Here is a 72,089-nt window from a genome sequence, read left to right as displayed (position 1 = left end):
AGGTCAGCCGAGCAGTAAGCATAAACCGCGGAACGAGGAAATCCTGGAGTGGTTTTTCGCCGCCAGTGTCAAGCAGTTTCACGACGCTGCTGAGTGCGAACAAGGAAGAGCGAGGTATGGAACAAGTAAATAACCCGATAATACAGGGGATCAGAAAGCTCCACAGAAAAGTAAGGGAAAAAAAGAGAATATTGCTTTTCAGGTGAGAGGCGGTGTGTTTTATCGCTTATACAAGAATGAGCGTGGAGTGGAGCGAGACCAATTAGCCGTTCCCCAGAAATACCGACAAGACCTACTGCGACTTTCCCATGGCAATTCGTGGTCATGCCACCTGGAATCAAGAGCACAAAGCAGAGGCTTTTACAAGCATACTATTGGCCTGGATGTTTTAAGGAAATGGAGCGTTTTGTAAGGACGCGCCACACTTGTAAGCAGGTCGGAAAGGCGCGAGATAAATTGAAAGCGCCGATGGTTTAGTACCGATCATTAGTGAGCCGTTTCACCGGTTGGTGATAGATGTAGTTGGGCCACTCCCCGTAACAGAGTCAGGGTGTAGTTATATCGGCACCATGTTATGCCCTGTCACGAAGTTTCTAGAGGCTGTCGCGCTGCGCGAGGTGACGAAAGAGAGTGTGGTGAATTCCCTGTTATCACCGAGTTGGATTCCCTTCCGAGATCCAAAGTGATCAGGGTAGTGTATTCATGGGTGCCCTGACCGCCTCATTTCAAGAGCGATGCGGCATTAAGATAGTGCACATCTCAATCCATCATCTGCAGAGCAACAGTGTAGAAAGGTGGCATTCTGTTCTAAACCGCGTACTTAGGGGATTTTGCTATGAAAACAAGCTTGACTGGGACGCATGCCTACCTGCAGCACTCTTCGTTTTGCGGTACGTGCCGCATGAGTCCACTGGATTTAGCCCCGCCGAGTTAATGTACGGAAGGTCATTGCGCTCACCTCGGCGTGGAGAGCGCAAGAGCGTGGAGAGAACCCCACAGTAGTAGAGTTTGTGCTGACTCTGCAGGATTGTCTACATAACTCTAAAGAACTCGTGGAGGCCAGCATGCAGTCAGCCAAGGCTTGTTCTAAGGTCTACTATGATCAGACAGCCTGTCAATGGACGTTTTTTAGTGGTGACAAGTTAATGTTGCTGAGAGCTTCAAGGCAGAATAGGCTCTAAGTACAGTGGGAAGGGCCTGCTGAAGTAACTGCCAAGCTCTCTAACACCAACTACGTGGTGAAAACCCCGGGAAGGCGTAAAGAAGCGCGAATTTATCATTGCAACCTTATGAAGCCTAACGTACAGAGAGAGGCCGCGATAAATCAAACGCTGATCCTTCCTGAGGAGATGGAAGACAACCTTATCTGTCTAAGCGGAGAAGAAAGCAGCGCGCACGAGGATTGAGCGGAGAGCAGAACTAAAAGAATCACAGTTGTCTGATCTCGGCGAACTGATAGCAGAGTTTGAAGACTCCTTTATAGACAAGGTAGGCACAACGGATTTGATCGCGCATGATATTGAGCTAGCTTCCGAGGAGCCAGTGCGGTCAAGGAGCTATCGACTCTCTCCAAGGCAGAGAGACATCCTTGATAGGGAGGTAAAGCACATGCTAGAATTCAGACTAATCAAGAACTCCGAAAGCGAATACGCCTCGCCTACATCCGGGGTAAACACCCAAGGCCTGTAGTAGATTACCGGAAGTAAAATGCTGTCACCAAGGATCCAGTGTACCCTATTCACAATATCGAGGAGAGAGTGGAACCGGTCAGTCGAGCAGCCTATGTAACTGCGCTAGACCTTACTCGAGGGTACTGGGAAGTGCCGCTCACTGAACGCACTAGCAGATGCGCAGCTTTCGTCACTCCAACGGAAAGCTATCAACCAACAATGGTGAGCTTCGGGCTCAAAAATTATCTGTTTTGTTTCTCTCGCCTAATGGACAGGGTTCTACAGGGATGTGAAGCATTTGCGGTGCCCTACTTGGAAGATATTGCTGTCTTCACAGATTCATGGGCGGACCATTTATTGCGTCTGAAAGCAGTGCTGAGCCGTTTGCGTCAAGCTGGACTCACTGTAAAGGCCGAGAAGTGTTGCCTTGCGAGGGCAACCGTCGACTATTTGGGCCAGAACGTAGCCCAAGGTTTCAGGAAACCCAGTGAGGTTGAGATATCGGCGGCAGCAGACTACTCGCGGCCAAGAACAAAGACCGACATTAGGGCATTTTTATGGCTTACGGGATATTAAAATCACTATATTCGTGATTATTTTGCATTGGAAAGCCTCCTGATCAATGCTCTCCGCAGGACAGAGCCGACAAAATCAGTCTGGGACGAAAAGAAGGAAGCGTCCTTCTTAAACCTGAAGGCGGTACTGGTTAGCCGCCCGGTTTTGCGCGCTGAGGATTACGACCGAGAATTCACGGTCCAGTGTGATGCGAGTGATGGAGGAATAGGTGCCGTTCTGTGCCAGAGGGATGACGACGGCAACGATCATCCCGTTGTCTACCTGAGCCGAAAACTAATCTCTGGAGAGATGGCGTACTGCGCGTCGGAAAAAGAGTGCGCTTGCTTTGTTTGGGCTATCCAGACACTGCAATGCTACCTCGGAGGCGCCAAATTCATCGTAGAAACAGACAACTGTCCCCTTTCCTGGCTGCAGACCTCGACATCAAAGAACAATCGCTTTCTGAGTTGGAGCTTGATTCTGCAGCAGTATCACTTGGACATAAAGTACAAGATGTGCAAATTTAATGAAAACGCGGCCGCGCTTAGCCGTTCTTTCTGAGTGGTATGGGGTGCTCTTCGGTTATCCAAAATGGCTACTAAGTTTTTTAGTTACAGCGTAATGTGTACGAATGTGGGTAGTAGCATAACGTTTTGTTTACTCAGCATGCGTTGGTCTTGAGAGTTTTTTTAGCGTGGGCTTTCCTCCAACAGCTATAGTAACCAGAATGTAGTAAACCCTCTTTTGAAATGGTGTCCTTGGAGGGGAGATGAGCGCTTGCTTGGGCATGGGGTTGAAGTTTCAGAGAGGCTTCAAAAGACTCTGTTCAACGTTTAAGAAGACAATGTTACGAGCGACGGAGAAGTGTTGGTTCATCTGCAAGCAATCAAGTCGTCTCTTCGGGCAGCAGCGGCGACTGCTACCCGCCGAGTCTTGTCTGGCGATAGAGAAAGCTACTACAACCCTGCTGGGGACATGCTGTTAGACCCCCCATTAACCCCACGAAAAGAAAAAAAAATGTCTCGGGGAAACTATCTGTGGGGTCTTTCCCACGCACGCGACCCACGATGGACAAGACGACGAAAGGAAGCGAGCAAAAGCGCATTCCCTAGACTGCTGTGACTGACTTCTTGAAAGTAGCAGCGGACCCACGTATCCTCCTTGCTCATTCCCACGGGGCTCAGCGTGCTATGTGCGGCGACTCTTCCCGTCTTTGAATTGTGTGGTGAAAGAGGCGGAGCCTCAGCGTATTTAACGAGCGTTCTGAGCAAGAATGATCGCTCTGGCCCTTGGCGACAGGACTCATCCTGTCACTCGATGCAATCAACTTTTATTTCTTGACTGTTTGCTCTTTCTGTTCTCTTCTAAATTATGTAATCAAGTTTCTTGAAAAGTGCCAGTAAACCAGTTTGTTTTTTTGTTTTCCGAAGCTTGAAGTTTCGTATTTCTTTAACCCAAATGCTCGGACACGCTACCAAATGAAACCCTGGTTCGAGTAAACCCCTGCGCCACGGCGCCGGCAAAGGTTCGCTTCGCCACTCACAACAAAAAACGACATATTTGTTCCAGCGAAGTAAAACATAACATAGGAGGATACACTTAAACGCAGCACTCATAACTGGAACAGTAGCACTTTTATCCACTAAAGCCATCACAGGTACACCATCCAGTAGCACACGCACTTTGTTCTGTAACACAACTACAGGCAGGGGTATCACTTGCAGCGGCAGACTTCCAGCGACCTCATCCCCATCGGTTTTCAGACTAGTTGACTAGTTTTCCGGCGGAGGCGAGGAAGAGCGGCGTAGGGGTGATGCAGATCAACGAGTGCGGAAAGCTGGAGGCGGTGTCACGCTTTTATCCAATGCCGGCGAACGATTCCGCATTTGTGATGCAATGGGTTGCCGGAAACAGGCGCGCTGGATGGGTACCGAGAAGGAACGGGTTGGTAATCCGGCCGCGAAGGATAGTTAGAGCAGCCGTAAGGGATGGTTGTCAACGGAGGCAAAAACGACGCGAGATGCGACCGGGTTGAATACAGCGGTAAAACACAAGAAAGGGACCATGAGCAGGCTGTGCCGGCAAGTAGTCGTCATAAGAGCTGAAAGTTCTCGTCGTATGTTGCCGGCGTAGGCTGGTAACAGAGGGATCGGTGTTTCAGGGGCGATCGCGGTATGGTGCTACCCGCAGCCCTTGGCACACCCGTTGTTCCTCAAAGTCCGCTGCGTGAACAGCGGCTGGTGGAGGAGGGCGCGTGGGATACAAAGGAGGGAGCGCTGAAGTAATCCGAGTGAGTTCCAGAGGCCTCGTCAACTCTTCGCGAACGATGTGGCGGATTGTGGAAGCCAGCTCACAAGAGCATAGCGTGTGTACAGCTGCCGCCGTTATCACCGCGGCCAAGCGTTCAGATTTCTGTGTGATGCAACGATTTCAATACCTCAAACGTGCGGCAGTGCTGGATGTCGCTATACACGGACTTGATACTTTTTTTTGCGATAGAAATATCATGAATATCTTCGGCGAATCCTTTAAATAAATGATCAAGTTTGGCCTCCTGTTTCATGATAGGAGAGACGACCTTGCATAACTTTACGAATTCCTCAATGCACTTTGCACTTGGTTCAACGGGAAGCTGAGCCCTTTGCGGAAGTTCTTGTTCAGTCCGCTTCTTCTTCGCGATTGAGTCGCCGAAGCAGTTCTTGAGCTCCTCTACAAAGCGGTACCATGTCGTGAAAGATTTCTTGTGGTTGTGAAACCACGATAGGGCTGTGTCGGTTAAGCAAAACACGACGTTGGCAAGTCGGGCGGAGGAGTTCGACTTATTGTAGCGACTCACCCTTTGTCAGTGGGTGAGCTATTCATCGACGTCGTCGTTGGTTGAGCCCGCGAACGACCATGGCTCACGGAAACGCTGCCATGAACTGTTGTGCACAGACCTCGGAGCTTTGCCATTCAGGGACATCATCGGCATAGAAGGCGGCGGACTAACAATGCGACGACTGCGGCGAATGCGAAGCTGGGGATTCGTCTTCGGAGGAACGTATACACCCGGTACCTTCCACCAAGATGTTACAACCATGGGCTTATTCAGACCACGACGGGCGACTGACAACCAACTGAGTCCGCTTGTCGTTGCTATTGTTCGATTCACAAAATGGCCCATACCCTCAAGAGGGATTGGCCATAACCAGGCGGTGACTATTTGAGTTGCAGATTGCATGCGGCAAGCATGGGATGACCTAAAAAATTGGGCAACTCATTTTCCGTGACAGAGGTGGTTGCAGGTTGTTAGGGGGTCTAACAGGCTTAAATTTATGCAAGAGAGTGAGTCCACGAAAAAGGGGAATAAAGTAGCAATTGCGAAAATTATTTACCGAAATACAAACGCTTATGGTCATATGGGCAGTACGAAAGCTTATGACGATAGACGTTTTGTTTCTAGAAAATAATTTTGAACGGCAGAGCAAACATTCCCATTGATATGGCCAAGCATAGAAGCGCCAAGAGGCAGAATAACCTCAGAAGACAGACGCTAACTGAGATTCTGTAATAAAACTTATAACAGTAGCCTCCTGAAAGATAAATGGCGACGATAATAGAGAATGAAGTGCTCCATTGTTTTCTGCTCAGCACAATAGGGACACAATGTGGAGATCGTAAGAGCAGGCCTGCAGAGGTAAAAATTTTGATGCGGCACCAGGCAACGTATACGCGTGAAGAAAACTTCAAGTTTGCGCGATCACCAAGCTGTACTTCTCCAAGAGTACAGGAGGTGCTGAAAATCGTCCAATGCAGTAAGCGCTGATGTGCCAAATTCTTTCATTGAGGCGTACATACGAAATCGTGCCACCGTGTTGTAATCAGTTGTTGGAAGGGGGTCAACAATCAGACCACTGAGGGCTACCTTCGCTATAGCATCAGCTGATTCAATTAATAGAAGCCCCCTGTGACCAGGAGCCCAAAGTAATCAAATTGATTAGACAATCGAGGGATAAAAATTTTTATTTTTCAGAAGGGCTACGATTCAGTAAGCGCAGACAGAGAAGTGCGTAAGGATAATGAGTCCGTAATTATTATTACCACGGAAATAGACTTGGCTACCTTGCGATAGGAAGAACCACTGCTAGAAACTCGGCCAGATAAATAGGTGTAAAATTTTGAGGACGGAGAGAAAAAGACTAGTCAAGGGACTGGGAGTAAATGCCTACACCTCACTTTTCTTCACACACCGAAGTATCAGTCGCGATTGCAGCATATGAGCAGAAGGTCAACAAGAAGTTTTGGAACATATTGTTTAACAATGAGAAAGGCAGTAACTTGGCATGATGCGGATAAATATCATGGTAGATGAGGGTCGCAATTGAGGGGATATATCTCATGGGAACAATTTCGGGTATTCGCACGTTTTGTTGGCCCAGCAAGAATTCAACGAAACAAATTTGGGGAGTTCAAATCCGAGGCAACCCGACACTCAAAAACTCCGCTCGCTGCCCTAGGAAGATCACCTGGGATGCATGCTGCTCGGAATCGCAAAATTTTAAGAAAGTTTGTACCATCAGCAGGCGGAACCTTGCCGTAAGAGATGGCAGACACGCTTCCAGATACAAAACATTGTTGGCCACAGCAGGCAAAACCTTACAGTAAGAGAAAGCACCCGCGCTTCCAGGTACAAAAAATTGTTGGCCACGTACTTGGGGAGACAAAAACAGAGGCGCAGTGCTTCACGCTCTAAGAGAAGAAGTGGGTGCAGTTTGTATGCAGCCGCTCCAGAAAACAGAACAAAGCTAACTTCTAGGATAAGCCGGATAAACATTTTGTAAATGATCAGAAGAGCGTGTCCGCACATACCGCAGCATGGGTTGCTCAGCCTATGAAGAATACCGACCGTGCGAACCCCTTTCGCAGCAACCTGATCAATATGTGTCCGCCAAGAGAGAAAGATGTCATACGTTACCACGAGATACAATAGAGAACATACCTGTGGAATCAAGTGATGACGATAAGCCTGTGAAATGTTTACCTGATGAGAAATCAGAAAAGGTAAAAAAGAGCACTTATTTACATTAAGGCATAAGTAAATTTCTGGTAACCATCGGTCAAGTGTATTTAAATACGATGGTAACAACATGTAAATATAATGCAAATCACTTGCAGCAGCAAAGACAGCTATATCGCCTGCATACACGTATGTAGTCACGTCTGAAGCGGTCGGGATAGAACTGAGTAAGACGTAAAAAGTACAGGGGAGAGAAGTGCACATTGAGGCACAACTCTAGATTGGCAATTTTTTTTGCAGAAACCCCGCGCTGACAACAATAAAATTCCCTGTCAGCCAAGAAAGCTGACACCCATGCCACAAAAAAACTTGGCAAGCCCTGAGACCATAGCCTGTAAATCAAAGGCCCGTGTTCTACACTGTCATAAGCTTTCGAGATGTCAAGAGTCACAAGCGCAGCATATTGGTGACGCTGGCCAGCTAGTCGGACACGGCTTTCGAGGTCAGTATGCGCACACCATATGGAGCACCCAGGCCTAAACCGATCTGAAGGGAGTTAAGCAGCCCATTTTCAGTAATAATGGGCATGATTCGTCCATACAGCACGCGTTCAACCAGTTTCATGAAATTCGATGTCAAAGAAATTGGTCGAATATTATCTAAAACCAACCCTTCGCAATGCTTTTTGAGCACCGGGACAACTTTTGAAGTACGCCATACATTCGGAATCCATGGGGTCCAAATAGAGTAATTTACCAGCTCCAATAGATCGTTGAGGGATTCGTCGAATAGTATTTTAATCATAGCAGAGGTGACACGGTCAGGGCCAGGAGCAGCAGAAGGTAAACGATTTATAACTCAGGAGAGCTCATAAACAGAGACATTTACAAAATCATCATAGTGATTTTCCAGTCATTGTGGGCGGAGAGCACAGCCAAAAAAAACAGTGTTCCAGGTCACTGCCAAATTTGTTCTAATGACTTGGCAAGCTTTACAGGGGTCAGCACATTAGGGGGAATGTTGTGAGCCGGTGGCCACCTGTTCCTAGACCTCACAAATCAAAAAAAGGCTTTTCTGTTATTAGATTTTGATAGATAGTCGTAATTCTTTTCATCTTATTTTTCCTTTTTCCTAGCGACTGGGCGCTTAAAGGTAGCCGCGAGAAATTTATAATCGATCTAAGTTCGGGGGCATTGGTAAGTTTCTTCCAGGCTTCCTTGCGCCGCCTGTAATCCTTTAAACATTCAGCTTCCACCAGGGGCTCGGAGAAGTACCCCTTATTGCGCACTATAGATTCTGATTGCTTCCGCATCCGATCTAAAGCGGAGCATAAGCATAAAACCCTGCTCTCCTGAGACTAATTCGGCAAAGCATTCAGTTATGAACTTAGTGAAGTTTTGAACTTGTTATAATTGACTAAGGTGCAGCTGCATCCGCCGGTAGAAGTCAATGAACACACAATTTAAAAAGTGACTGGAAAATGATTACTATTTGTTGCAGGGTCAAAAGGAGTTCAGGAGGAAACTGTTACCTCTGGGGTTCAAAACGTTAAATCTAATGCTGATCGTGATTGACCACAGAGAAAGGTCGGAAAACCCGAGTTCTTACAGTTTAGGTTATTCACAAAGGCCGAATGCCATAAACACACACCCCAAGTCAAATGATGCGAATTGAAGTCCCCGACCAGCAACATATGCGATCTGCTGACAGGGTAAGGAATCTAACGGACGTATGCCATGAACCCCAGATGGAGAATATACTTTCGCAACTGTAATGGGATGCAATCCAGGAATTGAAAGACCCCTTGCCTGAATTTCGCAATGGACGTCCACACGCTGAAACACCATTCCTGCCCTCTGACAAAATCTGGATGATACCAACAGAAGCAAACCGCCCCTCTCCCCCCTTCATAGGCGATCAGCCCTAAAAATTCGATAATTTTACATATGAAATGCCAACTCTTTTAACAACCGGGTTTCTCGTAGCGCGACTACGTGTGGCGAAAAGCGATTTGAAAGACTTACTAAATCAGTGTAGGCTGACTGAATGGAACGCAACCACTACAGTACTCTCCGAGACCCTATTCTGCCGAGACATCTGCAGCAGCAACTCCCTTTTCCAAAATGCTGTGGTTAACAGTATTTACTGAATTATTCTTTTTTGTTTTGTATTGAGGGGGGCTAGAGGGTCCAGCAACGGCCAAAGGAGACGGGCTACGTTTTTGAGCTCGAGCTTTGAGCTACATCATCTCGACACACTCAACAACTGCTCCGATCGAGACTTCAGGGGCATGGGTTGGAGGCGTGCGCTCTTTTCGCGGCTTCATTGAAACAAGAGAAGACATCTCCGCACTCTGAGCAGGAGCTACAGCGTGATCCACTGATGACATCATCGCAGCATTGGAGTTTAGTATTAAAGAGGACATTTGCGACATCATGGCTTGCGAGATGCACTCTGTTACTGATACAACCAAACGATCCATGACATTTGCCACAGCCTTTTCTACCGCTGCAGCAATAGCATCTGACCGACTAGAATTCACCGCGGAAGTCTGCCGTGCTGTCACACTTGAGTATTCATAAGTCCTCTCGTTAACAATAGTCATGGCCTCGCGCTTTGAGCACCGGCTCTTTTCTAACACCTCCAACACCTTTACCTCCTCAGCCCTCGCAGGAGAATTGGAATACGTTGCAGAGCGGCTACCGCTGCACAAGCAGCACATCTCATCTTTTGAACAACTTCCTTCGCGGTCATGATTTTCACCACACGCTGAGCAGCTTGAGCTGGATTTACAGGCGTTCTCGCTGTGACCAAACCTCACGCAGTTGCGTAATTGAAGTAGCCTTGAGGTATACTGGTCAACCATGAAAAACAGGGACCACACCTTCAGCACGGATGGACATGAGGTGCCAGCAAATTGGCAATTACCGTTTCCGTTGGGATCTTCGCTCCCTCAAGTACCCGGGTACAGCGATGTACGCAAATCACCCCTGCAGGGGCGAATTTCTCCAGCGTCTCCGTAGGACTGAGCCGCGAGTCAACACCTCGCACTTGTCCTTTAGAGCACGCCAAGTGCGGCGGGATAAACGCGCTTACCGACTAGTTTGCAAATGAGGTTCATTTTAATAAATCCATGATGCAGGCCTGGTCTTTCGACCTGCAAGAAATGCCTCCTCTGCCGAACCGCCGGACGTCGCTGATCTTCAAAAAGAGAGGGGAAATCACCTGTTGCGCAGCCTGGACCACATACGGGTTATTGAGCTTAATGTCGCCTCAATCCAAAGGAACCAAAGCCACACTAATACGGCCAACGCCACCCCGAAAGAAGGCGTCCAGGGGGATTTGGTTTGCAGGGAGGTTGGCCGACCAGGGGGAGTTCCCCTGTTAAGACGAACAATAATCGCCCAGTCATAGCTCCTTGTCACAGCCCGGCAGCTGTGAACATGGCAGCTGGTCGTCTTCCGATCATGGACACATCCGCCTCGTTTTCCTAATCTTCTGCGTAGTCAGCGATGCCGACAAAATAGAATAGGCATCGCTTCTTTATGGGCGTAACAATATAATTAAAGTGCTGGCGCAAAAACATCGCCTAAGCAGGAATGCGGTGTGCTGAGCTATTAAATTAACAGGGCTCCATCTGACGAGCGGTATTTTCCTTACAGAGCAACTCTTGCAAGTAATGATTTGTTCTAAATGACTTCATGCCAAATCATTTCTTCCCACCGGTAAATGTGGTGAGTGTATAGTTCCAGAAAAAAGTTCACAGAGGGCAAGGGACCAGAGCCCGTGGTAGATTAAAAATTACCTCCGCTGGAGCTTAACAAAAACAATTCATCGAACTGCTATACTCGAGGCGGAATTCCCTCTGTTGTTTAACATTGCTAACTGGCTGTTCTTCCGTGAGCACACATTTAGCACGCGGTGGCTCCTTAGAGGCTGTAGGCATGACCAAGGGGGCAGCTATAGGTCGCACGCTTTCGTCTTAAGCTTGCGATATTCCCGTACATATGCTGCGTCCTTCTGGCTACGATGTTCGGCATGAACAAAAAGACTAGCGGCTTCGCGTTCCGCCTCGCCTACGGCTGGATTGCGCCGTTTCTGACACTTGTTCCCGCGCTCACGAGCTCGCCGAATATCGGCTGCTGACTGCGACTGATCCGATATTCCCGCATCTGGCATGACGAAGGAACTTCACGCTTTGCGCGAAGTCCTCTCTCTGCCGGAGACGAAGCCTCCTCGGGCGCGTCAGGCGCGCTCCTTCTGCATTCTAGCTGTGGCTGTTCTACGGCCAGAGCCGAAGCATTGCTCGGACTTCACCACAAAAATTTAAAACGAAAAAGCTGCTCTTCTCTTGAGAGCGGGTCTTCAGTGCATCCCCATAGTGATGGGTTACAGCTAACTGAAATTCTCTGTATTTATTGGATTTGACGAGCTGTAACTCACTGCAAGGTGAATAGGTGCTACTTCGTCCTTAACACAAACAAGGTTTCATCATTAGCATTTACCGTGCACTACCCAGCACGTCACCGTCCTCGCCGTCACTCTCATCATGTGAATCCGTTTCCAGATTGCAAACGGAGTGACAGTGACTGTAACAAATTCTATATTATCACCAACGCAGCAGTCACAAATGTTCCAAGAAACAGCTCTTTTCCAAGGGACATTGTAGGCACTGGCATTCTTTCTGAGTGACGCCATAGTGAAATGACTGTTGTCAGGCTTTAAACAGGCGCTGAAGGTGCGAAACGCTTTTTAGTGTGCTAGCAATTACAGCGGCCATTGTCTGTCTATATTAAGCCGGTTTTGTGGTAAGCCCATGCCCACATGCCCACCGGGTGGTGGACATTTGTTTGTGTGTTTGCGTGTTTGGTTTGGTTGAGGGGGGTTTAACGTCCCAAAACGACTCAGGCTATGAGGGGCGCCGTAGAGAAGAGGTCCGTATATTTCGACCACGTGGGGTTCTTTAGCGTGCACTGACATCGCACTGTACACAGGCCTCTAGAATTTCGCCTCCATCGAAATTCGGCTGCCGCGGCCGCGATAGCACCCGCGTCTTTGTGCGTGTGTGTGTGTGTTTGTGTGTTTTCGCACATAATCCAGTTCAGCGGCTAAACCAGCGGAATATGCAATATTTCCGCATTAAATGAAAAAAAAAACACCGCTTTAGATGTGTTTTCTTTTGTTTGCTGCTTCTTCTGGTGTTCGGTCAAAGAAAAATTCTCAACCCCCTGCACTCGCGGTTGGAAGGAGGGTCAAGCGCACGCATTTTTCCACGGCAGCTGCACGGTCACGCACGCTGTCACCCAATCAGCTCAACTAGACACTCCTGTCAATGAGCAAGCATGCGGTTCCTAACAAAGCAGAAGTCGCGTCTGCATATTGCATTTCTCTTCTTACGCATTCTGCTCACTCTCCAGTTTTTCGCGCGGGTCCCGCTCCCCTTTTTCCTATCCATGCTTATTTGTTTATTTCTACTTGTATAATTTTCTTCTTCTATCTACTTATTTTTGCACTCTATCTGTTTCTCGCTAACCAGTTTTGTGTCTAACCCCTATAAACAGAGAAATATCAGCGAAGACAAATCAGTCTTGAGAAAGATCGGTCCCGCCGATCGAAACGTCAAGTAAAAGAAATGTTTCCTCATAATATATATATATATATATATATATATATATATATATATATATATATATATATATATATATATATATATATATATATATATATATATATATATATATATATATATGATGACGTTCTAGGTCACGCTCGCGGTATTACAGGACGTGCTACGTCCGCCGCTATGGCCGAGGGTGGCGCTGGTGAACACTCTCAAGGCTCGCTTACACCCAGTAAACATAAATACCCACGAGAGCAGCAGATTGAACAGGCGTCGCCGTAGCTCAGTTGGTAAGAGCACCGGACGCGATATTCGGAGGTCGTGGGTTCGGATCCCACCGGCGGCATGGTTGTTTCTTCTGCTGCTTTATAAGTAATTTTCTTTAAGCGATTTATTAATCTAAGTATTACTATCCCACTCATAAGCATAACACATTAAAAAAAAAAATTCACGTTCCCCTATGCACCTTGGTTTCGGTGACTGTTGGCTCCCTTCATAAATTTGTCAAACGGGCCCCTCATTTCCTTTAACTTCTCTGCTAATATATATATATATATATATATATATATATATATATATATATATATATATATATATATATATATATATATATATATATATATATAGGACATGCAGTGTTGCGGCAAACCGGGTTTGATGATCTTGAGGTGTGGTGTTTAACGTTCTTGACTTCTATTCCTCATTCCACTGTCAATCTGTGTCTCCCCACCCTCTATGAACGCCCTCGGTCGCCGTATATTTTTTATGGCTGGCTAACTTCTTTAAATCAACGCTCATGACCTGGAAGAAAGAAATGAAACTACCCTGGGAGCACTAACAAGCCTGGCAGACGTGGGTGATTGCACTGACAAACCGGTGTACTAATAAGAAAAAAATCTCAGAACGAATACTCCAGGGCTTTGAGGCTCGTTACAATATCCTTGTACCCTTAGATTATTTTCTCTCATTGTGCGTCCAACAAACTTCAGCTGCCTGAGCCAAGGACAGGTCCTCTAAGCCACGTTCGGCAGCGAAACGCTTCAACCACTAAGCCACAGTGGGAATGTTCATTTTAATGCATCCGTTTTGATTAATTACTCATGTCTACGTCACGATGTGTTGTTGAAAAGCATTTTCTGCGTGAGAATTTTTTGGGCTCCAACCACCTAAAAAGAGAGACCAAGCGTGGTAAAAATACAGGACAGCGGCAGTGTCCAATTTGCAGGACATTTATTACCAAGATTTAATATCGTTAATATTCTTTTATATAGTTCTAAAATGACGAAAATTAAAGCCCAGAAGCCTATACCGGCCATTGGGCGTCATAAGGTGTCGTCGGGTCAGTTCACAGCCGCGCTGAGGACCGTCAGACCCAACCACAGCGCACGCTCGCACTCGGCATCACGCCTCGCGTAGTAAGCGTCCAGCGCCCAGCGGATCAAGAGAGGGACCATACTCCCCCTTCGATGAACAAGCGGCGCTGTGGTGCGCCGCACTCACCTCCTTCTCTGCGTCCGCCGACGACGACCTGAGCGCGCATTAATGACTGCTGAAGCAAGCGAAGCAACGGTCACTGTAAGAAAACCACGTTTCGGCAATGCAGACCTCGCCAGGCTCGTTTAGAGATTCGATCAATTCGAATCATAGATGAGAAATTTAACTCCAGATCAGTAACCTGGTTACGGTGCTCGGCTACTGATCTGGAGTTTAAGGGGTTCGAACCCGACCGCGGCGGCTGCGTTTTTATGGAGGCAAAACTCTAAGGCGCCCGTGTGCTGTGCGAGGTCAGTGCACGTTAAAGATTCCCAGGTGGTCGAAATTATTCCGGAGCACTCTACTACGGCACCTCTTTCTTCCTTTCTTCTTTCAATCCCTCCATTATCCCTTCCCTTACGGCGCGGTTCAGGTTTCCAACGATATATGAGACAGATACTGCGCCATTTCCTTTCCCCCAAAACCAATTATTATTAACATGGCGGCTCCTTGATTACAAGTAGCGTGCCTGTGTGGGCGCGCACATATCCAAAGCCTACTGTCGTATTCTGCTTTTTATGCTCGCAGAAACCCACCTCGCTAACTCAAGGTTGAGCTGTTGAAGCAGGTACAGCGCAGAAAAACTCCCCGGTTGTAGTAACTGGAGGGCACACTTAAGCTCCACTTTAAGGGCATGATGTAGCTGCGTGATGACTAAATTCCCACATATGCAGAAGGTGGTTCTCTACTTTACGTTTATAGATTCCCTGAAGTCATCATATTCCTCCTGGCGCAGTGGTGCAACGGGTAAGCGATGCGCCACTGCCCTGCGATGGCAGGTACTCGAGTGGTGCACGGGCTTATGGGACACAGGTGGCTCTTCCCGAGCGACCAATAATTAACTTAACCGCAATATGGCACGGTGGACAGTTTCGTCACTACTGAGTGGGCAGGTTGTAATGACCCCGCAAGGTCACGTGACTTAGGTGGCAGACCTGCCTCCTTGGTTGCTCTCTGGGGATCACCTTCCAGAGCCATGCATGCACGTGATTTTTCGTTCACAACGCCAGCACCAGATTTTCTGCACACCGTGGCTTTGTGTTATATCGCGTAAGAAATGAAAGCCAACAGAATGTCGCATATAGAGTGAAACGTTGCTAAATGTCGCTGGCAGATCACACGCGGTATAACTGATCCTCGGTTGCTTCTGCAAATTAGAGAGACATACGTCTGTCATTCGGCCACGACATGCACTCATCAGTTAGTTCGTGGCCCCCTGCTGTGAAAAGGTTATTTTTTACTTCACATTAAAACAGCCCCAACATGAAGAACTGGAAAACCGCAGTTGCTTCCCGTGCAGAATGCAGCCACGCGATGCCTGAAAACGCTTCCATAGTAACTCACCACAGCGACGCACAACCTTTAAAAGAACACCCCGTACTCGCTGCGTGCCTATTAACATCCTTTCACACTACCCAACCCGCTCAATAATTTCCTTCTTGGGCACGCGCTGCGGCTCGAAGAAAGCAACATAAGTTGGTGCGAAGGCCTGTCGGCAGCAATCGGCTTGGGTACGCACCTTGAAGCACATGTCTACCAATGTCCGAGTGAGAATCTTTGCTACCGGGACGCTCTGGCCGAGTGATCACAAAGAAGGGTGCGGCAGCCTTCAATCGAGACTTCTTGGTTGTCATAAGTTTTGTATTTATCCGCAGCAAGGGCATATTTGCGACAGAGGCGTTGAAGTGTAGGGGCTGAGAGTGGGAAGCCAAAAAATGAACGTGATGATTAATAAACCGCTGTTTTTGAGGTGCCGTGTACTGTTTACAGCGGCAAAACTAGCACCATGATTGCCGTTGTGTACCCTGGTCTCAATATCCCGCGCGATTTCGCAGCGCTTCATGCCACATTCAAATGAATCATCTGCACTCAAACTTCGGCTGCGAAACGCATAACTGCGTGGTGCGACTCCATGCCAGACTGCGCTGCTTGGTAATTCACCTACGGGCACTCCTGGTTGCAGCTGTTCAAAAGTGTCCTCGGTAAGGACTACAGCGTTCAACAAGAGCAATACAGAAATCTCCCTCAACGTGTCCATCAAGTTGGTTCTGCTTTCCCAGCGATGCCTTCCTGACGAACATTCACATCCATCTTCGTTAAAGGATAAGAGGACAAGAAGGATGGGAGACACAACGGCTAAATAGAAAACTTTCTCAGACTAGGCAAACTGTATCGGCGTCGTAGTTCGGCACAACAAAAAAATTTCATGTAAATTTCGTGGCCAACGAAATTAAAATGAAGAAGTGCAAGCGAGTGGGCGGCATAACAGAGATAATGCCTTTTTAAGGAGTCCTTCAGACCGCTTCTCGGTTAACGCACGAAAGCCGTTCAACCCAAGCTCTCAACAAGCACAACACTCGTGCTCTAGCTTACCACCACAACTGGCCTTCGCTTTCCCTCTCTGCAGCAGACCCTGGTCGACGAGACACAGCATGCTCGTGTTTGCCACCTGGCGCGCGGTCGAGATGCTGCATGGAGGCCCCGTCGTGCACTCACGGCAAGCGCAGCCACATGCTCCAGCGGTACAGCCTATGCGCACTCCGGGTCCAGCTTCGGGGAACGACGACCGCATTGTACGGCCTGCGAAGACGACGGAGAAGAGCTGGTGCCACTTCAGACGCCTTCTGAAAATGCTATAGTAATGTGGACGTGACAGCCGGTACGAGGAGACCAAGGGCAGAGGGTCACAACACAGCGGCCACCACCAGAGTCAATCGATGGACTGAGAGCTCTTTAAGCGACTTCCACTTTCAGACTATGGTGCGCAGAGACCTTACAAGAACGTGCTATTCACTTAGGTTCCCTTACTGAGCTTGGCAGGTGCTTATTTCTATCCCGAACACGTCCTCACCAAATCCAGTTTTCAGGCGTAATTCTAAGCTTAAATTGAATTTGAAACTCTTCTTTCTATCGCCAAACGCTGCGCTGGACGCTTTCCTACAAAACAAAGTTCCATCAAAGGAGGGGGTTTGGGATATAGCTGCACTGGAAGAGCCAGAACACTTTTCATGCGCGAACATAGTGAATCGGACTGTTCATTAGCTGCCGTCAGCTCTGCCTTTCATAAACCCTGAGGATTTCAGAGAAGCACAGTAAAATCAGTATGAGGCTTAACAAGATAACGTAGAGCCTCATAATGATCATGATAGCCACGTTCTTAACTGCTGTGTAGGGCTCCAAAGTTCCGATCGCTTTCACTAGTCATCGTTTCACGCTGACGCAGGTGTAGTAGTAAACAATCGAGAAAAAAAAACTTACGGAGTCTTGTGAACAATAAAAAGTTTTCAGACGCGGGCACTTGATTCAAAGATAACTCTCATGTGCAACCACAACCCGCTTTCGTACCTCACAAGAAGCGCCATAATGTGACATTTCAGCACCGCAACGAGGAAAATCGCACAATTGCGGACGCATTGTCGCGTTCCCCAAACGACTGTTGGGAGTAATGACCGACTTGTTCACTCGGGGCGTGGAAATGGAGACGCCGATGTACGTGTCATCGCTCCTGTTCAAGCGAACTCAAGCAAGTGCGTAAGTTGGTCCCCGATCCAGCCCGCTCTTTGCCTGTCAGTTTGTTAGTGTCACAATGTTGGTTACTCTTCAATTGTTATGCAACTTTGTAACAGTGTTACAGTTAACTGCATTGGCGCTGTACCTCTGTTTTGTGGAATTCAATGGATCTTGCTAATGGCTATTAAGCCTCGGAGGGAGGGGCTAGGATTGGCACAGTTTTTTAGCTGCGTCTAAATATATATTAACCGGTGTGAATATCGCAAGCCATGCTGCGCAACCCGCTGAACACGACGAAGCGGTAAGATTCTTCCAGCAGGGCAGCACGCATCTATCCCGCTTACATGGGGACGGGGACAGCGGTCGCCGCTCCGGTTGCTGCTGTGTTTACATACGGCCTATACAAGCATGAGAAAAGGTGAATTATGCCATGCAGCATATGCAATGCGATAGGAAAGTTATGCAATGGGAAAGCCTAACGCCACTTTCAAAGCTTTCTAACTTTCAAACCTTAAAACTGAGGTAAGACACAGGTCTTAGGAAATGTCCATTTTAAGTATTTTAATTTTACTTGTGGAGCTGCTTTACCTCCAAAGCAACACAGTGATTCTGGTCTCGAGTGGAGCCAGGCACGTGGACCGTTCTCTCGAGTAGCCATGAAGTGGGTTCATGTCAAAGAGATTCTCTCGCTGTCAACAACTTGTTGCTGTACATAGTCATTTGTGCATAAAGCATATACCCAGTCAACGACAACCTAGTTTGTCTCTTTCCTGCAAGACGTCGAGAGGTGCAGAACTGCGTGGAGAACTAACGCGTGTTTACTGGTATATTCTTTTTGTAGCGAACACAATAACGAATGTACCAACATTTTTTGTGTGAGGAAACTCACTTTACGTAAAGAAAGGCATGGCAAGGGTTGGGTAGCTTGCGTTCGTTGAATTATCGAAATAACTCGCGGCCATGAGCATTGAACAAGCTGGATAACAATTTCGGGGCCCAACTAGTACGTTCGTGACAAGTACAAAACCAGATAAGATAGAGAGCGGTAGCATTGCCCTAACCTACCAAAATTGCACAGTGCGCCTGGAAGTACCAGCCATAACTTTTGTGCATATAAGCAGGCAGCCGCTTGTCCTTCGGTGAAACGGACGACCAAGTAGCCGTCGCAAGCGCTGCCCCTACTGGCCCTCGCTTCTCGTCTGGCGCTTTCATTGCTGGTGGAAGTGCGCTGCTGATGGAAATGAGGAACGTATGATCAGATGTGGCTCTTATTGCTCCAGTGCGCATTCATAAGCTACAGACGACCTGCACTTTCACCAGGATAAAACAGAGACCACAATATGAATCATTTGAAAACTGACTGCGCCTGACAAGGCTTTGTCAGGCAGAAGTAGTTTACGTGTGGCTTCAGCATAACGAAAAGCTCGCGCCTGGACATAACCTAGGGTTGATGTTTCCTATACTCGCTTGCGTGTGTGTTACGGCGCTGCGATCAGCAATGAAACGCTCAGGTAATTGGATAAGTTTGGCGAGAGGCCCGTGCGAAAGCACTGCTCATGGTAGCCAGCTGGCAATGGCAGCTGAAAATATGAATGTGCACGTGCGCTGTGGTGTGCTCCTGGTCGCCTCTCAGGTGCAGGGACTAACTGCAGCACGATATCACCGGAGCTGGTGCGATACGAGAAAGTCGTGGAAGAAGTTCTTGGGTTCATTTCAGAATTTGGATGTAGGTAATAATATGGTGAACGCCAGCGTCCGTACGTTTACCGCCTTACACCGTTATGTTAAAGTAAAAGATATAGTGAACAATGCGCGGTTCTGGAATCTTCCTTGTCAAAAGCTTTTTCCGCCTGTAACAACGCCATAAAGCCTTTTCGACAATTTAAGGCGCAGTGGCCCCCGTACGTATGAACAGATAGAGCCAAGCACATTTCTTTGATATCTCCGTGCTGGTGGATCTAGAAAAAAAAGAAACGAATAATAAATACTATTATCCTTCTATGGTAAAGCAGTTTCTTCACATTGGCAAAGAAGGGTGTATGCGTTATGACGGCATGTCCGAGATGTGTTTCTCGCAGATCTCTCGCAATCTCAAGCTAGATCCAACGTTTTTTTCTCTCGCCTGACAAAACGTCAATTCGAGGCCTGTATTCTGAGTTTCTCGACAGAGCACATGCACTATACAGCTAGGGCCTCGCGTTTTCGGGTGAAGTCTGATTTTTGAAGATCCTTAAACGGTCCAGATATTTCTTTAAAATTTCCACAAATTAAATTCCTATCCAAAAATGCTTCTTTTAGAGTATCTATTTTCAAGTGCACAAAGCTGTAGAGACCGCACAAAAAAAATATAGGGGACACTTAGGCTCCGCCATATGGGTATCACGCGATAGCGTAACGGTATAATTCCAAGATATGTGCTGAAGGCTATTCTCTACTTTACATTAATAGATCCCTGGGAGTCCTCATACCCCTCATCGCGCAGTAGGGCAGTGGGTAAGTGATACGCCACTGCCTTACGATAGAAGGTGCTCCAACTTTGGGCCTTGTTCGGTCCAGGTTGCTCTTCCCGATCGACCAATCATTAACTTTCACGCTGGTCTGTTTGCTCACTATCCGGTGGGTAAATTCTTATGCCACCGCAAGCTAACGTTATCTAGGGGGCTCACCTGCCTTCTAGGTTGCTCTCTGGGGATCACCTGCCAGATCCGTGCTCGTGATATTTCGATCACAACGCCGACGTAGACAATGTACATACTACAAAGGAGACTTATTGATCGACTGGTGTTGATGAACCTCTCTAAGCGCTGGTTGATCGTCACACGGCTAAATTGGAAGGTAAATTATGAAAGCACATTTGAGGAGCGAGAAGCTAAAATGCGGGTACTGACCAGACGTCTTATTGGCATCACAAATAAGTCCTGCTCTACGATTCTTGCGCATTTAAAATTGTAGCTGTGATGTTGAACGCACGTTTCTGCAGTTTGCAAAGACAGGCAGGTTTTGCACGGACAGGGAAGCGCTGCGTATATCACATTATACGGGGAAAAAATATTTGGTTAACGGTTCTTTAATTGAATCTGCCATTCCCATGTTTCCGAAACAATTTGCAAAAAATATAGGATTTCCTGCTCCTTACAAAAACCAGCGCTTATAGTAAAGTGCCTTATGCGCCTAAAAAAAGAAAACTGAATAAGGGAAGGCCATCGCCGAATAACCCGTGTTGAACCCGAATGTTAGCTGCAAAAATAGCGTCTGATTTTACCCCCCCCCCCGAATTTCAGGAAAACAAAACCTGAAAACGAAGTCACCAAACTATACGCTAAGTTAAGCTTTCTTCGACATCAGTTCCAGTTGTGAGGCAACTGCCGAATATTCTGTAATGAACAAATTTACGGTAATCGGTATAATCTTCCAAAGCGTAGTAAAATCTTGTTATTGAAAATGGTGCTGAGCTCACATCAGATAGCTGATACAGTCATAGACAACCACCAAAAGGCTATGTATCTGATAATAACAGTAAAAAACTACAAGAGTCCCGAGGGGGGATCTGACGATATATTTATTATTACGGTGCTGTGTCGTGATAAGCAAAACAAATGGTTCATAAATAACTTCCTCTTGAAAAATGCGCTTGCCCGATATTTCTAGATATTATGTGGAGAAGTGGCGTCTCACAACTTAGAAATATCTGTGCGACGCAATCAGCACCATCAGGAGGAAGATATGGACAGTACGAGGAGCAGGCTTGCGCAATGGCTTGATTTTACGAACACGTCATATAGTGCAAACGTGTCCTCTCTCACCTCAACGATCCCGCGTTGAGTTCTATCGTACTCTAAAAAACATCGAACCTTTAACGTTCCAATTCCGAATCAAACATACATATTCAAACTTATCCAGAACAACTACTCCTTGTACAGAGGAAGCTTCAGGCGCGAAGTGTCGTATCTTGCATGTATGTACACTAAGGTGGAAGTGTGGGCATGTTGGTGATTCATGATAGAAATGTAATAATTTGTTTGAACGGTAAGGAGGGTTTCTGGACGCACACAGCAGAAAATATAAGAAAATGACGAAGATGACAATGATAGCGATTCAGATGAAGTGTTCGTGTGCCAGCCCGGTGACCAAGATTGTTCCGTTATCGAAGAAAGCTTTGTCAACTGGCTCTAGAAATCATAAAGGCTGAAATCATAGACCAGTCGGGTGGGTTCTGCGTATCCAAGCCATCTATTACTCTTACTCGCAAGGTTTTTTTATAAAATTTCAACATATGAATGTGTCACCGACTGCGCAAGCGCGATGTTCCCCGTGTTTTGTAGCGTGAGCTGCACTGGCCGAGGTTGAGCAGTTTCGCGTGGCTCCTAGACAGCCGTGCTGCGCATGCGCGAGAAGCAGTGACGTCACACGACGCACAGCTGGCGCGCCGGAGCCGTCGCCGCCGCGCTCGCCTCGCCGGTCTGCGCATTCCAGAGGAGTGACTTCATAGCCGCGGCAGACGCACTGGCGCCGGTGCGTGAGCAGCTGTGCGCCTCCGTTGGTATAGCCATGAAAAAGGACAGCGAAATTGCTGCTCAGCGTCAATTGATGCTCAGCGGCTCAGCGTAGCTCACGCTACGTATATCCTTGCATAGCCGAGCTAAGCCACTGCTAATATTTTTTTCAGCTAGATACAAGATACTGGTCCGAGGTTTGAAATAAACTGTTGCCAGTCAGCGCTCGTGAGTTCCATGTCTCTTCCTTGCGTCCACGTCTTTCTTTGCGCTATACATTTCCATCGTGCAAGTATGCTATTCTCAATGCCTGGCAAATCAGCCACACGGATGGACAACTCATCAAACGGAGTTTCTATACCCTTCTTTGCGCGGCCCGTCAATGTTGTGCCCACCCGGCGAATAGCAACGGCGTAGCGAAAGGTCGTCGTACCTAGCACCTCAGAGATGCGCGTAGCCTGGTCGCACAGCGTTCTGTTGGTTCCCTCCGGATACCTGGGCTCCAGGGTCCATAGCCCAGCCCGCGAGGACGCCGCGTACCAGCGCAGGCAGGCCGAGAACTCGCAGGCGTTGAAGCGGCTGTTCTCGTAGCGTTGCTTCTGTGCCAACATCTGCAAACAAGGGAAATGCAAAGAACTAACTAACATTCAGTGACCGGTTACGCGATGCGCAGTCAGCAGAACAGAGGGAGACTTAACATAGGAAGTAAAGAGTCAAGAAAAGAAGTAGGCACCTTGGTTTTATTCTACGCACGGCGTCTTCAGGTGCCAAATCTGCCGGTGGGCAAAGGGTTCTTTGGTAGTTCGTTAAATGCATCTTCCCTGCTCGTGCGATGGAAAATGACAAAGAAAATGGGGTGTGAAAAGCGGTATTAGCGATAATAGGTAAAAAAGCACGCAAAAAAATTTATAGGGAGTTCAAAAGTATTCAAAACAGTTTTTTGTTTTTTTTTAAAGCCGTAAAAGGTAAGTCCGTGCGGTCTGGGCAGGTTGTGCATACGGCGTTACGGGCATTATTAACGAAATATAGAGCAATAAAAAGACGTATTTAAACTAAAATAACCTAATAAACTTTTTAAATTTTGTTTTGAGGGCAGATGATTATTTTGAGAAATTGACGGCCTTCAGCACAGAAGGCGAGCATAGTTTATAAAATTTCTGACTGAGCATTGTGCTTTGAGATATGGAAATATGGAGTAGAAAATGCGTGTTTGGCAGCTTATTAAGTTGGGGTTCTAGTGTTACATGTTGATAAAATGGCATCGCTGCAGGTGGTGCCGACAAGGGAATCGCACCAACGTCATCTACGCCCAAAAATACTTAAACTGCGTCTGCATTTTATTCACGCAACGCACATTTTATCAGCACGCAACGTCGGAAAGCCAACCTGAAGAGATCTCAAAAGCGTTTTTTTCACGTTCGCTATCTCGAAGCATGATGCCGAAGCTGGAATTTTGCAAAACTTTGTCCGCCTTGAATATATTGACATCCTTCACTTAAGGAGTATAACGTTGCGCCCCGAAACTAATAATACAAAAATAATCAGTCATATTGAGTTCAATATTCGTATTTTAAATGCAATATATTTATTCAATAATGTCCGCCTTCGCATAAAATTAAATTACAGACACCCCACCGAGGAATCTTTCACTCCTTTTCAAAGAAAAATCTGTATTTAATAATTTGGAACACACTGTATATAAAGGATGCCGCCTCTTTGTGGCAGATAATGCGCATAGATGCCAGCAGATTACTTCCCAGATTTGATGAAAAAAGAGACGATCTCGACGCGTTTCTCATGCGACTCGAAGGGATCGCGGGAAGTCAGAATTGGTCAGACAGTGAATGTGCTACAGTTCTTAGCACATGTCTCAGCGGGGAAGCTCTAAGCGTATTCAGACGACTTTCTCCGGACGATGCTGCACTACAGCAAGGTAAAGGCCGCCTTGCTTAAGCGGTTTCGACTCACCGCCGAAGGATTTCGAGATAAATTCAGAACAGGGAGCCCACAGATGGCGAAACGGCAACCCAGTATGCGGCAACATTGAGCCACTACTTTGATCGGTGGATGGAACTTTCAGAAATTGCACAGCGATACTGTGAACTTCGTGAGCTTCTCATCAAGGAACAATTCCTGAGTAGCTGTCACCCGAGCTGGTCGCTGTGCCTGAAGGAAGGAAGAGCCAAGACTCTCTCCGAAATGCTAGACCTTGCAGACCAATTTCTTGAAGCTCAAAGAGGGGCGAATCTGGCCAACCTACAGCCGTGATGCCCGATTTAGCCCAAAAGCTTCACCAAAGTGCTACCTGTGCAACACGTCAGGCCACAACGCATCTAATTGCCGCAACAATGCTACGAACAGTAGCCCAACAACTTCTTTCAAGTGTGGCCAGAAGAGGCGCAGAGCCGCGGCTGGTCCGAACCCAAGCAAGCCCATTCCCCAGGTATCGTGCGTACGGGCCTCCTCAGATGACCACCTGGAGGATGAAGATGAAAATGGCTTCGTAGAACTGAAGAACGGCAAGAAGGTACCAGTCGTGAACGCGCTACCGGATGCGAAAATGAACAGAATGCCTGTCCGGAAAGGGAAGGTAGGAGAAAAACAATTACAGTGTTGCGAGACACGAGAAGAAGCGCTGTAATGATAAAATGAAGATTAGTGAGAGATAAGAATCTCGCTGGAACGAAGAGACTTCTGCGGCTAGTGGACGGCTCTTTTCAGCGCTTGCCGGAAGCTGAAGTGCATGTGCGGACTCCCTACTACAGCGGGAAACTAAATGCACTTAGCATGGAGCGCCCCATACACGACCTCATATTGGGCAACATAAAGGGGGCAAAATTTCCAAAGGGCCCAGAAAGTAGCCACGAGACGGAGAAATCTGAATCCTGCTCTTCGGAACAGTGCAGCGATCGCCAAGCGAAAAGGAAGTGGCGAAAGAAGCGCGAGCGCGCTAGCTCAAGCAAAGGAGCCGTGACGCAGACAGTCAAGCACGAAGAACGGAAGAGTCCTGCGGATGAACGCCCCGAGGAAGAAAAAACTTTTCCGCAGGAAGGGACGGGCACTGCAGTAGAAAGCCGTGCGAAGCCGAAAGAAAGGCCGCGGAATGATCACAAGGAAGCAGCGAAACGCAAAAGAAAGACAGCTCAAGAGGACAAGGTGTCTGAAACTCCGCCTAGGCTCAGCTTAGCGCAGGTTGTGGACATGTTCATCGTTCTTTTGTGCTGCATTTCGATCACACAGGAAAATTCGGGAAGGTGACCAATTGGGTATTCACATCGGTCAATATTGTGAACCTATGTGCTTTGACGCAGGTGCCTTGGAATGCATCGATTGCCTTGTTTGTGTGTGCGTACCTAAGCGCACAATTCTTTTCCGAGTCGGCAAATTTATCTGGAAAGTTCAAGTTGGGCGAAACAGAAGCCCAGGTTGACCGAGAGAAAGACCCGCGAGTCGAAGGGAGCCTTGCGGCGACAAAAAGCAACTCTGAAGGTTCTCACGCGCGCATTGCGGAAGCGCGAGTAGGAATTGTATGTGGAAGAATCGGCTAAAGTATGGTTGTGTACTCCCTCTTTATGTTGTCTTAATGTGTTGCCGAGTTGCGGCACTTATTGAAGTGAATCTTGACCTTGTCAAGTGTTGTGTGTGCGTGCAGACATCATTGTATTGAATGTATGTATTCTGGCGTCCGCCATATAGATTGTGAGCGCAAGCATGTGCACACGAAGTTTGTGTATTGCGAATATTGTTGCACAATATTCTTAAAGGAAGGGGCAGTGTCGCAAAATTCGGCGCATTTTCGAAGAAAACCGGTGCTGCGCCTAAACAATCGCGCCCGCGCGCGGTAAAATTAAAACAAACACAGCGGGAAAGGACCCCGCTGCCCCCCCCCCCCCCCCCCGGGGGGGAGTGCGTAGCATTGCGCACTGCTGCAACTCAGCTCGCCGGCGGGGCGCCAAAGTAAACTCAGACACGCGCGGCGTCGATTTTTCTCGAATGTTGGAGAAGTTTTTGCTTCTTGTCGACGGAAAGGGGGTAACTTTGTACGCACCAAAGTGATATCCTCCCCCCTTCGCACCGGCGCCGATGACTCAGCGTGCCGAGAATGACCTACATTGTTCTAGAAGATGGTTTCCGCGCTCGACCAATGGGGTCGCGCGCCCGGCGCGAGAAGGAGAAGGAGTTTGTGCAGTTGAAGCTGCGTGTATGTGCGCGCCTGCCTTGGTGCGAATAACAAACAGACGCGGTCCGCGCCTATAAATGAGGGGCTGCAACCACCGTCCGTTAGGGCGCGCGCCCCTGCGCGCGCGTTCTTCCTTCTTCTTCTGAAACCCTACCTATCCTTCTCTCTATCTGCACGCCGGCAGTGGTTGTGGTGTTTTAACACCAGTCACAGGCCCGTGCATTTTCCTTTCCTCTTCCCCTTTCATCCACTTACTACTACTACTACCGTCCGTTAGCCCGAGCCGCCGTTCAAGCTTTCGAGAAGCGCGCCCGCTCGACTCCCGGGAGAACACCACTCGACCAGCCAAGGACGGACCAGCGAGGCAACGTGCTCCAGTCTGCGGACGGATCAGCCCGGTCGTGCTCCTCAGGTCGTCGGACTGTCGCAGTGGCCGGTGAACAAATTGTGTTTTGTTTATTTGTCTCTCTCTGTGTTAGTGCACTTTAGGTGCAAAGATTTTGTTGAATTGTATCTGTCTATATTGTGACTTTGCATGAGTTGCATTGTATTTGTGAATCACTTTGTGCTCGTACGACTGATTGTAACTTCCTCTGTATCGTCTCTTAGCTGTATAAACTTTGTTTTGTTTAGTGAACTTTTGGCTCCGACCCATTCTCTGGCTTGCGACCGGCAAAAGCTGGGCACCAAACGACCAACCCCCTTGTCACTTGGTAGCTGGTCTCCGGCTGAGCTTGCCACGCTGAGTCGAGGGCATTTCTTCTGTGACCGAGACCGCTACCCCCACACGCTCTAAGGGTGTCTAGGAACGCAAGCAGAAGTGCGCGAAGTGGTGACACCTGCACATCGCAGAGGAGCCTGGCCCATGGCTGGATGGTCGTCGGGCAGCCCATCTCATCGAATACCTGCTCGGGCAACTCCACCTGGTGGCGCAGCTCGGCCTGGAGCATGCAAGTGATCGGTATGTCCATGCCGGGCAGCTCTGAATGCTCCAGGCTGGGCACAGGGTGAAAACAGTGAGAGTGTCATTTTTTTACAGGAACGCCAATAAACATTGTTTAGTTAGTGAACTCCACTTTATGTCCATGAGTGGGCACCAAATTTTTGGATGCCTGTTTCTTTTCCTTTATACTGGTGCGCAAGGGAATGCAGTACTTGAGTCACGACTTAAAATTCACGTAAAGCAGCTGAATAATAAATAAACAATTCCCTCGGGCCATTTCAGTTTCGGTTTCAACGGCCGAATGACGGCTGTGATGTAAACGATTTGAGGTCATGCGAGTCATGCAAAAACTGCGATATATTCGGTGCTTAATTTTTAATGAACACAACTCTTAGACACGGGATGGCTAAGTCTGTGTGAATGAAAAGCGAGGAAAGAACGACGATACTGCAGATTTTGTATGAATCATGTGAGCTCAAATCCGTTAAGTCACAGCCGTCGTTAAGACGTTGAAACCGAAACGACGTGAGAGCAAAAAAAAATCATGTAATTATCTACCGCCTGCTCTCGCAATCCTCGTGGCTATCCATGTTTTCTAACGTGCCGCGCACATCACTCCAAAAAGCACAAAGCTAAATGTTCGTCTAATTCTTTAAAAACTGAGTGCTCGATCAGCAGAAAAACACGCGCTCTGTAGATGTTCTATTTTGTAGCGTGTGTAACCGCGGCAGCTGAGGGTTCCATCATAGAGCTTTCAAAAACACTCAAATCGCCGTGAATAGATCGTGTGGCGTAGTGGTGGCGCGAACAGTACACTAGATCGAGGCGGTGCTTCAGAGTAAGCGAGCACATGCAAAGAAATTCTGAACAAACGTATTGTTTTCGAAGAGAAGTTTCACGGTTAAAACCGTTAGGTAATGCGCTTGGTGTTCGTGGCGGTATCAAGGTCATGTTGGCTTTGCAAGGTCACGCAGTGACAATTGAAAGCGCAAAGCAGTCACCGTTGACGACAAGGTGATCATCAAATACACCCCCAGTCAGGTATATAATTCCTCCGCAGGACATCGTTATCCTGCGGAAAAGTGCCGTGGTAAGCCTTCTCATGTACTTTCCGGGAAAGCCAACAAAAACGGGCACTCGCGGCGAAATCACCATTGTGAACCCTCTTCTACAACGGGCCGTACCGGCTTCAACACCTTTTGAAGGGTAAGAAGGTATTCTCAATAGGTCCCTCGCTATCCCCTATTAGATTATTCCTCCAAAAATTGTTTTCCAAACGTTGAACCCTCAGCGGGCTACGGAAGACACGGTCTAGCATTTGCAAGGGAGGCAATCGTTTGGTGCACCACCGACCAAGAAATGCACATTTTCGGCTCGTTATACAGAGTAGCTGGTAAGCCTGTTGGTATGCAACAGTTGCAAAAAAGTGCCAACCAAGGTTATAACAATAAAAAACTGCTATAAGAAGAAATTGCGGCAATTCTTCGACTACGTTCGAGGTGCAACTGGAGTGTTGATTGTGGGATTTTAACGCCCTGAATCTACACTATTAGAGACGCCGTAGTAGGGGGTTCCAGCTAATTTTAGTGTACTTGAGGTTCTTTGTCATGACCTGACATCGCACAGAACATTGGCAATTTTGTATTTTGCGTCCATCAATTTACGGCCACCGCGGCCGGGATCGAGCCCGCGACCTTAGGATAAGCAGCTGAAAGCCAAAGGCACTGATTCCTCGCGGCGGCTGAGATTGGTAATTGGAAATACTGGTAATACTGATAACACTGGTAAATTGGTAATACTTTAAACATGTTGGTAAGCTGCTATAAACCCTTGTGCTCCACCAAGAGTCTGCGCAAAAAATAGCAGACCTAAGCTCACCTGCTGCGCATGATTAGCAATGACTGATTGCAATGAACGCATTTTACGACAGGTTAGCTCAGCCTAGCGCATGCATGCAACGGGGACGGTAGCGCTGGCAAAAGCATATTTACAGACATTTTATGCACGCGACGAGCTACCCTAACGCATAAATAAACATATATTTGCTTTTCTGTTTGGCGCACGTTTGGCTATTTGGTTTCGCCTTTTTTCTCGAGCATGTTTAGCTACTTGAATTAGGTCGGTTTGTTTAGAGCACGTTAAGGTGGCTTAGCCTCTCTCTTTGGTTTTCACCAATTTATCAGCCAGCACTACCGCTAGCGGTGCGGTCTTGCACGTCAAGATATGATAGCAACATGTTTTCGACCTTCCCGCCGGTATGGATAATCAAGGAGCATCCCACGACGCACATTTTTCGCGAACATCCGTCGTCGTCTCCCTTCATCGCGCCTCGGCAACGCTGCATTGAACTCTACGGCTGACTCTTTGCGACGTCCGCAAGCCTCATGCGGCTGGCGTGATGTGATACGCTCCACCGCTGTGTTTAGCGATCCTCCACTTCACCTCATTCCAACATCGCGTGAGCCTCTTCTTCTCCCCTGCCTCCGCGGCGAGCGAGCCTCCAGGGCCTCGGGACGCCGCGGCACCACTTTGTCTCTTTCTTCTTTCAATCCGACCATCCTGCGTTCGGACTCTCAGTCAGCTCTCCAAGCCTTTGCTCTAACAGAAAAAGGCCGCAAAATTATCTTCGCTTTAATCGCCAGGCTCGTTGAGTATAACACACGTGGCTCACGCATCTCCTTTCACGGCATCTTCTCTCACGTGGGCATTGCGCGAAATGAAGCAGCTGATCTTCTCGCTCGCCAAGCGCACCAACCCTCTGTTCCCTTCACCGAAAACATTTGTCGTCATGACTCTGCGCGTCTGATCATACACGGACACGCTCTCGCTCACCACCCGGATGCGCGTGTCGCCTCCACCCAATCCTTCTCTCCATTGGAGGCTAAGGCACAGAGCCCGTCGCTTGCGTGGTGCTCCCAGTGCGGAGTGTGTCCAGTGCTGTGGCACCTCGGAAACAATTTCGCACATGCTCTGCGAGTGCCCCGCATGCGCCCAACCTCGAGCCACCTTGAGGGAAGGCTTTCGCAAACTCGGGTTCCATTCCACATCCCTGAGTGACTTTCCATTTGCCAGTTGGGGAATGGAATGTGGCTGGCGCACAAACCAGTTCACACAAACGTTTGTTAGAATATGCAGACACTTCGCCCCCGCATCTAATTCTGAGGGCGTGTCATCCTCCTCTTTATGCAATCCCCTCCATCCTTCCCACTCCCGACCCGCCTCCTCTCACATTTCTATTTAATCCCTCAACCGTGCGCAACCCCATTGTTTCGGTCCCTATTAAGGAGGCAGTTATAGGGCTTTGCATACCAGTATTTTCACTTCCTTTCCCCTCCCAGTGCGACCTATCAGACAACCTCAATTGCCCTGCCCTTCGGGGTTCTCCGTTTTTCCTTTTCTCCCTATCCTCCTCGCTGTGCCAGCTGTGAGTAAACAGGCTTTCCCTCTCCTCCCCTGTTGTGCTCTTTCCTGAGTGCAGAGTACCGCGATCACCCTCTCGGCAGCTCCCAGCGCTGCAATCGCACTGGTGGTTCCCTGCGTCCACCTTTGCAACGTTGGTATTTAAATATTCCGCGTAGTTTGCACGGCTAACTTCGGAGATAACGTGAGCGGACACTCAGAATAAAAGGCAAACAATATTTCTTTGTAAATTGTTGAAGCAAAGTCTCGAGGGTGCATGAGGGTACTACAAAAAGCTAACAGGCTTTGGAAGCCCGCCTTGCGAAAAGAGCGAAGAAGGTGGCTTGGCCTTGCCCTTTGAGTCTGGGGTATAGGGGCTCCTTGCCGCATTGACTTTACTCTTTGGAAAAATTTTCGCAATGCCCCGGGCCAAATTTGTAAGTCGCCATCATGTCGAGCATGCTCAGTTATGGTTGGACATCGATTTTGGTCCAAAATGTCAAAGGTCAATATTGGCGGGTCACCCGGGCCAAATTTTTGGAAATGACCCGTGCCAAATTTGGAGGCCGTGATCGTGTTTCTCCGGCTGACTTATGGGTGGGCATTCCTTTAGCCCAAATAAGCCAAGGCCAAATTTCAGGGGTGGCCCGCGCCACGTTTGCGTGTACCCATCGTGTCGCACTGGCACAATAAAGGTTGGACATCGATTTTGGTCCGAATAGTCTAAGGTGAAATTTCGAACGTCACGTGGGTCAAATTTAGAAAATGACCTGGACTAAATGTGGAGGTAGCCAACTTGTCTGGCACTGGCATTACGGTCTTAAATAGATTTTGGTCCAACTCATCCAAGGTAAAATTTTGGGGCGGTCCGGGCCAAATTCTTGCCGCTTGGCGTCACAGTTGGTATGGGAACGTGCGATGCACAAGCGAGTTTTTAGCTCGGCTCTGACGGCCATTTGCGTGCTTCTGCACTGATAAAAAAGCAGACTGGAGCCGCCGTCGTTTCGATTATCATGCATGTGGCGCAGTGTGTGTTAGCGGGTGTTGTTACTGGGCTGCTCAACTTGAGTAAGTGTACGCAAAAGCAGAAAAGCTGTGTCACAGCACACAGTGTGGAAGCAGACGACACCCGTACTCTGCAGGCCTCGCCGCAGCCGCCAGGCCGGCCAAGTACTGACCTAGTCCCGCGACCGTATCGAGGGACGCCTCGGCCCAGGGCAGTGTAAATTCTTGTCACCCGTGCAGCACGTGCGGCACACGGCGACGCTGACCTAATTCCCTGACGGCGCGGTGCGTTCAAAACAAAGACCTAGCTCTTCAACACCTCCCCCTTTCCTCCAACTCGAACGCGCTTATAAAATTATGGTACATTATTTAGGTAGTACGTGCGAAACTTCAGGCCAGAATATGAAGAATGGAGGAGCGTATGAACAAGCACTCATCTCACTAAAATCAGTTAAGGGTTTTTTAACATCCGCGTCTCAATAACCAGCGAGGTGGGAAACAATTGAGAGCGCACTATCGGACAAGCTTGCCTCCGAAGCCCCCAAAAGTACGCGCCCCCAAAAGAGGTTCTCACGCTGCCGGGCAGCACTCTGGAATATCTTCAAGCGACTCTATTATAAATCACGGGACAAACGACGCACGGGGACTCAACGACTGCCAAAATCAACTCACCTTTCAAGGGTGTAGCTGTCGAGTCGCTTGTTCTTGGCATAAGTTCACATTCCCTGGAACATTTTCTTTCAGCGAAGCTGGATTCAGAATAGATGCGGGTGCAGCGCATCCGTTTTCCAGCCATGGTCCAAAGGCAGCTGTCTCGCAGCTCACCGACGCTAAGCCTTGCGAAAACGTCCGCAAACGACAACATACTTCAGAACCTGTTGCATGCTGCAGAGGCTGGCTACAGCCAGCGGCGTAAAACTTGCCACGCTTGCGCGATGGGTGCGAGCGGCCACACAGCTCCCTCTCCGGTTTCACGGCCGTTGCTCTTCGGTTCCCAAATCGAGATATCTGGACTTCAGCGAGAATTCAAGCTGTATAGCAGGTTAAGACGCAACAAAACACCTGCAAGCCTGTGAGAACAAAAAAAAAGACGCGCAGCCATTGTTTCAAGCAGGTACTCTGACAGGGGTTATCGTCGTGATGACGCCTCTCAGAAGTCTCACCTGTCGTACGGGAGGGAAGCCTTTGTCTGCAGGATATCCACCGCTAACCTGAATAATGCAGGCGATGAGACGCTGGGCTGTGATGCCAGAAGGCCCTGCCTAGAAAACAAATCTCGCCAGAATGTGAGCCCGCGCAATGGTTGTTGTTGTTGTTGTTAGCCTATCAAAAGATGGCACATACCGACACTGGTGGATCTGACAAGAATCGGCTGGCTATTCACTTGTACTCAAGTAATAAAAATGAAAAGCACGCAGGAAAGCAACACCAAAGGATTCTTCCTTTTGAACAGAAAATATAATGGTTTTGATTTCAATAATAATAATAATAATAATAATAATAATAATAATAATAATAATAATAATAATAATAATAATAATAATAATGAAGAGAGTGACAGGAACAGAATTAACAAATAAAAATGTAATAATTGACAGAAAAGAAAATTTTGTAACACTTAGCATGCCAGTCGATGAGATTCAAACAGGAAATTTAAAACAGCGTTACAAAGAGATCTGTGGCTGAACCCAAATGCATTGGCACCAAATGATAGCAAGAACGGGCTGCTTAAACTAAAGCCAAGGGGCCGCAAGGGCTCCTCCATCAACCTTCTTCTCAAAGAGGTGTATCGGCGACAATAGAGCCAAAAATGCTCAAAAGATTCAGGCTCACGGTAGAATGCACAAATGGGAGAGAGCGCCAAACCCGACCTGTGTAAATAGAAATTTAGAGGAGGGATACGGCACTGTAGCCTCGTCAGAGATACTTCAAGCTGCCGAGATTGACAAACTTGCCTGTTCCAAGAATATCTGAGGTGCTGCTAATCCACCGATGTTAAATGTCTTGTCTTGCGTTCTTAAAAACGCACGTCGCAGAAACGTAGATGCTGTAATATAGGCTATAGCCGGGATGATAGGCAACACAGGGCCGCTTAGGGAAGCCTTTGCGAGAGTATCAGCAATCTCATTAACTGTCACACTGCTGTGACCGGGAACCCCTACTAAGTGAACAAGACTCAAATGCGGAGGAAGCAGGGACAAGAAGGTCTTGAAAATGGGACCGTCAGCATGTGCGTCAAGGGAAGAACGCAGAGATAAAGAATCGGTAATTACTGCCACTGCGGTAATAGAGGGGTCTAGCTTGCGTAGAGCAAGTACTACTGCCAGAAACTCTGCTTAAAAAATAGGGGCGAAATCTGAAAGGCGCAGTGAAAAGGAGCAGTCTAAATGAGAACAGAATATTCCCACACCTGCCTTTTCATTGCACTGTGATGCGTCGATTGCTATTGCAATATTTGTAGGTAGGGTCCTTAGATGATCTTATAGTAGACCATTTTGCATACAGGGTGGTAAGAGTTTCGCATTTTGGTGGAAAATATCGTCGAAAACAACGTGGACAGCGGGCCCTCTGCGTAGCGTAGGAAGGATGTCATAAATTTTCACATCTAAAGGCTCAAGTAATCTTTGCACAAAACACAACCTGTGGGTTATGGAAATGAGACCAGAGGGCACCAAAAAAGCATGTCGGCTGGCAACAGAAAATGCTTTGCGAACGACGGAAATGAGATTCGTAGATTCTGATGTAAGTCTGCACAGTTAAAAATTGAAGTCGAGAAAAGTGAGGGGGAATGCGGGCTTCTAGGTACAGCGCATTGGCAGCCACAAATTTTGGAAGTCCGAGGCACATCCTAAGTGCTTCCCTCTCCAAAAAAACGAGAGGACGAAGTTTGCATGTAGCCGAGCTTCAAGACAACAGATCCGAATTCTATAATTGGCCTGAAATATATTTTGAAAATCATTAATAGCGCATCTCTTCACATGCCGTACCGGTGACTACATAATCTACGTAACATGCCCACGGCACGAGCTCCTTTCACCGCGACATGGACAATGTGGGGTCCCCAGGTGAGTTTCTCGTCATAAATGACCCCTAGGTATTTTATGGATTGAACCTGCGGTACTGGATGTAGCTGGAAAGTGAGAGAGACCACTACAGGAATCTGAAGAGGAAAAACAAGGATTTCACACTTGCTATCATGTTCAGGTGTAAGCTGCTCAGCCAGTGCTAAAGTGTGCTCATAAATGACTGCAACAGACCATACAGAGAATGTATATCTGGCGCAGCCGCAAAAAACGCAATGTTGTCCGCATAGACGTAGTGCATACATGGCGATGGAGAGGAATGGAGGTCAACAGAAGATTAAAGGGCGCAGGAGAAGGAACAGCTCCTTGCGGTACACCTCTCGTTTAATTGTACCTGAACGGAACTGAACTGATCTTTACCAGAAAGGCTGGTGGGTCACCCGTGCTAAAAGCTGCAATCAAACAGCTTGACGAGGCCCAGGCAACCCTTACAACGCAGCATAGACGAGACCACTAAATTATAATAACACTAATAAAAGATGAAAAAAGGTTAACATGAAATATTCAGCTTTACAAAAAATAAGAAACATTTTCAGGTAGTTCGATAGAAAATGTTTACACAAAGACTGCATTTTTTGTTAAGATTGACACAAATCGCATGAATAATGAGAAGGCATCTTCGTGAGCAATTGGAGGGAAGCTGTAAAAGAATAACTAAGAAACATTGTAGCGAAAAACAAAACAAAAAACGCATTACAAATTGGAAATAAGCTGTAGCAGTTAAACAGGGGTCAAACACTTGATGTGTTGATATTTGTTTAATACGGACGGAAGATTGTGACGTAAAGACTGGAGCTTGTAATCGGTGCGGAAAAAGGGTACGAGCCGTTTGTCTTTACTGCGTGTGTTTAGGATTTTAGTGTGATGCTGCAATGGACCAGAAATTGCTAAAAGTGACCGAAAGCTGACAGGTGAAAAGTAATGTGAGCGTAAGAGTCTGTATTCATACATGCAGTTTACATGAAGAGTTTTGTACTGCTGGAAAAAATGTAGGGTGGAGGATAGATAATCTAGACAAAATATATTACGAATAGCCTTTTTTTTTGTAGCACGAGAATTTTGCTTGTGTTCTGTTTAGTTGTTGTTAGCCACACCAAGTTGCAGTAATAAATTTGTGAGTCAAACAAAGCGTAATATATTTGAAGTTTTATTTTCACCGGAGGAATGGCGCGTGTACATGATATTGCCCCAGTTGCAGAGGAAAGCTTCATACATAATTTCTCAACGTGTAAATCCCATGTTAAATATGAGGAGAATGTAGCGCCAAGAATCTTGTGCTGCTCAACCACTTCAATATCCTGTCCATCAAATTGATTTGGGCGATCTAAAATGAATACATTATTACGAGCCCGGAAAAGCATGAGCTTGGTTTTTTTAGGATTGATTTTAAGCCGATTTGATTGTTACGAATGAACATTTTTTTCAAGCAAATGATCACATCTGATCACTAAATTATTTGCATCTTTACCTGAAAGGAGAATATTGCAATCATCAGCATATATAACGAAATTAACTGCCGTGTCGACACAAACTATGTCGTTAATGAATAGACTAAATAAAATAGGACCTAACACGCTCCCATGCGGGACGCCATTTAATATCTGTGATTGGGATGACATTCGATTGTTAATACAAACACATTGTGATCTGTTTTCCAAATATGACTTGAATAGCTGAAGAGGTTTACCACGAACGCCGTTAATTAAGAGTTTTTCAGTTAAAATATCATGATGAAGGGAGTCAAAAGCGTTTGCTAAAGTCTATAAACAACCCAAGGGTAACTTGTCGGTTTTCAACATTTTGGATAATGTGTTCTTTTAGCGTAAGGAGTGCTGACTCTGTTGACCTTCCCTTTCTGAAACAATACTGCGCGACCTCTATGAATGTACACCATTATGGACGCAAAAGAATTCCCTTTTATAATGATAAGCAGGTATCCAAGCAACTATATAATCTGGAAACTAAAGAGACCGTAGCCTATGTTTTAGGATGGAGTGTTCTACACTATCGTAAGCTTTGGCGACGTCTAACGTAACCAAAGCCGCGACCAGGCGTTGACGACAAGCAAGGAGAATTCTTCTCTGAAGATCAGCATGTGCATTCCATATAGAAAACCGTGGTCGGGATCCGAGTTCACATGAGCTGAGAATATTTTTGCTGCCGACGAAGGCTGACACCCGAATTAGTAACACCCTTTCTATTAATTTTACCACGTTTGATGTTAAAGAAATTGGCCTAATATTATCCAATTCGTAGCCTCCCCGTGCAGCACTAAGGTCACGGGCTCGCGATCGTCGTCGTCCTCCTATTAATGATAATGATGCTAATTGACAGAAATCAACTGCAGTTGCTGACCCGCATAGTATTATTCAAGCACCATCTAAAACGAAAATGAAAGTTTTAATTTAACTTTGGAACAACAGTTCTTAATCTACGCGCCCAGAAATTTAGTAACGGGTTTAATCCGAACAGAATCTATCTCCCCACCACACGGTGCCACGGAGAGATAGCGAAGCTGATGATGGTAGCGCCTTTACTGCGTTCAGCAGAAAATGCTGCCTAGCGGTGCGCACGATTGAGACTATATGGATGTCGCCACAGCGTACCGTGCCCACGTAAAGCGAAAGCAGCACGATGTCCCCAGCTTTGAGTGAGTCGAAAGGCGCAACAAAAAGGAGGTTTTTCGAGCTTTCATATAGGGTTCTTGGAGGTAGACACCACAATAAGCAGAGAGTCACCGCGGTGAGTGCAGAGGCTTGGTCCCTGCGCTGGCTTTCTTTCCCTGAGAGTCTTTTTGTAAGGTCGCCGATACACCTGATTACAGGTATTAGAGCTCCACTAAGAAAGATGATGATCTACCTCGTTGGTGGGAGTAGATATAAGCATGAAATGCATTGCAGGAAAAGCGCAGTATGCTTTAGTGTAGCTCGTAGGCTAAACGGTGGCATCCGTAATCGTGTATTGGAGAAGTATTTTTTCTCCTGAACGTGTTTCCGCCTTCGCCAGCTTGTGTTCTTCGAAGTGGGAAGCGCGCGTCCCACTGGACGCTTTCGGGGCTTGAGGAACCCACTCCGTCATTACGAGCCCCTTTTTTTCGCTAGACAACCCACTCGGCTCTTTTGGCCGCTTTTGGTGCGCTATGAGCCGAAGCTTTAAGCAGCTTCGTTTTTCTTTTAGTACTGAAAAGCCCTCTGGGTGTCTTTCTCTCTTCGGCGTGTCATCGCGACTCCTCGCTATTTCGCGCCCTTACCAAGCATTCGTGGCGCAGAATGAACGAATGAACGATGACGAAGACGACGACTTCCAACACACAACACTAAAAACGTGCCATGTCATGAAGGCAACAACAAGAAGAAGAATGACAGGCTACCAGTTGCAACATGCAGCTCGAGAAGCACAGGCGATATGAAAATATTGACTAGGAGGTTGGAAACCGTAGTCAAAGCCATTCTTGGGCCTCCTCACGCATTCATCTGAAGGAAGCATTTGGACAACGCCGCGTGCGGAAGTGCCGCAAGACGGATTTCCCTAGGTCATTGAAGGGACCCTGTTATCTAAAGCCTCCTGGCTGCCCATAATAGCCCGCCCCGAGCCCGCTGTGCTTATAGATGCCTTACGGAGCTTAATTTCCTTTTTCTCGACGTTTCGCGACATGTGGCTTGAACGTGTGACAGTGTGTTTCGTGTGCGTGACGCTAACAAGATCGCGCTGGTTTCCAAAGGCCAAGAGAAAGGACATTGGCGGAAAAAAAGCGCAAAAGAATTTGCACTAATAGACAGGCGCCCGCGCCCAAAGCAATGCTCGCCTTTAGTGTGAGGTATTTATGCCTCACCGCAACATACTAGGCTTTTCAGGAAAGACTTTTGAAAAATTTTTCCAAAATTTTCTTTTTGGGGAAAAAATATGGCTTTCGCGGCACGATACCAGTGGTGGCGGACGCCGGAAAGCTGGCGAATTCTCTTAGGTCGAAATAAGGTTAAATAATTTCTGATAACTAACTTTTAACTGTCGCAGATAGGCAACTGGTAGCAGTAAGAGATATATAGTCGGTCGTTAAAAATAGCCACATCAGTTTTAAAAATTTGCAAATCTCGATTACCCTCTCCGCTGTGGTTCGACAAAATTTGACTGCATCGTGCAAAAATACATGTGCTCTCGAAAGCATGCAGGCAAAGCAACCCCTCCAGTGCTCGTAACTAGTCCAAAAAGCCAAATTTTGTGGAGCCACACCGCCAAGGGTATTCGCGTTTTCGAAATTACAAAAACCTATATGGCCTTCACTGACGATCGGCTACAAATCTCTATTTGCAATTCGGCGCCTAACTCGAATAGGTCAAATGTTAATCATTCAAGTTAGTTAACCAGCATACTACTTAACACGATTCACCGGTTTTCTGATGTCCGCCGATGCTTGTAGGTTGTAACACTAGTCCGCGAAACTAATATTTTTACCCCAAAAAACCTATTTTTGCAAATTTCGGAAGTGCTTGCGGAAACATCCGGCATTGTTACCAAGCAGTGAAAAAGGGCTGCGGCGCTCTTGTGACCAGCCGGCTCGAGCAACATTCGGGGAAGAAAACCAAAACGGTCACTCGCGGCGAAATGTTTTTAAATATTTCTTAATATCACGACCAATCGCGACGGTTGTGAAATATTCAGAATACGTTTCTCCCTGTAGTTTACATTTTCCTAGGAAGGTGCGTTTACTAGGTTTAACGGATTCCTTATAAGTTAAAACATCTGCTATATTACTGTTTGTTTTTTTTTTCGCCTATAAAATACGGTTGTCTCATTTGACGCACAAAATCTACTATTAATATTCAATTTTTATGTTGCCAAAGAGAGCTATTCGTGTTGTGTGCAAAGGGCTATTTGACTTTCCAACTAATTCTTTTTTAAAGACCTAGAGATGCTTAAAGCTCCTGACCTCTTCAATTTTCGCTTAGCAGTAACACAAGTTAACGAGCGACAAGAAAGAAATAAACTACGCCAGGCTTACAGCAAGCTTGGCATGAAATAGCAGGTAAATTCGTACAAGGCATCCAAGATATTGGTCTGTGCCAAACCCCCGCAAAAACTATTCGAAACAAAACCTTTCGCACACTTGGCGGAAATTATTAAATGAACTTATTCATGATGGTTATGATGTTCTTCCTCCAGTGAAAACACGTTAGTAAATATTTTGGTGCCGATTAGTCTTTAATTTCTGTATAAGTACGTTTTATTTTCTACTTCTGTATTTCCGATTGCAGCACGCTATATGAATACTTGTATCAGAATGTATTTTATTTTATTTTTTCACTCTCTTTTCTTTTTGCCACATGCTACATAATTATGTCATATGTTTCTGCTTTTACTGCCACGAGAAGGTTTCAGGACTAGTGAAGTTTTCTCTTTTGCAACGTTTTCCCTAATATCCTTCATAAAATTGTATAATTTGTGTCGCGAAGTGTATTGCACTTTGTAAATATGCTTTACAGTGATGATTTTCCTCATCTCCAACACGCGTGTTTCCTTAGCCAACTATGTCCGTGAAATGGGCCTGCACTAGCCTCGGCTATTTGTCCAACATTTGAGTGTATGTGTGTGCACATTTAATGGAAATAAAAATGAAATGAAATTTATGGAAATAAATTCATTCATTCAAGCGCGGCGGGCAGCCCTGCGCAGAGCATGTTGACAACGATACATCCAACTACCTCCCCTAGCGGGCCCGATTTCGGGCCACTCGGCGCGTTAAGCAGTTGCTATGCGAACACCCCCCGCGCCCGCGTGCTTCGGTTCTGAACGTATCTGAAGGAGGAATTGGCGATACCGACCGTAATTCGTGGCCTCTAGGTGGTATATGAAATTTAACCCCTCTGATTCATCTGTATTTAAAACTATTTACTTCTGTATCCCTCATTAACTGACGTCAGCTGAGTTATGTGCCGCTCCTTGGTGCTAAGATACATGAGCGGCCAGAATTGGTTCTAGTTTCACTGATTTTTCTCGACAAACACCAATCACGAGATAAACTTTGTGTGTAAGAAGATAGAGTTTATTAGTTTACGGTTGCGCATTTGAATCATGGATTTCAAAGATAATGATCAAACGGTTATCCACAACATTTCGATTTAGTGATGGCTATGGTATTTCTACAAAGTTCACACTCTAGCTGCAGTTTTGAAGTATGGTCAAAAGCTAAGTATACTAGGCACCAGTAAACTTATTTTCATGATCAGTTTTGAATGAGTCAAAAAATAAACCTTAACATAAAGCTCTTTATTTTTAATGCAAGAAGAAATTTCACCGGTCCTAACTAGTTTATTGAAAACATCACGTTAAGTGCTCGGAGCGTTGAGAATATTTTTACATGCTTGTGAAGCAAAAGCCTGAAATTGTTTTAATTATCATTCAGAATTCTCTGCTTGGAATGGGGCTGAAAAGCATGGAAGTAATTGGAAATGGGGTATCTCATAGCGCCTCAGCCTTCCAATAATGCCTTCTTCTACTAATCTTGGATGCAAGTAAACGCAAATGATCGAATGGGGCTGAAAAGCATGGAAGTAATTGGAAATGGGGTATCTGATAGCGCCTCAGCCTTCCAATAATGCCTTCTTCTACTAATCTTGGATGCAAGTAAACGCAAATGATCAAATGCAGCAGAGGCGTCTATAGACATTTATATGCGTTAAATTATATAAATTGAAAAGCCTCTACTTTTCTCGCAGCATACAAACTTGAGCGAGGATATAAAGGAAAACGCTACGGTGCGTAGCTTGGAGGCCCATTGTGCACAGTTTCGGCAGCAAGCACAACGCAAGAACCTAAGAACGAGGCACACACAGAAAATATGATAGGCGGAACAAATTCAACAGCACTGTACATGATCATAATATCACTGTTGATTATAAAATTAAAATAAATAAACTAAATAAAATTATAAAATTTCTGGAACTGTTTCCAGCATAACAATTTTGCCTTCAAGGGCGTTAAGGAGTGATGTTAAGCCGTAGGATATTGCTTGAGTGCAATATTTAGTGCGCCCATGACGATGGTCTTGCAAGTGACACTAGAGACATACCATCGCAAGAAATATTTCTTACGTGTACTCATTTAATGAGCAATATGCTGTATCGTGGTCAGGCGTATCGCATTTCCTGTTTACGGATTTGTCCCCTAGGTTAAACTATCATATATGTGTCGTAAGATGAATATGTGGTTCTAGGAGGGCACTTCTTTTTTTTTATATATTCTCAACGACGCGGTGCTAACACATTCACTCCTAGTTTTTCTGATATGCTAGGCATCTAGTAATTCAAGGGCTGCCGTCTTGCGTTCTTCAAAGGGCTGGGTCTACTCCCGGACTGCACCGCCTCCATCCCGTGCCTGCGAAGCATTGCGCGGACAGGGTTCAAGTACTCTTCTCGGGATAGCGCTCCGGCGAGCTTGTATGCATTCCTCGTGCTGTATAGAGGGAACAGACTCTGCACCATGTGCCCATGCCGGACTGTGATAGGACACTCGTGGGTTTGCTGCAGGTTAAAAAGTGAGTTTTTCTCCTGATTAGGACGACCTCACTCGCTGTATTCTCGCCATCATTCGCAGGGGAAGTGCACTTGCGGTCCGGAATCAGGACAGCAGGCGTAGTTACCAATAACAGCAGCGGTAATTTCACAGTCGGAGTCGTGAAATTTGCTGCTGCATCAATATCCGAGTTATCGATGAAGCTAGAGGTTTAGAATAGTGGGACCCTATCGGCTACGGGAATAGCACGACGCCAGTGCGCATGCGCAGAACACTAACACCAGAGGCGGTCCTTGCCTGCTTCTGCGAAATGGTGCCCCTCGAATACCTTATCACACTAATCGATAGGGTCTCTCTATTCTAATGTTCGCTAATATCGGTGTAACACGAATAGGTGTGAGAAGGAAAAGCGAGAGAAACAGAAAGCGGGTGCAACGAGCCAATCTGATTCGTTCCAAACTGTGACATCATAGGCGCCTCATTGGGTCTCGCCAGGAGTCACCCCTCCATCCATCCCCTCACTCACTATCCCTCGCCTGTTTCCCGTTTGGCTCGAAGAGAGTAAGGGCAGATGGCGATTGACTTGGCCTTGTAGCAACGCCGGAGTAACAGTTCATTCCTGATCGACTAAACCGGGTTCGGAAGTGCCCCTGTGGTAGCGGTATAATGTGTTGACGAACGCAAGAATCCACCTGCAAGCATTCGCGATAAAACTTGTTTTCCAGTGCCCAACCGCTTGAAATTCGTTAGATTCCTTGAAACCATGGAGTCGTACTCCTAAACAAGTTTACCATGTGAAGACTTATTGTGGAGCTAACGCGACCTACACAATGGCTATTTTTTCCGAAGTCTATAGCAGTACTTCTTAAAGTAGAACTTAATCTCACGTGCCAGTAACGATCGATGCGCACATCAATCTGCCTCGGTTAATTTGTTGGTGTGTTTGCTGTCTCTATTGCGATGTATATCTATTCCCCATGAAATGAGTTCTTCGGGCATCATTTCCGCACAAAGGTGCTCAATGGCCAGCTTAAAGAAATCCACAGTGCTGTCAAAGCCTCTCTCTGTCTTCTCCTTGTTGCTGGGTGAAGAGAGGAGCAACCACCTGGTCAACGATCTCTTTGGGGAGCAGGTCGAAGCGAAAGTTTGTTTCACTATACACCGCTCAGAAGGTTCGTAATGCGAAGCTTTTGTGGGAAAAAAAAAGAGCATAGAAACCGTGGCTCCGCTCTTTAAAGAAGCTAATGCTGAAAACGCGTATGTATTTATTTAGTCACAAAATGTAGTGGGTACTAAGTTAAAGCAGGTTTGGCGCACAAATGAGCGAAATCACAAATAAACGAGAGTGCAAAAAAACGGCACACGTAGAATTTGCTGGTTAGACCTGACGGGGAAACTCTCATCTGATTCCAAGCAGTTTTTGAGCGTGGAAAAGATCCAAAACATGCGAGTGTTTGTTTTAGCGATTCTAGTGCTTAGAGAACTAGGGATATAGAACTATTTTGATACTCTAATGGGATTTTTGCGTTCCAGAAGAAAATAAAACTGAATATGAATTCACCATAAAGGGGAGCAATGGGCTAATTTTCACCACTTGTGGTTCTTTAACGCGAGCAGGTCTCAGTACAAGTGCAATTTCGCATTTCATCCCCATAAAAGTGCTCGGTAGGCGTGAGCGGTCATTGTTCTATAAAACTTGCATTCAGCTTCAGAAATACACAGCCTCAGTGGCGCCCCAGCTTGTAAACAACTAATTATACACTGACAAACTACATGGATCCCAAACTTCACTCTGGTAAAAAACAAATAACAGACCATTATGATTCCTCTATTAAAGACTTGATTATCTCAGAAAAGGTTGCAGCGAATTCAACTAAAGTTCCTTGTTGCCGGGGTTATCTGAGCAACAACGAAGTGTGTTGCTTGCGCTTCAGGATGTCAAAGAGAGGATAAAAGAAGTATAAGGTGTAACGAAAGGAGAGAGAGAGCTCTTTATTGAGCAGCATGCATTTTGCCATCGAGCTTAAAACCCACCGACGTGATACTGTTCTGAGTCGGTTCTTGAGGAAAAAAGGCCCAATGAAGAGTGCTAACTGGGGAGGAAACAGAAATGCAGATATTGCTGAAAACACGGCTATTACAAGGTTTCGAAGTAGACGTTTAGAACATGATGGACATCGGGGATAACACTTTCCTAAGAGGGTTCATATCCAATGACAAAAAACAACTTTTTGAAAGCTTAGCTTCTTTTTGTTCGGCTGATTACTTTAATGCTGCCATTCTTCAGCGAATGACGCTTAGCGAATGAAGTTCAGCGCTTGTGGACGTGACGTATGGTAGCACAGAATGGGTTTTCCGCTGCAGCGGTGAGTACACCTTGACCTTATGCAGCCGAGTATCGTGGTCGTCCTCACGACGCGGCGTCACTGCTACTTGCAAGCAGAACGTGCGCAAAGGCCGATCGGCCACATATCGCGTTGCGGTGCGCACCCAACCCTGGGCTTGAACAGTTCAACAGCCGACATCTCGGGCATGTTGTTGAGCCTGTTGCCTGCGCGCACAGAAATCATGGAAACTAGAGAGGGCGAATTTCTACTATTTGCCGCACACCAGTCCTTAGGCCATATATGGCGCTAAGTGATAACGATGCACTGCTCAGACTATTATTGGCCCATTTTCCCTGGGCATGCTCCTCTGAGTCATTAGCCCGTGTTGTATACCACTGCTTGTTGGGCTGAGTGACAGTATTTTAACTCTTTAATTAACGCTAAAACTAATATATGTGATCATCATAGGTTCTCAGGTCTTCTAGTTTCTTGTTTTCCTTTGTAAAGAGCTGTGAAAAAGCTCTTTTTATTTCACAATTTAGCAGTCTCCCTTTATGCTCTGAATAATATAAAATGATAAAAAACATCGTTAGGAGCTCTGTTGCTGCTGGAAATGTTGAGAAAATTTTATCCCTGTTACCCTTGTACCTTTGAAGCAAATGTGAAGACATTGTCGGAAGAACACAATGAAGCAGAGCTTAAAAGACTCCATATACCTCAATCAGAAGTCCTCACAGCAAAAACCTGCTGCACTAGCTCAGTGGCTGATTATGGTTCATGGGTTTGGGGGGGTTTAACGTCCCAATGCGACTCAGGCTATGAGGAACGCCGTAGTGAAGGCCTCCAGAAATTTCGAACACCTGGGGTTCTTTAACGTGCACTGACATCGTACAGCACACGGGCCTCTAGAATTTCGCCTCCATCGAAATTCGACCGCCGCGGCTGCGATCGAACTCGCGTCTTTCGGGCCAGCAGCCGAGCGCCATAGCCACTCAGCCACCGCGGCGGCGCTCAGTGGCTGTAGTTTTTCAGGTGCTGATTCCAAGGTCCCGATTCTAAATCCCGGCTGCACCGGCCGCAGTTGGATGGCGGTGAAAAAAAATAGCCGCTCATGTGTTCTGTGAGGAGGGTGTACGTTATATTCGAAGCACAAGTTTTTTCAAATAATTCGGAAGCCCACCGCTGCAGACAAATTTTTTGTCCCGTTTTCAAGGCACTGGAGAAGATATCTTGCTCTGCAAAAGCGGGCGTGCGTAAGCGACTCTATCAATTGTATCCGGGTTACAAGCGCAGGTACTTTGTCCGCAATGCTTCCAACATACATCCGTGGCAGACTAGACGCCAGTTATAAGCTCTTGGGTCTGCACTCTGTCAGGTAAGCCCGACGGCATGCGGCAGTCATAAAAAAATTTGCGTGCAGCTATAACGAAGTAATGGCTATAACGAAGAAATCATGCGGACCCTTGGACTTTCTTAAAACCATGTTCACCTGCATTTAGTAATATTTTCTTCTCCTACCTAAGAAACTGATGTTTCACGGAACTGATGGACGCCCACTGAATTGCGTGGCACTTATTGCTGTTAGGAGTTACAGCAGTGGCCATTATATCAGGTGTTTCACCTTAGGTGTTCTGCAGTTGAAAAAATGCTATTTTTAGCTAGAGGAGTGCTTTTATCGGTGTAGAATGGTTTGCGGTGCAGCCCATCATATTACGCACACACATGATACTTGGCTGGTTGACTTATAGTGAGTAGTTAAACTTCAAACTGTTAAATTTAGTCTTCTTCTTCATTGAGAGACGTAACTCACCGTATGTAACATCTATATCAGTTTTTTAATTTTGAAAACGCGGCTACTCTCGGCGCTGTAGCCCAACAAATTATGCCTACATCTTGACAAACTACAAGCGCTTTAGATAAGCCTGCAGGCAAGCTGCCTCCCCAGTGTACGTAACTCGTCGACAAAACCGAAATTTGTTCAGTGCCGAGGATAACTCCGCTTTCGAAAATCTAAAAACTGATAAGGGTGTAAAGGGACACATGCCTCGGAATATACTTGGACACTAACATGCTGTAGGACGAGGTTGTAGTGACCCGCGCAGCCGTCAGTGACGACGAGGACGAAGTGTTCTCAGCCGGCGCTAGACAACGCCCTGCGATATTGGCCGGGCTCTGCCGCCGCTGCTCCGCCTCTATTTCCTCTCTGCAGGCCTCTAATAATTGTTGCGACCTCGACAAGGTCGATAGAAGAAGGCTTCGCTCAAACCACTATAATGTTTGTAAGTGCTAACAATAATGCTAGAATGGTAACTATTCAATATTAGTTAACCAGACTACTAGTTGGCAGTTCAAAGCAGTATCATGATGCGCTACATCGCTGACAAGGCTATTACGAAAAAGCGTTGTCTAACTCAACAAAAGTATCTTTAAAAATCCGCTTGTTGAGTTAGAAGGTAAAAACTCCGCAAATACAACTTGTGAAGTGGTATGAAAGCAGCCAGTAGGCTTTACTGTGCGTGAGCGAATTGGAACCACTGTTATTGAACTTATAACTTCGTTACTGAATAAACGAGCAACGCAGATAATTTCGTACCAGCCTTGGTAAGACGCATATCCTCCGCGTATTTTCCAACGATCGACGTGTTTGGTAGCTAGTAAGGAAATCGTGGCGCGAAATGCGCCCATGTTGATCCTCAGGATCCCCGCGGTCGGTTCACGTGGAAGCAGCCTGGCAAGAGCCGCTCCTCGCACAGCCGGCTAGTATACAATGAGCAATACAGCTTTCTACGTAGGCACCTTGCACTTCCACAATGCCCACAACATTTGCCGGAATGAAAACTTCATTTAAGAACATGACTTCAGGAGAGAAAGGGGACACAATGGGAGATTAGTACCTTTGACGTCGGAAGTACCCCGTTACGCTCCAAATTACAGATATCAGTCGAAGGATGATGGTTGTAGACATGTACTGGTGTGCACTTCAGTTCTATAGAATAATTCTCGAGGCCGTCTGTGTACAGGAAAAGAAAAAGAGAGCAAAATCTAGAGAGTAGTTCGTAAGAAACCACGAAGCACACGACTCCTGCCGGAGCTTTCTTCGAACAGCATTCGAAAATTTGTTTCTGTTGTTTTCGCTCGATACTCGCACCTGAACGCTCTGTGTAGGCCAAAAAACGCAGGAATGGGCAAAGGGGCGAACACTATTCTATTTTTACATATAGCGCAACTTAAAACTGTATTTATTGTTTCCCCGGATGGCAGTCTCATGTTGCTCTACGCAATCCGCTTGCATTGGGCGATATTGTAACAGCCCCAGCAGACACTGGTGCCGTTTTTCCGTACCACGGTAAATGAAGGCATGTTAAATGAAGTGTTCCTAAATGTAAACGCGGACGTTTTCAAGCCAAATGAGCACCAAGATTCGTGATATGCACCCCACAAACAACGTTAGAAATAAGCTTTCTCACGTGCCACATGATACAAGGAGTTTTTCTGCAACGTGTTTGTGAGCGCAATGCAGTTTGGCGCCTGTCTCGGTCAAACGGCATGGTTCATTTGCTCATGCAAGCTCATGAACCACAGTGGATTGTTTCCCCGATATCTGTAGCAGGAAAAAAACGAGTTGCAGTGATTAGTGCCGTCACAAACACCTTGTCTCTGGAGCTGCTGCTACAAAAGGCGCAGTATTTCGATGAGCTGCAATATTTGCTGCTCCCACCAGCTGCTAGGCTCCAAGTACCCTTCTGTATGAAATCGTTCACGCCGACAGCGAGTTTCTCTACGCGTTCTTTCGTTGAAAAACAATTTTACCGCAGCACCACCATGAAATTAAAACCCCATGAACGAAGCGAGGTGCCTCAACTTGCTCCAGGCACGCACCTTGGATTAGTGTATTAGGCGTCAAGTTGTTCAACTGTAAAAACATGTATTACTTGTATAGCAGTCTTCCGGGGGAACTGAATGTTCACGAGGCGTGGTGCCTGCCCATATGATTGCCAATAAGTGCCAAGGCAGTTGTCTCGTAAGCAGTCAACACCATGTCCTGCAAACGATTTGTGGAGGACCGTAGTTTTCAGGACAACTGGTCGCGATATTGTATCGATGCCATCCAGATATTTCACAACTGACAAGGTTTTCACGTTGAGAGCAACCACACGGCTTCAGCTCCTACTTCTCTTGCAATACGTTCACTCTCAGAATTTCAATTTACAACCCATATGTCACTAGCATAAGTTACCGGGAACTGCTCACCCCCATCTGAAAACAAGATAGAAAGAAAAACCATGCGGCACAATGGCAAACGGGTATCATTTCATACTTCCAGACCATGACCGTACTAATGGCTTCAAAGTGATTCACCTGGGCGCGTCTGCAGGGAGACTTTAGATAATGACGTGGTGCTGCGATAGACTAGGGGCGAGCTGATGGCTAAAAGATCGACAAAACGGCTCAGACGGTTGTGGTTGTTGCCTCAAATACCATGGCACATACCACCGGTGGGGCTCAGACGGTAATGCACTCTGATGTGTGCGCGTGCGGTCTTCAGTCTCCTCAGCGTTTCGATTAAGTGATGGCAATGACACAACCAAGAACTGGCCTGCAGCAGCACCTGCTACACCTCATGTTTTGCAGCATTGATCAAAGCGGCGGCGGTGGCGGTAAATTAGGCGGCGGTGAATTTATTTTGAATATAAACTTTAACACGTTAGAAATCATCGCAAAATCATCGTTTTATTCAGATTTGACGAACAAATTTATCGGACCTATCTAGTTTACTGCAAGCATAAGTTTAAGTGTTCAAAGCGTCAAAAAAATTGTTCCATGCATGTGAAAGAAAAACCTTTATTCTTTTTTAACAAAGATCGTTTTTACCTGTTTGTTCGGGAAGAGGGCAAAAGGTCTGAAGTTTTTCTTGCGTCTTTGAAAGTTCCTGGAAATAGGGTCTTTCATAGCATCTGTTGTTCTCTATCAGGATTTTCTTTTCCTTCTTCCTCTCAGTCTTTGATGCAAGTAAATACAAATGATAGAATGCAGCGAAGGCGTCTTGACGCTGCACAAAGTAAATATTCTTGATGCTGGGTCCGCAAGAGACACGAGATGCATATTAATATCAGAACTGGGTAGCTCATATAACTCATTTAAAGAGAATTCTGCCTTGTTTCCATCGGCGCACCGCACTGATAACAAATCTGCCGCATGGGTCCGATTTTCGACCACCTGGGGTCTTTAACCTCCTCCGACATCGCACAATACACAAGCCTCTAGAATTTAGCCTCCATCGAAATTCGACCACTGCGGCCAGGATGGAACCCGCGTCTTTCGGGTCAGCAGCCGAGCACCATAACCACTGAGCTACCGCAGCGGCTAAATCTGTCCCGTATGTGTCGTAAGACGCGTAGTTGGCTGACGGAGAATGATTTCAAAGACTGCGTGCGTTCAAAGACATCTTGCGCCAATGCGCACTGATCACCTCGAATCGAATGTTTTCTGTGTAACTGCACCACGGCCGAGAGTGACGACTATTACGATACCGACTGTTTGGCACTGAGCGCTTGACTAGTATTCTCATGGGTAGTGGTTCGACAATAGTGTCCGCGTACCTAGGCCTTCGTTCGACTAAAATTGCCGCTTTCTGGCTGCCGCCAGGATTATTTGTGGAGATGATTTGTTCTTTTGTTTTTGTATAGATATTGTCATCACGTCATTACGTTTTTTGCGTGTATTGCGTACCGCTGCCTCCGTTATAAGTGCCAGAACCTCGTCAGGCTAGCTGGCTTTTTGTCTCAGCTCGCTCTTTCGGTTTGGAAAAAAAGTAATTTTGTAAAAAAATAGGAGGTGCTAGGTACGCAAGTGAGTCACCGTATAAGCCCGCTCTTGAAGAATCTGTCCGGACAACTTAACCGCGCACCACTTCGCTTGCAATGTGACATCCCTGACGTGTACCAATCTTCCAGCAAGCATTAGTACTTTGCATGTATGTCCGGAACGCCGGTCCCATTGGCCGCGTCATCGCCGTCCGCTGCTGACAGCCCTCGCCATATTATATCTGTCTGCTGAAAAACGAAATGTCGCCAGTATTTTTTTGCCCTCAAGACTGCACGCACCTTTAAGGGTTCCATACTTTGGAACGTGCGCCAAACCTCTCAGCGATTTGAGGCAACCCACTGTACCGCCAGAACTTTTGGCCTTCACGGCTGAAAATGCCCTAGTGATCTATCGGCGGGCGCGATTTATGTGAGGCTGGTCGAAGCATCTGTTAGAAATTAGTGGAAGAATTTGTCTGAAATTTGTAGCTGTCGTGAAAGCGAAATTTCCAGCATTTCCGGTAGTAAACGCTTTTAACTTAAAAGATGCATGCTGTTGGTTTATCTACAAGAATTTAAAATCTGTTCGCCCAATATTGCAATTTTCGAATCAACTTTTAGTTCTGCAGGCAGCAGTCTGTTACTAAAGTGATACCAGCAAGAGTTCAGGAAATGTTATTTTGGAAACTTCAGATGATAAAGAAAAAAAATTGCACAGTATTTTGAAGATAACGATTTAAAGCACCTTCTAAAATTTGATTTTTCAAACTATATATAGCACCTAAGATGGCCTTTTTTATTGAATTCCAAATTATTGTAAGATGACTGGCCTGCTTGCAGTTTAATATGGTTTAAAAATTTTTCAAACACGCCCGATAATTCAGTTAATATCAATACAAAGTGCTCAGAACACTCATGAGCAACTGAATCAGCTGATCTGATATGAGGCTTGCCCAAAACATTTCTTGGGGCCTACATCCTTAAGATTGCCACTTGTGATGCTCTGGCTTAATACAATGATAGAAATGGAGCAGGAAATGGTGCTTTGAAAAAAATGGCTTAACACCAGGTGTATTCTGCGAAATCGCTCTAAATCGGCTTGATAGAGCTGGTTGAGAAGGCAGAGTTCTGCAGCTCCATAGAAAGTAAGGAACGGTGCTGAAGGAAGACAAGCCCAAAGGAAGGATTTGCGGAAAACGTCAAGAAAGCAACAACGAGTCGATGCTTTTTCTACCAGTGTTCCAAATGTGGAAACACAAGACTGTATTTTGCTCAAAATGAGCTTCTGGAAATTTTTTCAACTTTCAATTTTGAAACGAGGGCCTAAGATAAAACTTAGGGGAACCATTTTTGATGATTCAGTGGGAAGCGCTTTGCTTTTAAAAGATGGAAAATGTTAAATGCAAACACTTAATGTCAAAGAAAATCCTTCCTGTTGCTGCAAGAAAGACAAGGCATGGAACATTTTTTAATGCGTTAGCATCAAAGTTGTCCCCCCCCAAAAAAAATTTGTGGCTTTCTGTGATGAAACTGCCCAACAGGTCGAGAGGGTCGTGACGGCATCAGCAAAGCCCAAATTTGAAAATAAGAGTACTGTAAAAATTTATAAATTGGCCTACTCTCAAAAGTTCCAAACGACCCCAAGATTCTGGAAATATGAGCATCGCAGAAAATGGATTAAGATGGATTGATCAGGATGAGTAGGAGTATAATGATATGCTATTATACTCCATTATAAGATTCCCGAACTTTCTATAAGATGATGACTCATGCATACCATATCGAGGTAATGAAACCGGTTCCAGTCGGAGTTTTGCCGAGAAAATCGCAAGCTGATCATTAGACACTCATTGTAGGCAGCATAGCAGGCAACCCAAGTGTTATAGCATATTCTTGAAAACTAAACATTTGGCAGATTTGCCTGTCTGGTTGGGTTTGAAGACTTATAGTAAACTGGACATCTCCAACCAAAAATTTTATTTTAACCCAACGTTTCGGAGCCGACTCGGCTCCTTCATCAGGGTTGACTGAGGGCAGCAGTTAGCGTCTTTTATGTATAGAGATCTGAGATACAAAATTTTCTTTCTCTTTTAAACTCCGCAGAACCTAGCATTCAGTTCAGGCTAGAGGTGGAACAAGATAACTCCCTGCCGTTTCTTGACGTCCTGATGTCCCGAAACCACAGTACCCTTCAATTCTCCGTATACCGCAAACCAATTGACTCAGGCCGGTACCTCCACTTCTCTTCGTACCACCCGACTGTTGAAAAGCATCAGTGGTGAAGACGTTTTTCCGAAGAGTTGAGACACACTGCAGCACAGAACTTGGCAGAATAAAAGAACAACGCACGATATTAAAAAAACTCATCATAAACGGCTACCGAAAAGAATATCCAAAAACCATTCGACGTCAAAAACACAACATTCTCCAAGAAATCAACGCACAAAGACAAACACCACCACCAAAATACGTCACTTTACGTTATGTCTGAGGTGTCAGCAAAACCATCGCCCGAATCCAGAAAAAAGTGGTTTTCCAGGTTGCGCACAAACCCACAAACACTGTTGCGCTTTGCCTACCTGTTCCCAAAGACCGGCCGTGGAGAGAAAGAGCCCAAGGCATTGTCTACAAAATTCCTTGCGCCGACTGCGACGCAAGCTGAATCGGCAAAACCTAAAATTTCAAAGAATTCGGCAACATAAAACGACACCCGAAAATTCGCAAGACAGCGCAATCCAGTAGCCGAACATTCCGAGGACTCCGACCATACAATCAACTTCGAAGAAACCCGCATCCTCGGAACCGAAACAAATTACCGCAAAAGGCACCTTATGCAATCCCGGCACATCCAAACCACCCCAAACATCAACCACACAAAAGAAAACCTGTCCCCCGTATATGCCCAGAGGCTTCTCTCTTCATCCCAACGAAAAAAAAGTCGCCATTGACCACCTCCCTGCAGTGCGACAACGACAATGTGACTAACAGCCTTAACCTCCCTCCCCCTCCCGCACGCCTTTCGCATCACAGCTGTCATTCGTTTGACCCCCTCTTCCCCTCCATATATAAAAGACGCTAGCTACTGCCCTCAGTCATCCCCCATGAAGGAGCCGAGTCGGCTTCGAAACGTTGGGTTAAAATTAAAATTTTTGTTTGAAGTTGTGCAGTTTATTATACAGCATATTCTTCTTTGACACGTAACAAACATTTTCAGTGGGAGACCTTCCAGCCCTCAGTATTAGGAAGTAATGGTCCGAGTTTGAAGAAACTCCTGATCTTTGCGAGCTCCGGAGACACACTCAGTTGAATTAACCAACGGGATCAAGACTCAGTTCAACCCTCGGTACGTCTCCGGTTTAAGTACAGACACTCGAGGGTTACCATAATTTAGGGGCCACCTCGTGGGCTTCATGCGCGGTCGAGGAACCACGTGATCACACAAACCACGTCATCACACCGTTGACGCTTTCTTTAATTTCTTTACCGCTCCACCGAGTGCCTTACCTGTGCATGTAAGTTGCAGGAGAAAAAAAACATTTAGTGCTTTTGTAGCGAAAGCTAAACTGGGTTACCAGTCTGGGATTTTGCTGTGAGCCATAGGACACAGTTGTGGGCTTGCGCCGTTACCATAGCAGCCGGAGAGGAGCAGCAAGTGCCGCGTTCGCTTCGCCGTCGCCGCGGCCACGCGCCCACTCCACCGTCGGTGCCGCGCTCGACGTCACGCGAATGAGCAGTTGTGTGCATGCACCGATACCATGGTGACTAGAGAGACCGCACAGGTGCGCCGCGCGCTTCGTCGCCCCCTCGCCGCACGCCACTCTATCACCCGAACTGCGCGCCGCATGCGCAGCATTGCGTATAAAATGCGGAGATATAAGAGATATAATGGGCGGCTGTATCGCAACGTTTCATATCGATGCAGAGAAGGAGAGTCTAGCCGCTGCTAAACGGTGGTATAGACAAGAGAAGATTAACTCACCCGATCCTGAGGCTGTCGTCTGGCACTTGGTTACTCAACAAAGGGAGAATGAGCGTCAGAAGGCGAAGAGAGCAGCGGGGGCGCCCGAACAGAGAGAGGAACGCCTTGCCACAAGGAGATGCCAGACGGCGAGCGTAATAAACGGCGCATAGCCGCCGAGATGGAGCCCAATGTCCCTCAATGCTAAGCATGCAGTGACCACAACAAGCTCAGCCAGGGAAACGTACCTCTTGCTACGTATATCCTGGCATAGCAGATCTAAGCCACTGCCCATATTTATTACGCAATTTAGGGTACTTCATAAGCATTTCATGTTGTGCGAGATTTCACTGAGTGCTCTTGAGAACAACTTTTAAATTATTAAATTTTGTGTTGTACCGCGAGAGAACGCTACGGTCGCGTAATCTGCTGGAGTACCTGTGACTTAACGCAGAAATTCCACGAATGTAACGTGATCTAGCGCACGGCGCGCGTAATTTGAATAGTACGGTGGTTCTGCTCAGGCTAGCTGTGTGTAGGAAAGAATAAATCAGCCTTGAACAAAGTTGAAATTACGAACTGGGCAAGTTCGGAGACTTACCAACGCAGCCAAAGTAACTGAAAGCCTCGAAGACTGGGTGGAGTCACTAAAAAGGGATATTAAAGGTACCACCACTGAAATGGCCATTGAAGAAGGACAAGTCACGGACTTTAGCCCATTGCGCTAGTGGGATGCACAAATCAGCTTACAAAACCACTGGAAGAGGAACAAACGCAACAGAAATCTTTAAAAGAGATTAGCGCAATTACAGAGACAATTTGAAACCTATACTGTAGAGCTTCAACATAAACAATGGTGGCAGATCTGTGACCGCATGAGTGGCAGCAATGGTACAAGAAGGTTTGGCATTTGCTGAGGCGAAATGTTGAGCCTACACAGACCAAATCAACTCAACGGAGTCGACTGATGATATCAATGCGTCAGTTTCAAGGCACCACAGATGAATTCTTAACGAAACTACGAGATAGGCTCTTAAACGCAATCCTAGAAGGACCGCTGCCAGACTATCGCGGGACACCAAGCGAGGCATTAGATGCAGATATCGCGGAGGCGCAGGGGCTATTTACCATGGGCAACCCCGCCGCACGTCGCAAGCCGGACCCGATGGTGTTGCTAACAAAGCTTTTAGAAACTTGGACACGGGGCCAGTGCGTACTCGTGAGCTTTCACAAGTACTCGAGAGAAGAAACCATTCGACAAGAATGGAAACATGAAAAGATTACATTCATTCAAAAGCCAGGCAAGAAGTTGTGCATAGAGAATCTGCGCTCAATTTCTTTGACATACTGCTTAGGAAAATTATTGGAGCATGTATTTCTCAACCGGTTTCAATAATACGCCTAGGACAATAATTTACTTCCAAACTCCATGCTAGTACTAGTCTTCAGGACTAATCATTTCACCCAACAGGTTACGCTGCAAACTACCGGCACTCCGTAGCGTTTCGCCACGTTGTTCAAGTTGTGGAAAATTCTGTGGATATACGGTAGAACCACTGGCCTCATTTCCTTAGAACGGCCACTATCCCCGCACGTCCTATCTTTCAGTTTGCGCAGAAGCTTCTCTGCCACTGCAACAATGATTGAAGCAGGAACACCAGCCTTCGCAATCCTAATTACCTGATTATTGAGGCTCTCGTGCATCAGGTGAGCGCAAGACTTAGACAAGGCGCCCTGTAAGCAATACGTTCGGATAGCCCGTTTAACAGTCTTGGAATGTGCTGACCTGAAAGGCAACAGGTCTTTCCGTGCACGTGGTAAGTACATCCAGCAAACGTGATCTGGTGTTAAAGTCAGGTTAATATCTAAAAACTGTAGCTTGTCATGTTACGGTAACTCGTGAGTAAAGGTCAGACCCTTCCCATGTCGTCTGAAAATCGACAAAAATTCCTCCACAATCACAGTGTGCGTCGCGCCAGGTCGATCTTTAAGAAACACTAAATAGTCATCAACGTACCTAAATATTTTCAGAGTTGTCTCATCGTCAAAATAGCGCACCAGATCACAGTCAATGCTGGACAAGAAGATGTCAGCCAGTACAGGTGCCACGCAGGAACCAATGCAAATTCCTTTGCGCTGAACAAGGACCTGATCGTTAAAAGATACAAAGGTAGAACCAAGATAAAACTCAAGTAAAGACATAAAATTGTTCAGCGTTATACCGCAGGCATTCTGGAAAGCGTTTACACCCCTATCTTCAATACAAGACCTGACGGAGCAAAACAGGGCATCGTGGGATATTGAAAAGAACAGGTTTTCAACTTAAGGGAACACCAGCGTTCCATGAAATCAGGGACAGGGTCGAATTTACCCCTGCATTGTGGCGCATGCCCGGATGCTACGCGCAATAACCCTTGCCAGCCTTTGCTGACAGATACAAAAGATTTGAGGAGGAGCCGTGACCAGGTGGCGCGTGAGTTGGCGGAGGCGTTTTGTATCAAACAGAAGGATAAAGATTGCGTAATTGACCCTTCTATCAAACTGTATCAGAATGAAGACAAGTGTTTGGTTTCCACATGTGTGTGATGTGACAGTTTGAAACTATTATCAGAATGAAACTGTATCAGAATGAAGACAAGTTTTTGGTTTCCACATTTGTGTGATGTGACAGTTTGAAACTATTTAAGGAGTGTCGTGTTGCCAATAAATTTAGTCGTGAGTCTGCGCCTGTTGTGTTATCTTCTTGTCCTTGTCTTTTTGTGCGCAGTACCCCCCTCCTTGTATTTACCATGATTGATCGACTAGCCCAACAACGTACGCTCTTAGACTATAGTAGCTCTGCAGTTGCTATATATATCTTCCAATATTTTGACATACGCCGCTTCTATCCCCTGATTACGCAATGCCTGTATGACTGCTGAGGTTTCCACTGAGTCGAATGCTTTCTCGCAATCAATGAAAGGTATATATAGAGGTTGGCTATATTCTGCGCATTTCTCTATCACCTGATTGAGAGTGTGAATATGATCTATTGTGGAATACCCTTTACGAAAGCACGCCTGATCATTTGGTTGATTAAAGTCTAAGGCTGCCCTGACTCTATTAGCGATTACCTTAGTAAATACTTTGTAGGCCACGGATAGTAAGCTGATCGGCCTGTAATTTTTCAAGTCCTTGGGGTCTCCCTTCTTGTGAATTAAGATAATGTTTGCATTCTTCCAAGCTGCTGGTACAGACGAGGTTCTAAGGCATTGCGTATACAGGGTGGCTAGTTTTTCTAGCACAATCTCTCCTCCATCCTTCAACAGATCTGCTGTTACCTGATCCTCCCCAGCTGCTTTTCCCCTTTTCATTGCTCCTAAGGCTTTCTTTACTTCACCTTCCGTTACTGGAGGGATTACGCAATGCTGTGCACTGATGTCTTTTTCATTAACGCTCTGATTACATTGGCTAGATTCAGATTCAGATTCACACTACTTTATTTCCTTTCAGTTGAAAGTGGAAGACGAGGCAAAAGGCATGGAGCCTGAAAGGGCCTCGACTCCCATCTTTAGTTTGGAGCAGGCAAAACTTCAATACATTTGCAGGGATTTCTCCTAATGGAACCGTGTACACATAGACATAAAATATAAAGTACGTATGAACCCAAAATGCTGGCTGTCGATTAGCGCAACGTTCGAAAGCACACAGAGGATCCCCGACAACACAGTGGAGAGAAAAAGAAACTGCTGGATAACATGTTGACACAAACATGGGAAAAAAAACTTTGTCTCTAGAGTTGTGATTTGCATGGGCATATGAGTGCAGCTATATACATAAGATATCATCAGTGATCATTAGAAATGCTTTGTACTGTAATTTGGAGGGCTTAAATGGTAGCGTATAATCAGTGTAGGACTCATGATAGTTAAATAACTTTGTTGCTTGATATTCAACATCCTGTCTCCCATAATTTGTTTTCACTTTTCTTGTTTTATGTGTATGGGTTCGAAAGCTATAAGGTGGCGATATATCTGTAAATCTAGTGTAAAGTTCTTTTTATACATTATTTGCATCAGTTTAGAGTACTACACTTTGTTGGCCGGTAATATATCATGTCTTAAGAAGAGTGGCTGGGTTGTTAGGTCACGTATTATTCCTCTATAATTCTCAAATAGACGTAGAACGCGTTTTTGCAGTACGAGCAGCCTGTCGTAATTTCCTTTAGTCGTAGTGCCCACACAAATATTGCGTAAAGTAGCCGTGAGTAAAATAACGTATAATATAAATTCTTTTTCAGCCAGAGAGGGATAAGTGGAGCTATACGGCTCATACAGCCCACAGAAGGGAAAAGATCAGTTAGAAGGTGATTAATATGTGGAGTCCAGGATAGATCTTCACTGAACCAGACACCTAGAAATTTGTGAAAATGTACCTGTTCAATGTGTTCCATTATGAATTTAAGTGTGAGGCTTTCTTTAGTCATTTTGTTGACTGGTTTGAAAAGTATGAACTTTGTTTTACGTGTACTTAGTTGCAGACTATTGTCCTCGAGCCAAATAAATAGCTTAGACAGGTAGAGATTAGCTGCTTTTTCTAGGTAATTTGCGTGTTTACCTGTAAAAAAAATAAACTAGTGTCATCAGCAAAGACAATTATATCATGTGTGTATGTAACATATGTGATATCATTTATATACAACAAAAAGAGCGTGGGACCTAGTATGGAACCTTGAGGTACACCTAGTTTTATTTCTAAGTTTTCAGAGTGCTCTCCATTGAGGTGCAGGTCTGTACAGGTCTGTGTAGAACTCTTCGGCTAAGTTAACTGTCTTATCCATATTGCTAATGACATTGCCCTGCTTGTCTCTGAATGAATACATCTGGTTTTTACCTATGCCTAGTTTCCTCTTTACTGCTTTTAGGCTTCCTCCGTTCTTTAGAGCATGCTCGATTCTCTCCATAATAACTTCCTTATGTCGGCTACCTTGCGCTTGTTTATTAACTTTGATAGCTCTGTTAGTTCGATTCTGTCGGTAGGGTTAGACGCCCTCATGCTTTGGCGCTTCTTAATCAGATCTTTCGTCACCTGAGATAGCTTTCCAGTATCCTGCCGAACTGTCCTACCGCCTACTTCTACTGCGCACTCCATAATTATTGATGTCAGATTATCGTGCATTGTATGAACATCAAGATCGTCTTCCTCAGTTAAAGCCGAATATCTCTTTCACAGCGCTATCCTAAACTCCTGTGCTTTCCCTCTTACGGCTAACTCGCTAATAGTCTTCTTCTTCACTAGCTTCTTCCGTTCCCTCTTCAAGTCTAAGTTAATTCGAGACCTTACCATTCTGTGGTCGCTACAACGCACCTTTCCGAGGACGGCCACATCCTGAATGATGCCAGATTTAGCGCATAGTATGAAGTCGATTTCATTTTTAGTCTCACCATTGGGGCTCTCCAGGTCCACTTCCTGTTTTCTCGTTTGCGGAAGAAGGTATTCATCATCCGAAAAAGGAAAAAAAAAATCAACTACATCGTTCAAAAATTCAGGTTAGCTTCACGCCATTGAGCCCGAATTTTTTTTCGGCGCAGTGCAAACTTTGTGGGCAGAAGACAAACTTATACCATATGGTAGGCTTTTGTCATAAAAATACCAGTACTGGCAGAATAAATCAGCCAGCGGGGAAGGCGGCCCTGTCAAGCTCGGACCTCGAGGACCTCGGACCTCGAGCAACGGTATCCTGGAGTACGGACCTGATCACCCTTCCGTTAGCTTAACCTTTTTATGGTTTTCAAGAAAAGTTTTCATCGTCAACTCTTAAGGCGAGTATCGGCATAAATTAAACATGGGTTTGTTCAAGGCAGCTTAGCTTGCTAGCTTTGCTGTGCAAGTCATTCATTTTTTTTCTTAAGTTCTATGCTGAGGCACAGTTGTTTCGTGAAATACGTTTGTGGCCCCAGTAAAAAGCTGCACGAGGGTAGGCATCTAGAAGACTGCGAGGTCTTGAATTTGAATGAGTTGAGAAAAATTGCTCAAATGTCCTGTCATTCTGTGTGCCGCTGTTTTGTGCAGTGTTGAAACACAGGGCAGCGTTACCGATGAAATGTTCAGCAACGAGCTAGCCCTCAGCCATAACTACCGCCAATTCCGCATTAAAAATGCGCTCTAGTTAGGCATGTAGTAGTTAACCTTCAGTAACCGTATATCTCTTGACGTCGTCTTAAAAACTATTCAAATGAACGAGTCTGAGCTTCCGATGTTGCACCAAAAGTGCAAAGACACAGCGAAAAATAGCAAGCAGGGCGATCACAGGCTAACCGCCGTATTCAATCAATTTATTTGTTTCGTTCCGATGCAACGAGCAAAAGTTATCGTTTTTAAAATACCGAACTTTACTTTAGCGGTTGCTGCAATCGCACTAGCGATATCCGAGAAGAGAGAGGCGCAACGATTATGTCCAACTCACAGGTAGCAGTACACAATTACATCAGGGGTCGCGTAGGCGCCCTGTGTTATAAAATTTTAAAAACGTTAAATCTCTCAAATGTCCAGATCTTCTGGACGCCAGGATGCGTCTCAACAACGGGCAATAAGGCGGCCTACACAGCTGCTCGAGCTATCCTCCTCCAAGCATCTCGCACGCAGACTCTCTCTTACATCATTAACAGCCCTCATTGTTATTAAGTTATGCAGAAATTACTGGTTTACTATAAGGTCATAAGAAGGAAATATCCTCTTCCTCACAAAACTTTTTGTAACTTTGAAGGATACATAATACTCTAATACATAATAACTAATACTCTGCCTAATCCAACACAAGTGGTCCGGTTACATGCCTAGAACAAAAAAGGCCCTTTTACCCTATGACTCCTGTCACTCTAAGCTTATTAAGAGAGGGATTGCTTCATCCTGCTTGAGGTCATCATTACTGAGGTCCTGTTTTCACAAGGTTTCAATCAGCTTTTCCGCTCAAGTCGCACGCCTAAGTTGTGCTGGGTTTCCCTCGTTGCTTCTGCAGGCCGCTGCCGGGTCTCTGTTGAAAACCGTCATCCCAACTTCTAGTGCTCGAGAATCTGGCATTCGTGAGAGGCGGAAATTTGAAGTACTGCCCTATATACATAAGACCTCGCATGGCCTGAAGAGGGTGGCAAGAAAATTCGGTGTGGAAATCTTCTTTTCGGCGCCTTGTAAGCTGTCCCGTTTGTGCGCGCTAACTAACAATGAAACGAGAACAAAAGCAGGCTGTGGTGTAAACCACAAAATCAAGTTTGTGTCCTGTCGAATAGGAGTAGTGTATGAAATCCCGCTTAGTCGCGGCTCAGTTTACGTGGGACAAACGGGACGCTGCATTAATAAGCGCCTACAAGAACACAAAAATTCGTTGGGCTCTCACAGCGGCATGCATTTGCCCAAACACTGTCTTTCTTGTGACAATAAATGCACGCCACTCTTTGAGCGTACAAAGATAATCGGAAGGGCCAAAGACCAGAAAACACGTGAGGTCATCGAAGCCTGGCAGATTGATAGATATGGGCCCGAGAAGTGTGTAAGCGAGGCTTCGGTCTTTCTGTACAAGAAGGAGCTGAAGTTCTTGAACTCGATAAGATAGAGTTTGCTTGTTGCGCATGCGTAGGGTTGGTGATGGAAGGAAGATGTGTTTCAATAAACAGTTGCAAGTCCGCGCTCGTCCTGTCTACTTCTTTCCTGTGTATCGTCCTTTGCGTGGTTTTCGTTCTTAGTTCATGGATTACCAACTAGCCCCCCATCGTACACTCCTTCAGTAACTACTGCGTCTCCTGCTCGGCTGACGAATGCTCGAGCTTTGATGTGTGCCGCTTCGTTACCAGGACTGCGCGAGTGAGACGGGAGCCTTATCAACAAAATATTTCTATGTTTTTTTTTCTCCAATATATTCATTGCTGCCTGAGAAATTTCGCCCCTCGCATAAATGCGCATGGCGAAGTTGGAGTCGCTAAGAACAGTATATTCATTGGTGTTAATGATGGAAAGGGCGATAGCCGCCTCTTCTGCCGTTTCTGAGGATCTTGTTTGAGTAGTGCAGGATACCAACAGTCTGCCTTGTGTGTCCACCGCCGCTAGTGCGAACGCTTGTTTCTGTGGGTATTCTCCGGTATCTACAAATACCGCTTGTTCATGTTGGCTGTACATTATGTGTAGAGCTTTTGCCCTAGCTTTCGTCCTCTCCTCGTAGTGAGCAGGATGCATATTCTCAGGTAATAGCGTGACTAGTATTGCCTCAGCGATTTGTTTAGGTATTTGTGTCTTGGTATCTAGTGGTGGCAGCTCGATGCCTAGTCCTAGGCGATGTTGGGATTTAGGCAGCAGCTTTCCATCGCTGCCACCTGTTGTTGGGATTCAGGTAGCGTGACTGGGCCGGAGATGAGACGACGACGATAAGAGAAAGAAGAAAACTTGAAAACTTTATACAAAGACTATTTACATAAAGTACAAGTAAGGAAAACTGAGAGTGCTTCTAGTAAAGAGAGCTTCTTAGCAGTCGGGAGTCTCTCTGAGCAAAGGGTATCTCTCTAGAGGGGGCTCTCTCTGGTACCAAACCAGCAGCTCGTTAAATACACTCCATATTCCCCACACCCCTAGCTGGGGAATACAGTTCGAAGAATGATGTCCAATCGCATGATGGCACTGATGGTACCATCCACGGAAAGGCGGTCCTGATGTTCTTTCGCAGCTCGGTCGAGGGAAAGGGAACTGGACCCGGTCACGTTGTCGTCCACGCGGCCTCCAGGTGGGCGCGCACGTGTGTCCGGACCGCCCCCATGTGGGCCCGGAAGGCGCCTGCGAGACACAGGAATGCAGGCTGTCTCCCAGCGGGGGTTGAAAGATCTTGTGCTGATGACCGGAACGCGGAACCCCTGTCGAAGGCGCGGCACTCGGGCAATTGTTCAACCCCAGCGCGACTGAAGAGGGCTCGGTGGCTGCTCGGTGGGCTCGGTGACTGCACCTCAGCGCAGCCATCTAATCCGCTGATCTTTGCGATGCAGACGATCAACCAGCTGTTCGTCAGCCTACTGTTGCCGACCTTGGCAAGCCTTCTTTCAGGTGTGTCGTTTGACTGCGCACCACCATGCTCCAGTGACGAGCCGGGACGCTACCGCTTGCCGCTCGTCAGCTGCCCGCCCCGGATGACTGCTGCCACAACAGAGGAACAGTGGCTGCCGGCGCCGAAGGAATCTTGGACGGCCGCATCATCACGGACATCAACAGCTTCCCCCCATATAAGTGGGCTCGGTGACTGCACCTCAGCGCAGCCATCTAATCCGCTGATCTTTGCGATGCAGGTTAGTAAATCATATACCTTATTTGCCAAAAGATCAAGCAATTATATTCTGGTGCAGTTCCCAAGCCCACAGTGCTGTGTTGCCATTGCCGCCGAGTGTGTCACTGTTGTTCATTCTTTGCTATTGTTATCAGGAGATATCGAAACTAACCCTGGTCCTAACGACAGCAGTGCAGTACTCGCGGAACTCCAGAAACTAACCGCAGGCCAAACCCAACTAATAGCCGAAGTACAAGGTCTGAAATCCCAGCTCACTACTACGGATAAAACCATAACTGATTTAAGCAATCGTATGGCCGACCTGGAAACACACTACCAAGCACTACTTCCCCTTCGAAACGACATTGAAAAGATGCAGGCTGACACAAGCAACATGGCGTGTATAATCCAGGAACTAGAAACCCGCATAGAGGACGCTTAAAACAGGTCACGCCGTAACAATCTCATCTTCTATGGCATTCCTGACACTACTGATAGCGAAACGTGGGCAGAATCTGAAAAACTAATCATTGATGTTTGCCGTAATAACCTTCAAATAACTGTGGAACCTCACGAAATAGAAAGAGCTCATCGCCTCGGTCGTCACTCACAAGATAAAAATCGTCCCATAATCGTGAAGTTCACAATTAGCAAAACTAAAGAATCCCTCCTATCAAATGGGCGAAATCTGAAAGACACGGTTTATAGTGTTGGAGAGGACTTCTCGCATGCCGTTCGTCACGCGCGAAAATATCTTGTTGCATTTGCTAAAGCCAGGTCTGCCAAATTTTCCTTGCGATTTAAAACACTTCACATCGGCTTGAACCGTTATATTTTTGACACTTCATCTAACACCGTCATGCAACTCGCGTAGCAATCGTCCCTTCACCCTACACCAACAAAACGCCAGCGTGCGACATCCTCAAATGTTCCCTCAAATGTTCTCTCGTTTTCCGTGATATTCACTAACATCCGCAGCTTCCTCCCAAAGCGTGAACTCATATCCAATGTAATTTCGTCATCCAGGAGCAATATACTTATACTAACTGAAACTTGGTTAAACAGTAACGTGTCCGACGCTGAAGTTTTAACTGACTTACCCGAATTCAACGTCTACCGAAACGATCGAAAAAACTCACGGGGGGGCGGGGGGGGGGGGGTGTTCTTGTTGCAATTCACCGAGGTATATCATGCTCTATTGCACACGTCACATCTGATATGGAATCATTATGGCTAATTATTCGCACTCCCCATGCAACAGTACTTCTCGGCGTTTGTTATAGGCCCCCGCAGTCAAATCCAAACTTCTGTCGACATCTGAATGATACTATAAATCATCTTGTTGTTAAATACCCAAATGCGTGCATTCCCCTTTTCGGGGACTTCAATTATCCGGACATTGATTGGCAGAGTTTAGGCACTTCCTCATTAACATGCAATACAGAGGCCAAGAACTTCATTGATGTCTGTTTAAATTTTAACCTTGCAGAGTTAGTCTCGGAACCTACTCGCACCACGCATGCAACCGCCAACACCCTTGACAGAATACTAACTAATAGCCCTGAGTACCTATCATCCATTAGTTATCTTCCAGAAATCAGCGACCATAAAATCTTACATGCTCTATTTTCGTTTACCCCAGCTCAGAAGCACCCATCCAGAAAAACAATAAATCTTTACGATAAAGGGAATTACGATGCAATAACTGAAGACCTTAACATGTTTTTTTCAGAGTACCAATCTACATTCGACACTCACTCTGTTCACGAAAACTGGTTGATATTCAAAAATAAGTTAAATATGCTCTCTAATATGTTTATCCCCAGGGTATCTTTCCAAAATAACCACAATAAACCATGGTTTACTAAGCATCTAAAACGTCTAGAAAACAAGAAGAAACGCCTGTTTCGTACAGCCAAACACACTGATAATCAAGCCACTTGGGAAAAATACCTTGCATCTGAGAAATCATACTTACTTGCAGTTCGTAGCGCCAGGCGCTCATTTTATCACACTGACTTACCGAAGCTACTAATCAGCAATCCTAGACAATTCTGGCAGGTTTTAAATCCTAAGCACACTCATGATATTACACTGACTAACGACTTGCACGAAGCGGTTACTGACCATGAATGCGCAGAAATATTTAATAACGCCTTTGTATCTGTTTTCACGAGTGAATTTGACATGCCTTCACAGTTACCATCGCTCAACACAGAAGCCATTATGCCAGCTGTCACATTCTTCACAGATCGTATCGCTTCCATAATTGATAACATGAAACTCTCATCATCAGCTGGTATGAACATGATTAATGCAAAACTGCTTAAAAATGTGAAATCAACATGTGCAGCCTACTTGTCTTTGATCTTTTGAAATCGCTCTCTTCAGGGATCATTCCAGATGACTGGAAAACGGGGAAGGTCGTTCCAGTCCACAAATCAGGTAACAGAGACTCCCCCATGAATTATCGCCCCATTTCACTAACTAGCGTACCCTGCAAAATCATGGAACATGTCATCTACACTCAAATTATAAATTTCTTAGACTCAAATGATTTCTTCCATTCTTCACAACATGGGTTTCGTAAGGGCCTCTCTTGTGAAACCCAATTAGCGTTGTTCCTTCACGACTTGCACACTAATCTTGACCGTAACAAACAGACTGATGCCATATTTCTAGATTTTGCGAAAGCTTTTGATAAAATTCCCCACCGTCGTTTACTAGTAAAACTTGCACAGCTGAACTTACATCCTAACATACTACAGTGGATTGAGCAGTTTCTCACTAATCGTTCTCAATCAGTGTTTGCTAACGGCCACCTGTCTAACAGCCTCCCGGTTACTTCGGGCGTTCCGCAAGGATCAGTACTCGGTCCATTACTTTTTTAATATATATTAATGATTTACCTGACCACGTTTCCTGTAGTATTCGAATGTTTGCTGACGACTGTGTTATTTACCGCACTATTAATAACTCTCGTGATCAACTTAGTCTTCAAACCGATCTTAACAGCGTACTTAATTGGTGTAACAACTGGCTCATGTCCCTAAATCCTAATAAATGCAAACTCTTATCCTTCTCTCGTCGCCATAGCCCGCATCGCTTCCAATATTCCATTTCTAACACCTCGATTGATTCAGTATCATCTTATAAGTATCTAGGAGTCACCTTGTCTTATGATTTATCTTGGCGCACCCATATTGGCAACATCATTTCAGCATCGAAGAAAACACTTGGTTTTCTCAAGCGCCATCTCCGCCTTGCCCCTCAACACGTAAAATTACTCGCATATAAATCGGTCATCAGACCAAAATTAGAATATGCCTCTGCCATATGGAGCCCGCACCAAACTTATTTAATTAACGCATTAGAAGCTGTCCAAAACCGTGCCACTCGATTCATCCACTCTTCATACTCATATGACGTCAGCATCTCTTCATTGAAAGCATTATCAGGACTACCGCCCCTTTCGTTCCGTCGTCGCATTTCAAGTCTCACCCTTTATCACAAATTATTTCATTCTTCCCTCAATCGGTCACCGTATATCACAACTGCCGCACGCATATCTCACCGCACCAGTCATCCCCTACAAGTTGCCCGGCCGTCATCGCATACTGCCACCTTTTCTGCTTCATTTTTCTTTCGAGCAGCAACGGACTGGAACGGCCTACCCCGTGACATCATCAACATCGCTTCATCCTCTATTTTTCAAGAACATGTAACCGATCACCTTCAGTGCTAAATAATGTTCGCTGTTTTGTTTGCTCATTTCATTAAAATCCCACCCCTTATGTAATACCCCCGATACAAGGGGGCCTTTAAGGTAAATAAACTGAACTGAACTGAACAACACTGATCTTGTACTTCGTCGTCTGATGACCTGTTCGAACACGTGGGGACGCTATTATCGTCGCTGCTTCCAGCATTCCTGTAGCCACGTTTCTTCCAGATGGCTCATTCACCTTCGCAGTGGTTGTCAGGGAATCCTCCCCAATGTATGAATTTGCCAAAATCAACAGCAGGAAGGGAGCGCGAGCACAACAGCGACCAGGTATGGCCCTTCCTGCATTGGCGCGGCAAAGCCTGCCCTGTTGCATTGTTAAGTGCGCTTCCTTAAGCTCGTCCAGGGTGTTGCATACCCCGAGGCCCAGGAGTCTTTCTGTGGAGGTGCAGTTCGGTAGCCGTAATGCAACCTTGTATGCTTGTCTAATTATAGCCTCTACTTTGGCTTTTTCAGTGCTGTATAATTCTAGGTACGGGAGTCTATAGAAAACCCTGCTAAGTTGAAATGCTTGTAATATTCTGCAGCATTCTTTCTCCTTCACTCCCGTCCTCTTGTTGGCAGTTCGCCTGATTAGTCTAACTGTCATATTTACAGTTTTATTGAGTATTTGTCTCCTTGTTCTTCCTGTTTGACAAAAGCAAATGTCCCAGGATATAAAAGAAGTGGGTGCAAAACTTGGACAAAGACCGACCAGAAACACAAATGACGGCTGACAAGCACCCGGTCCTCGTCCAAGTTTTGCGCCCACTTCTTTTATATCATGCAAAGCCAAATAGCCCGACAACACGCTCTTCTGAAATGAACCAGGATTCATATAGTTGGGTTTCCCCCTTCGGGTGGTGATGTGAGGAAACAAATTGTTGATGATGAAATCGGGGTTTCTTGATGACCCGCTGGTTCTATGTCGCAAACATTCACGTTTATCGCAGAAAAGAGAAGGTTTATTTATTTACAGCATAAATAAAACAAGAAGAAAAAAAGCAAAGAGAAAACTATTTACATAACTAAACCGTTGATTAGACGAATTCAGCCCTCGTTAAACGCAGCGCGCTTGTTTTTAAACACTCTGTCTCCGCCCTCAGAGGGGACCGCCACCAATAAATTACAAGCGGCACACCTCACCAATCAGTGGTTAGGGAAAGGAAAATAAGATTTCCGCAACTAATCAAAGATTGGGGAAGAGTGCTGACCAACATTTGGGAAAGGAGAGGTTGCATCCAAATACACAAACAGCACAAACGCGACCACCCTCTCCCATGGCACCCACGGAACAGCCGTTACCACTTTCCAATCTCTTTCGCTCACGCGACAAACATATGCCTACGAGACGATCACTAACGTTGTTTGCAGAACAGGAAAGAGAAGACAGTCGTTACGGAAATAGTGGGTTTCACGGTCACTCGGCTAATATTCAGCCTCATCTCGTGCATTCCTGAAGCCTAGGCAACCCCTTAACAACGAACACATGTCGACAGCTGTAGACGGTTAACGGGCTATGCCCGTGACGGCGCGGAGTAAACCATGACGTCCGCCGCACGAAGAGGAGGCAGGGACGGGACGGGCCCCTTTGTTGGCGACTTCCTACCCCACTGCTGCTGCCTTCTTTGCGACCACGAGACCTACCAGTTCGCGGAAAGTTCAGCGAACTCCACATCTCCCAACCAAGAATGTCACGCGGACACTTGCTGTCAGTGTGACATAGGAGTCAAGCCACAAGGTTCCAAGCAGCACTGGGCACACATACACACACAGCCTCAATTCGTTCCGTGCACACATGGTTAGGACACCAATCTGCACATTCCAGAACTTGCCATGTCCGTTCTCTGTAGGCCAACTGCCAAGCTGGCCCCTAGCCTTCATTTCTCACCGTGACCATCGCAGCAAGCAAAATAGTTACATGCAAAATTACATCTACAATTTGCGCCTATATCGTTTGCGGCTATATAATAGGAAACAAATGCAAACAAACACACACAAAATTATCATCCTAATGCCATTGCTCCTGGCATTCTAGAGGAGAGAGTGCATCAGCGCACTTTTCTTTTCAAAGCGAAATTAATTGCCAGCGCACTTGTTCAGTGAACCTTTGATATGCACGACATCTGAGTCATACTTCCGCAATGCAAGCGACCAACGCATCAAACGCGCACTATTGGGCGCTGAACATGTCAGGTAAGTGAGCAGGTTGTGGTCTGTTGTGACCTTCACTTTAACCCCAAATAACCAGGTGTCCATTTTCCTCAGTGCCCACACGACTGCAAAAGCTTCTCTTTCAATTGCAGACCATTTGGTCTGAGCAGGGGTCAATTTCTTGCTCAGAAATGCAATCGGCTTCTGTTCCCCTTTAACAGACTTTGCCAGACATGCTCCTATCGCCACCTCCGAGGCACCCGTTGTGAGAAGGAACTCCTGGCTGTGATCAGGTGCGACCAGCTCCGGCAACAACACCAGCACTCTTTTCACCTCACAAAACGCTTGCTCGGTCTTCTCATTCCAGGGAATGACATTCGGGATCCGCGTGTTGGTGAGGTCCGTCAATGGGCGAACTACCTTTAAGTACTCCGGTACATTCCCTCAATAGTAATTAAAGAGGCCTAATACGCTACGCAGCGCCTTCTTTGTTTTGTGTGCTTTCATTTTTGTGATCGCGCTTACTCTCTCTGGGTGGGGAGCATGCTTGCCTGACCCTACTACATGGTCTAGGTACATTACCGTCCTCTGCGCGAACTTGCATTTCTGAGCGTTTGCCATTAAGCCCACTTCTCTCAAAGTCTCAAGTACTGCCCGTAATTCTTTGATGTGTACCTCCCAGGCTGGCGTAAAGATAGCGATATCATCAATGTAGGCCATTGCATAAGAGGAATGTTCTTTTATGATTTCATTCAGAGTCGTCTGAAAAGTTGCTGCCGAATTTCGCAACCCTTACTGCGTTACCTTCCACGCATAGGGGCCTTGAGGTGTTGCAAACGCGTTGAGACGCTGCGACTGTTCATCTAAGTCGATCTGCCAGTATCGACAAGTCATATCCAATACCGATATGTAGCTGGCACTAACCACTTCATATGTAGCTGGCACTTGCCTCTGCTTTCAATTTTCGAAAATCAATACACATCCTTACTGACCCATCCCTTTTGGCTACGCATAAAATGGATGTGCGTACAAGCTGTCAACTGAACAGACGAAATCCCACTTTAGTAATTGTGCTCGTAGTTTAAGCAGCATTTACCCTCCCTCCGGAGTCCGGCTCGAATAGTCAAGATAACATTCGTCATCTCGGTGTTTACAACCTGTTCCTCTGTTTACATTTGATAATGTTCAGCTGACTGAACACGAGTTCAACCTCTGCATTGGACGAGGGCAGCACCCGCATGACTAGAGCGAACTCGGCCAATTCGGAGAACGGATTTTTGTCGGAAGCATTCCTTGCTTGTTGACTTCGTCCCAGAATGCAACAGTGCTCGCATGATTGTTCGAGCTGACGAGAGTGAGCTTCTCCCATTGCAGTTTAATGGCAGGGATTTTTTTCTCATTGCAGATCCAGGATTGCCATAAGGGGCACCAATGAGTGCTTACGCGAAGTGCGTTCCCAACTGAGAGCAGGGAAACTTGTCTGAGTATTCGTACGTTGTCAGGTAGTCTTTTCTGGAGCTGTTTCAGATGAGACATACGACACATCGCTGTCTAAATACGTGTTTGGCATCTCTCGAAAAACCAGCCTTTCTCAGCTCTTCCAGCTTTTTTCACTCTCGAAGCTGAGGTCTGACGTAATATTGACATAGCCGTCGACGCTTGAACTGAGTTGGTCTGCACGGCACGTAGGCACGACGAGCTTTTTTGACAGCGCTTCAATTAGTAATGTAAGGTCACTTAGCAATTTTAGGCTGTCAGCCTGGACTAAAGCGCCTAGTTCACACTTTGTACTTCTGCAAGAATGGACTTCACAAAAACGAGGTAAGCCAAGTTCGTCGTATCGCACATCATCGAATGCAGGAGTTCTGCTGTGTAGCACTTCTCAGTTATTCTTGCCGTGGCAAAGAGTGACAACAATTCACCCCATGGCTACAACACTCTACCGACCGCTGTTTCAACCGATGGCTACCTGGTTTGGCAAGACTGCACTATCTTAAGCGGATCGTGTCCGTCGTTGAATCTTCGGTAGAGCTCGAGGTAGGACAGCTGCCTTTATGGTGACCAAGAAAACCGGTTTTTAATTTCGCTCACCAAATATTCGAGATTTTTCGTAAGTGCTTCCGCCAAGGCACTCGAAACCGCCAAGTGCAGCGAATGACAGACGCATCTGACCAACAAGAGATTAGGAACATCCATCCTAAGCTTCTGATACACTCCGTTGTTGACACCTACCATCACACTGGCGCTGTCTGTCCCTATTCCCATCTTTCTGCGCAAGTCAATTCCAAAATGAGCCAGGCACCTTTTCAC

At 46.2% G+C, this 72,089-nt stretch overlaps 1 pseudogene; it reads left to right on the top strand.

Moving 5' to 3' along the window:
* Positions 1–34,947: 34,947 nt before the first annotated feature.
* Positions 34,948–64,736, top strand: LOC144112004 (uncharacterized; annotated as a pseudogene).
* Positions 64,737–72,089: the final 7,353 nt, after the last annotated feature.

Source organism: Amblyomma americanum, unplaced genomic scaffold (assembly GCF_052857255.1).
Source record: "Amblyomma americanum isolate KBUSLIRL-KWMA unplaced genomic scaffold, ASM5285725v1 scaffold_26, whole genome shotgun sequence".
NCBI classification, from domain to species: domain Eukaryota; kingdom Metazoa; phylum Arthropoda; class Arachnida; order Ixodida; family Ixodidae; genus Amblyomma; species Amblyomma americanum.
The sequence above is the reverse complement of the archived record's forward strand: the minus strand, read 5'-3'. Positions and strand labels throughout refer to the sequence as shown.